The sequence below is a fragment of the Martes martes genome (assembly GCF_963455335.1).
Source record: "Martes martes genome assembly, chromosome: 1".
NCBI classification, from domain to species: domain Eukaryota; kingdom Metazoa; phylum Chordata; class Mammalia; order Carnivora; family Mustelidae; genus Martes; species Martes martes.
This window is the reverse complement of record NC_137888.1, coordinates 209,045,982-209,112,187: the sequence shown is the minus strand read 5'-3', so window position 1 is coordinate 209,112,187 and position 66,206 is coordinate 209,045,982. Positions and strand designations below refer to the sequence as shown.

The following is a 66,206-nucleotide window of genomic DNA, read 5'->3' as shown; positions in this document are numbered from 1 at the left end:
TGATTGGTTGATGACGTCTGCTATGGGACCCCCCCAAATAATTAGCAGTACACAAAATGCTGTTTCAGCACCCAGCAGGTTACAGCTTTGGAACCCCTACTATGTGCCAGGCACTGAGCAGGTGCAAAGGTTTCACTGACTTCCCACAACCACACTGAAAGCCGGAGGTCATCTGCTCCATTTCTCTCATGGAGAAATTGAGGGTCAGAGGGATTTGTGATTTGCCTGGGAGTGACCGGCGGCGGAGGTAGTGATGAGGTTTGACTACTGATCTGATTATCCCAGAGCGTACAGAGCCACCCCAAATGTCCTCAACTTGGATGGGGTTAAAAGGTAATTGGGATCTTGAGCCCAGCCGACTAATCTCCCCAGCACCCCATCTCCCTCCCATCTGTGCCAGAGCTTAGCAGGATCAGTGTCGCGTTTCCTCTGCAGCTCAGCCGGCTGAGCCGCTAATAGGGATCGGATTGGTGGAGATCACACCCGCCTGGCCCCAGCCCATGGCAAACGTGTGGCCTGGGATGACTCGGGGATCACAGGGACCTTGGAGGGCTGTCCCAGGTCAGGAGTGGAGGGGCGAAGTCAGAGGGGAGGAGGGCAGATCCAAGATGGGGAGGCAGAGATGATCCGGGAGCAATGGAACCTTTCCTCCCAGTCTCTCCAGCTTTTCCTCTGGCTCTCTCTCTCTCTTTCTCTCTCCCTCTTTTCCCCCTGTTTCTCTGTCCTCCTGTCCCCTCCGAACCCGTCTGTCTCCCCCTCCCTTTCTCTGCTACTCTTTCTTCAACTCTTTTGCACCACTGCACACACATATGACATATGGTTTTTGCAGGGAACACATCTGAGGTCACTTGTTCTGTAGACCCTCCTGTGACTGACCCCTTTGGCCCCAGCTGTGACCCCCTGGTCCCAGTAGCAGTGAAAGATGCCTGGATACTGGCCACAATAGGGCATTGAGTGACTATACATGCTAAGGCTGGGCCACCACGTGGTGCTAATTAGGCTTCTCACTTCTGGGTCCTTCTTCCTCCATACAGGGCCCTCACTGTCTTAATTTATCCCCTCACTTCCTCCCAGCTTGTCCCCCTGGTGGACTTCGGCCCAAGTGCCCTCCAGGGGAGTAACCAGGCCTTCCAAGGTTTCAAGGCCCTTCTGTGACCTCTGACCACACCCTCGCCCCTTTGTGCATCAGTTTCCCTCTTTCAAATGGAGGAACAGATCAGAGGAATGGATGCTGGACAGCTGTACGGGTCCTGAGGGTCCTCAGGAGGCTGCGCTCACGTTCCTGCGACTGGGTTAGCCGCCTGAGGCCCAGAGAGAGGAGGGTGCCTGCCTAAGGTCACACAGCAGGGAAGCGTGGCCTCTCGGTCCTCCTTTCTCCGAGCCAGGTGGGCGGGTCCCAGGGTCCCATGCAGGGAGGGAGTGCTGAGCATCCCTCCACCCACTGTGCTCGCCAAGACTCCAAGAAGAGGCCCAGAAAGAGACACAGTGCACAGAGACACACACACACAGAGACCGGAAAGACCGTAAGTACGGAAGAAGGAGGCCTGGGCGCTGGGACCAGACAAAGGACGCGCGGCGGCGCGGGGAGCGGAGTCGCGCGGCGGGGGCGGGGGTGGAGCCGGGGTGGGGCTAGGACTGGCCAGCCCCGCCCCCGGGATACGCCCGGGTTGCCGAGTGGAAATCCGAGGGCTCGGGCGAGGCCGGGCCCTGGGGGCCCAAGGGGGCGGGGTCCAGATGGGCGGGGCAGGGGCGTGGTTATACAGGGCGTGGCCGGGCGTGGCCGCGGGTTCGGGAGCTGACCAGCTCGGTGGTTGCTGAAAGCATCGGGAGTGGGGCAAGCGGCGCGGGCGGGCGGGCGCTCTCAAGGTCACCCCGAGGCCCAGGGCCCTGGCGGGGTGGGGCGCCTGGACCTGGGCTAGGAGACATCCCTGAGTTTCTTACCCCATCCCCCGTGAGGCGGGGGCCCAGGAGTCAGGAAGCCGCCCCCACCCCACCCCCCCGCAGGCCCTCCTCTCCCCTCCCCCTCCCCGAAGCCTGAGGCGCCCGCGCGAGGCTACGGCCCGCTAAGAAGCTCCGAGAAACAAAGGGACGCGGCGGCAGCGGCGGCGGGCCCGCGGGGCCTCCGGGCGCGCCCCCTCCTCTCCCCTCCCCGCTTGCCGCAAGGTCGACAGGCTCGAGGACGAGACGCCCGGCTCCTCGGGCGCGGCCAGGGCCCCGGGCGCGCGATCCGACGCTACCCGCTTTCCCGGGGTTCTCGGGGACGGCTTGCCGCCTTTTCCTGGCCCAGCACCAGTGACTGGGGCCCTGTGTTTGGCTGGGCGGCCTGCGGGGTCCGGGCCTGGATGGAGAAGGCATCCTCCGCCGCTGCGGCCCCTCCCCCATCAGGCCTGCTGGAGGGGGGCAATCCCGCCCCCAGGGCGCCCTAGGACGCCTCTCCGAATCAGAGTTCGGCTCCCTAAGGCCTCTCAGGCCAGACTCTATGCGCCCCCAGCACTCTGGGTGCGGCCCAGCCCACTCTCAGGCCCCGAGGATCGGTCCTACCCCCCCACCGGGGCCTAGCTAGGCCTGGTCCTACCCCCCCCTCCACCCCGCCATCTCCGCGGAGCCTGTGCCTAACCCCTCCCCAACCAGGTTCCATCTCAGCGACAAGGGAATACCTACAGTGACCATTCTTGTGTGCCCAGCGGGCGCGGTCCGTGTTGAGGGCGGCTCCGGGGGTCGTGCACTCCTTGGGGGGCGCTCGATGCTCACGCCGGGGTCCTGCCCGGGCGGCCTCTGGCGCGGCCGCTGCAGAGGTGTAGATGAAGGCGGCGGCTCCCTCGAGGGCCGGGGACGGGCCCGAGCCCGAGGACGCGCGCGCGGATAGCCGGGCCCCGGGGTGGCCTGCGGGCGGCAGGGGATGGAAAGAGGGAGCGGACGCGGGATTGAGAACGTCCCCTGCGCGGCCCCGCGGGGCCCGGGGAGGTTGCGCTTCCTGACAGAGATCGCGGCGCTCTGCCTTTAGCCGCCGCCCCTCGGCCGGGCCTGTCCGGTCCTGGATGCTCAGTCCTCTCCCCTCGCCCGCCCTCCCTCCCACCCTCCAGCCCGCGCTGCGCGCTCCGCGCTCTGGGCCGCGCCGCCGCCGCCCCCAGCCCTTTATAGGAGCAGCTGCCAGAGCCGGCGTCCCTTATTGGCTGCGACAGCTGAGCCCCGCCTCCTCCCGGCGCCCGACGGCGCGGCAGGTGGAAGCGAGCGCGCGCTGGCTGGGACTCCGCATCCCCAGAAAGCACGCCCTGGGGGTTCGGGTTGCCAGATTCGGGCCCCTTTGCCCAGTAGACCCTGCTCCCTACATTGCCGCCCCTTCTCGGGCGGGCTTTCTGCCGAAAAGACAGGGACGGGTCCCCTGCTCTGTCCAATACCCTGAGCTCTTGGAGGGAAAAGAGCGAGGAGATATCGGTGGCCCGATTGGACGAACTTCCGGAGTTGCTGTCCACCAAGAAGACTGGAAAGGGACGAGGAACCAAGATTTCTATGAGCAGAGGCCCAGGTCCCCAGATTTGGGGCAGTAGGTGTAGCCTCCCAAGACCAATGGAGAAAGGTGGGGGGTGGCAGGAGCTCTCGTCTGCCTGCAGAAAGAACTGGGACCCTGCAGCTTTCGAGTGGGCTAGGTTCAAAAGATTCGTTAGAAAGGTGGGGACTGGTATCCCACAGTGCAAGGGCACCCGGCATTTATCCAAGGGTGGGGGGTGAAGAAGTTTGGGGTTTAGGATTCCAGACCAAACCCACTGGCGCCTGCGGTTCCGGGAAACCACCCGGCCTTCTCAGACCCCATAAATTTATGGTGGGCGGATCTGTTGTATAAATGTCCTGGCTTTCCGGGCTCGGGATTGGCCCGCCTCTGGAGTCACGCTTCTTCTCAGCTAGGAGGAATCTGGCTCCTCTCTTAGGCAATAGCGGTTGGCGCAGCCTCCTTCGGTGCGCGGGCTCAAGGGCACATTTACGTCGGGACGGCTGTCAGGCGGGAGGAAGTGTTCTCACTAGGGCAGGGTCGCTTTCGACTGAGACTTCAGCACCACAGACAGCGGCCCGACGGTCTGGCCGAGGGCGCTGCGGGATGCTTAGCGCGGGGCCCCTAATCCGGGAGTCACAGCCTCCACCCTACCCTCGTCCCTGCACGCCCTTTTAGGTTCCAGACTGTCCGAGAATGCCATCAAACCCAGCGAGGAGAACCTAATTTGACCAATCAGGGACTGTCCTCGAGAGAACCAATTGCGGGAGGATGCCATCGAGATTGAGCCAATGAGACAGCGCGCAGCAGAGAGCTCTGCCACGCTGATGGAGAGAACAGGCCAATCACAGTGGCCCGCGCAATCTGGGCGGTGGCGTTGCAGGTCCCTGGTGGCCCCCTCTTGGGTTTGCCGGGGCGACCTGGGCTGCCGACCCCAGAGACCCCGAGCGAAGGCTTGTTCCCACCCCGTGTGCCTCCCGGCTCCTATCGGATTGCAAACTGTGCCTGTGCCGGGAGGGGAGCTCCTCCTGGGCGCGCGGACCCGGCTGCGGTTTCCATGGAAACTGCTGGCTCTGGATGTGCGAGGATAGCGAAGGGGACTGAGCCCTGGGAGATTTGGGGAGCTCGCGTGGGTGGCCCCAGCGGCCGGACTTGCTCATACTCGCCGACACTTCCATCCCTGGTTGGGATAACCCCTGGTCCAAAGTCTAAAATGAAGCCTAGCTGCGGCCCCGCCCCCACAAGCTGGTGAGGAGCCAAGGGACCAATCTGCGCGTGGCGCCACTGGGCTCCCTCGGGCACGTGCCCGGGCTCGCGGATGCGGTCCCCGGGGTCACGTGGCTGCAGCCACCAGGGCCCACGCAGCTTGCGCGCCACCTGGCGGCCGCCGGCCTCGTATCGCTCCCCGCTTCTCTTGCTAGCGGCCAGCAGGAGGCGGCGGCGACCTCAGCATCCTCCTCCGGGAAATGGGGCCAGGGCAGCCGCCCCGTCGCTGCCAACTTCCCTCCCCACCGCGGCTTCCTGTTCCAGGAACAAGCCGAGCCGTTCTACCTCGGGGCTTTGGCACTGGCTGTTCCTTCGGCCTGGGATTTGCCTCCTCCAGCTTTCTTCAGGGACGGAACCTCTTTGTCATTCTGGTCTACACTCAAATGCCACCATCTCAGAGAGGACCGCCCTGACCACCGATTTAAACAGCCAGAAACTAACATCACTCTATTTCCTGCAGGGCGCTTGTCACAGCTGTAGATGTCTTACTTAGGGATCTACTGCACATCTCCCCAACCAGTCCCTGAACCCCCGGACGGTGAGGAATGTGTGTTCCGTGGGGGGAATTAGGAGTGGGCATCAGGATCCTGAGTCTTGGGAGATGTCCAGTGGCCTCCCAGATTCCCGCCCTCCCACCCGTGGGCCTGTGACAGGGACTGTTGGGAGCTGCCAGGTCCAGATAGCTGAGGCCTAGCATTAGCTGTCAAGAAAAGGGCATCGTCTGGCCTGTAGGGTCATCACCGCCTGCCTTGGCCTTGCTCAGGAAGGGACGAAGATGGAGACAAGGAGGGGCCCGCCCACCCCACTCCAATCATCCAGGCCTAGGGGAAGGGCGTCTCCTTTCTCGCTCTTTAATCTCGCTCTGCTCTCTTGACACAGTTCTGGCAGTGCAAGCCCCAGGCGCCACCTCCAGAGATTGGGGGGGGTTGGGGGGGGAACCAGCCCCGGAGGGCCCAGCCCTGGGGCAGGGCAGGGGCGCCTCCTTCCGGCCGGCGGTCCGGGAGGCCCCCGCGGCTGTCCGGGCCCCGGCAAGCCCAGGCATCGTGTCTGAGCGGACAAATAAATAGGGGTTGATCAGTGGTTGGATGGGTCAGGCTGGCTTGTGGTCCGGGTGGCTTTTGAGCGTGTGGAACTTGACACTGTCCAGCTTCTCGAAGCGCTTCCCGCAGCGCTCGCACGTGAAGTTGTACTGCACCTCGGCCGTGTGCTTCTTCATGTGCCAGTTGAGCGACGCGCGCTGTCGGCACTGGTAGCCACAGATCTCGCACCTGCCGGGAGCCGGCGGGCGACACCGGGGGCGGGGTCAGACTGGGGTGGGGCCGCATTGGGGGCGGGGCCCAAGCTACTAGGATCCAGCCTGCCGTCCGCCCCACCCCCAACCCGAGGGGTGGACCCGCCCTCTGCGGGTACAGGCCCAGACCTCCCCCCTCCCCCGCAGCCCCCCCCATCAACCTCAGGGGGAACCCTGTCACTCACTGCAGGGGCGTCTCGCCGGTGTGCGTGCGTCGGTGTACCTCCAGGTGGTTCTTCCTCTTGAAGGACTTGCCGCAGGTTTCGCAGGTGAATTCACGGACACCTGGGGGAGATGCGGGGCTGAGCACGCCTCCTCGGGGGCGGGGGCTGCGGGACGTCTCTGCCGCGCTGCCGAAACCGGGTCCCCTGGCGGGCTCCCGGCCCTCCAGGCGCAGGGACACCAGATCACACAAACTCTGGGAGCCACTGCTGACTCTAATGACGAGGGCGGTTAATACCGAGGGCGGCTCACGACCCCGGATGAGGCTCAGAGGCTGTAGGGGAAGGCTCCGGGCAGAGCTGAAATGTGAGCTCGGCTTCCCGGGAGGCGCCAAGTGCAAACTGTCAAGCCAAGGTGGGTCTGAATTTGACCCCAATATTCGAACTTCGGGGCGACTTCACATAAAAATCCAAGGTTCCCACCTCTTGAAAAATCTGAAGCCGTGCCCTCCCGCTGGATACAGGCACCACAGCTACCCACGGAGTCAGCAGCCCGCGCCCTGGGGGGCAGTCCCAGGGAGGGGGGCAGTCCTATGCCTGGGGACCCAGTGCTCCTTGGGGTTTCAGCCCGCCTGCCCCCGCCCTAGATCCAAGGCCCATGACCCTATGCCCCTTGCTGCCAGCGCCACCCTGGGCCTGACCTGAATGGATGATCATGTGTCGCCGCAGGTGGTTGGATAAATAGAACTTCTTGCCACAGCCAGGGTGTGGACACACCTTGGTCTTCCCTTTCCGATGCACCAGATTGACATGGTTCTGCAGGCAAGAGGGGCAGGAGTGGGGCTGTGGGTGCCATGGGCCCACCTCCAGGGTTATCCACGGTGGGGACAGACAAGCATAGCTGGGAGGCAGGCTGGGGCCAGCCTTTCTGGGGGAGCAAAGAGGGGGGCCCTTGCCCATGCCCTTGCCCTTTCAAGGGCCTCCTGGCTCTGAGCAAAGGCTCAGGGGCACAACTGGGATCAGCCACAGCTTTCTTGGGCACCGCTGACAGCCAGGGCCTGGGCTGGGGCATCAGGCAGCTTCGTCATAACCTTGCCGGTGGGGCGCTGCTATTGGCCGGTTTTATGGATGGGGAGATGAGGCTCCAGAGGCAGAGGGATTGGCCCATGTCTCACGGGTGGGCAGTGGCAGGCCTGGTCTGGGTTCCAGGGCTCTCAGTCCCGCGGCAGGCTTTGCCACGGAGCCGTGCTGCGCCCACAGTCCAGGCGGGCAGGCCCCTCAGTCATTCTTTTGTTCTTTTATTCTTCCACTCACCAGCACATCTGTAGCTCTAGGGCCCAGCGCTAGGCCTGGCACCCGATAGATGCTCAACACAATGCTAGAAAATGAGACCGGGCAAATTCAAAGGCCTACCGGTGCCGCCTCCTGCCACAGGTGGGAATGTGACAGGACAGTCTCTGCCCTTGGGTCATCCCATCCAGGCTCCTGGGGACAAACTACAGGGACATCCTAATGGTGTGGTGACCTGGGGCTTGCAGACCCCACTAGACCTGGGCGGGGCTAGGAGGGACTGCCTGGTGGAGGGGCCTCCTGAGCCAAGCCCAGAGAAGAAGCATCCAGAGCCACGAAGGTGGCCGGGGCAAAAGCAGGCTGAGTCCAGGCTGACTAGAAGGCAGGACAAGGGCACTGGAGAGCAGGAAGGGGAGGCAGCGAGGTGACACTTGGCACCCTATGGCCAAGGCAGTGTCAGTGAGAAGCTACTGAGAGGTGGGGATGTGGGAGGCAGGCCAGTGGCACCTGGTGGGGCCAAGTGGGGCCATCCGTGAGCCACACTGCCCAGACGCCCGCACACCGGCAGCGGGAAAAGGAAGCAGGCCCTGCTCAGCCTGCTGGGCCGGTGGTCTCACCTGGAAACTGCTGAGGGCCACGTAGACCTGGCTGCAGCCCTCATAGGGGCAGTGGAACATCTCCAGCAGACCGTCGGCGTCCATCACCCGAGTCCGCTTGCTGCGCCGCCTCCTGGAGGGGAAGGGGGCCCGTGGCGTCAGGGCTGTCACTCCAGGCCGGCTGGGGGCTTGGGGGCTGCTCCTCGTCCCAGCCCCCCGCTGCCCAGGCACCCACTTCTCAGGCTCCTTGGGGATCTCGTAGATGATGGCCGACATGTCACTGCCGTCCAGCTCCTCCCCGTCCACCTCTGCTTCCGGTTCCGCGCTCTCAGGTACTGTCGCCGCCAGCTCCGCCAGCTCTGGGGCCACAGGCTCCTCCTTCTCCTCCTTCTTAAGCATGTACAAGTCCTCCTTCTCTACGGGGGCGGACACGGGGTGGGTGTCCATGGGGGAGACTTGCGTGGTGAAGCTGGCTCCAGGGCCACCCCTCCCTCCCTCCACCCCAACCCCTGCCAGAGACCCCAGCGGCCCCCCTCCTGGCCCCGCCAGACCTTTCTTGGTCTCGATGCCTGCCGTGGCGGCAGGGTCTGTGGTGCTGGGCTGGCTGCCCTCAGGCTCCGTCTGGGTGTAGGCCGCCACGCCCTCCATCACCGCGCAGGGCACCTCGTCCCCCAGGCCCCCAGTCGGGGCACCGCTGCCTGCTGCCACGTTGAGGTGGATGCCCTCGGCTGTGAGGGCATCATAGCCGGGACCGGCGATGATGATCACCTGCGAGCCAGGCACCATGCCCGGCATGGGACAGCTGGCTACCACCTCGCCCAGTGCCTCCTGGGGCATGTTCTCAAAGAGGGTGCCGGGCCCCGGGCCCACTTGTACGGGCACCGGCACGCACACCACTGTCTCCAGGGCCTCAGGCCCGCTGCCTGCCGGGTTGGGGCACAGCGGGGCGCCCTGCTCAGCCAGGCTCTCCACGTGGTGGACGTCGAAGGGGATGTGCATGCCTTCCTGCGTGATGAGCCCGCTGCTGCCTGCCGGGCTGGTGGGGGTGACCGCCGCCGCTGCCGCCGCTGCTGCCGCTGCTGCCACCTTGGCCGGCTGGCCCTCAGGAGGCTCCTCAGAGTCGGAGCCCGAGCCCGAGCTGGAAGAGTCGGAGCTGCCAGCCGCCAGGCCGTTGCCCACTGTGGTGACAGAGGAAAGGGGATGGTCACGAAAGCAACAGTGGCGGCAACAGTATCTGTCGAGGGCTTACCAGAGGCTGGGCACGGTGACCCCCTCAGAGCCACAAACCGCTCTCATTTCTCAGTCCCCCTTGTGCCCCGACCACCCCTGCTCCTCAGAGACGCTCTCCTCCCTCAGCCTCCAGACCCGAATTCGGCGTTTCTGGCCCCTCTCTGGTGGCCCTATGGGGTCAGGCTTGGGCTGAGAGATTCCCCGCCCTCCTCCACCCCCACTAATCATGGGTCTTTGGTGACCAGCCCCCATCCTGAAGCTGTCTAGGGGACCCTGCCTGAGTCACCGAGATTAGCACAGACTCAGGTGTGTTCCCAAGGGGCCCCTTATGAAAGTGGCTCGTGACGAACAAGGAAGAACATTCCCATCACTCAGGAAATTCCAAGGGTTTTAGGAGCTCTGTGCCAGGAACCAGGGACAGAGATCAAATGCAGATTTTCATTACCCTGCCCTCACCCATACCCCATGTCTCCATGTGGACAGCTACAGCCTGGACCTCCTGTGGGGCTGGGGGCTCTTACCTCCCACTGCCTCTTCTGCTGCCCCCGGGGGGGTCTCACAGCCACCTGAGAGTCCACTCAGTAATTCTGGGCTCTGAATCTTCCCTAAGAAAAAGCCCACACCCTTCGCAGACATCCCTGTCTCAGGGGTTGATGGTGGCTCTGTCCTTCCAGGTGCTCAGGCCAAACCAAGTCCGAGGGCTGCCCCTGACTTCTCTTTCTCTCACAGCCACTTTCAGTTTGTCAGCAAACCCCATTGGCACTACATCCTCGTATTTAGGGATACTAGGCAGGCTCCTGCCTCAGGCCTTTTGCATTTGCTGTTTGCTCTGCCTGAACACTCTTCTCTCAGACATCTAGAGGGGCTTTCTCCCTCACCTCCATCAGACCCTTTCCTGAAATGCTATTCATTCACGGAAGCCTCTGATCCTCTTATCTCAGAGAGCATTCTTTCTTTTCTTAATTTTCCTCCGAAATACCATCCTCCACTGTACTCTAGATTTTGTTTATCTTGTTTCCTTTCTGCTTCCCCTCTAGATCATAAGCTCCACAAGGATGGGGGGCCCTGGGCACAGGCCCCAGGGCCCAGAAGGCCGCCTGGCGCCCACTGAGCACACGGTAATAAAAACGAATGAATCTCAGCCTGATGTTGTGATGAAGGTCAAGGAGACCAACATTTCGCCCAGGTTACTTCGTGCTGAAGTCCACACACGGAGAGAAAGGGGGACAGAAAAATCAAGGGCTGACCCTCGGTTACATACTCATGACAGACTCAGGGCACGCTGTCTGGGGACCGCGCATCCTGCCCTCCCAGAAGGTCACATGGGGCACACAGACTCTGGGGCCAGACTTTGGGGCTGGGATCTTGGTGCCCCCCCCCACCCAACTGTGTGATGTGGGGGCCTTCCGTAACCTCTCTGGGCCTGGGTATAAGTTGGTACCTTCCCCAGGGGCTGTTTGGGGTAATGAGGAAATATGTGTAAAGGGTCTAGAACAGTACCAGGCTCTGAGTAAGCGCCCCACCAATGTTTTCTATTATTATTCTTATCGTAATGCCCCAACCCTGACTCAAGGCCCCCAGATGGCAGCAGGGGTAGGGTAGGGGGATCGGCCCCTCCTTGGAACACCCTGTAATCTGCAGGGTGAGTTGAGTCCCTGGGCTCCACCGTGAGGCAGGGGGCAGTCACCCAGCAAGCTGCAGGGGGACAGCCTGGGGGTTCGCCTCCCTCCCCAGCTGTAGCTTCCGACTGTGAGGGGCCAGACTGCTTCTTACCAGGTGATCATGGCCTGAATCACAGAAATGGCCTCTCACAGTGCCGGCAGGAGGTGCTCCTACTCAGTGAGAAGCAGGCTCCCCAGGCGGAGAGCTGATAAGGGAGCTGCTGAGGGAACCGGGCTGGGACAGGGGACACAGCCCCTCCCACTCCCGGCAGCCGCAGCAGAACCCCTGCCTGTTGATCCCAGCGTTCGCTCCTGAGAGCCAGATCCCCCAGCCACTGGTGTCACAGTTGGGTGGGGGTGCAAGGGGGCTCCTCTGGTGCCATCCCCAGCCCAGCGGACCCACCACCAGAAGGGTCAGTCACAGTTCGTCCCAGGGCCCTGGCCTTCCCTGCTGTAGCCAAGGGGGGCTGATGGAAGAGCTGTAGGGAGGTCTCAGGGTGGGTTGAGTTGGCACGGGGTGGGGGGGGCGGTACCTGCAGCGGGGAGAGGACGGCCAAGGGGCCGGCTGCACGGTGGGCTCCGGCTGACACACATGGGATGGCCGTTGGCTGGGGGGCCCACCTGGAACAGCTCTCGCCCACGGCTTCCCCTCCGCCAGCTGGGATGCCACCTGCTCTGTGATTCCTGCCAGCGCAGGCTCAGCCCTGGCGACTGACCTCACCCTCGGCCCCGGCAGGGCACCTGGCAGCTGCGCCGTTGCTCCTTCTCGCAGCTGAAGCCGAGATCCTGAGGCCACCCGCCGCGCCTCCTCTGCTCCCCCACCAGGGCCAACTGGGCCTCGGGAACTGAGTCCCTCCTGGTCCTGCTGCCTGGTCCTGCTGCTTGCTCAGGACATGTGACCCACATGGGGTGGCAGACGAGGGGGCAGGGGCAGAGCAGGGAGAGACAGATGGGGGGAAGGGAGTGGAGTGTGGGGGAGACAGGGAGATACTGGGGGGGGCAGGGAGAAGGCAGGAGACAGAAGGCAGAGGATGAAACAGAAGAATGAGGGAGGGAGGGGGAACGAAAGAGAGCTCACAATCAGAGAATGGGGAGGAAGGAGGAGCACAGGGCAGAGAGGGGAAGAGGATGAGGCTGGGAGAGACAGCCCAGACCTGAAAGGGAAAGGGCCAGGGAAAACAGGAGGAGGCAGAGGCCAGGAGAGCTGCCGAGCCTGAGGACGCCCAGCACCCACCCCTCCCTCTAGCCACGGAGCCAGGTTTCCCGATCCCCAGCCTGGCTGGCCTCAGGTACAGGTGGGCCAAGCTGTCACAGCTGTCCCTCTGGGAAATGGGGGCCACTGCCTCTCAGCCCCAGAAGGACTTGCAAGATGGCAGGCCAGCCTGTGGGGCCGGGGCGCTGTCCCTGGCCCAGCCAGCGCCGGCCTCCTCGCTCTGCTGTTTCCAGGCCGACGACACCACGAGGGCAGGGAGTCCCGGGCGACACAGCTCCAGAGGCGCCGTAGAGCCCTCACCCCAGGACCCACCTTTGTCACTGTCGGGGTCTGACTCGCTGAGGGGCTTCAGGGGCGAGTGCAGGTCCTGGAAGTAGCGGTGGCCGGCCTCGCACTGCCACACGGCCGTGGTGTACAGGCCAAAGGTGGGGTCCAGCTCGGCCAGGTGCGGCTCGTACGGGCAGCGGTGCTTGTGGTCCTCGTACCAGATCACCACGTTCTTCAGGCAGTTCACGTTGCGTCGCCTCCCTGCACACACAGGGCGGGGCGCGGGGTCAGGGACAGTGATCGCCAGCCCCCCGCCCCCCCATCCGGAGCCCCAGGACGCCCTGGCCTTCTGGCTCCCCGGGCGGTGAGACACCTTCCTGCACCCTGTCCAGGCCTGTCCCCTGTCTGCAGATGAAGAAACAGGCTCTGCGAGGTGAGGTCCACGCTGCTGAGAATGAAGACAGGCCCCAGGGTCCTCACTGATAAGGGAAACCACAGGAACTATGGAGCCCGGCGTGTGATAGGTGGTGAGCGGCTGCTTCCTGTTAAGAGACTCTGGCCTGGACCCGCCAAGTCCCCTCTGCCCTCGTCACTCTGCTCCTACATTTGTCCCACTACCAGTCTACTCGGTCTGCAGCAGAGGGCACCTGCTGCAAACGCGTGAGTCTGGCCGTGCCCTCCTGAGCCCAGAAGCCACCAGGGCTCCTACCTGGCTGGGGGTAAAAGGCAAAGTCCTCCCCAGAGCCACCAGGCCCTGCTCTGCCTTTCTCCTTGATCACTGCCTCCCAGCCTCATGGCTTCCTCCCTGTTCCTGAAACTGCGCAGGGTATGGCCCTGCCTCAGGGCCTTTGCGTGGACCGTGTCTCCTTCCAGATGATGGCCTTGCCTTTACCCCTTCACTCAGGTCTTTTCTTCAGTCTGCCATCCCCTCCCCAGTGTCCTTCTAGCTGACCTGACTTGCTCTTTTTTTTTTCCCCAGGTAGGTACCTAGATCCCATCTGTGTTTCTGTCTTCCCTGCTAGAGTGCCAGCTCCCCAAGGGCGGGGACACCTGTCTGTTGGTCCTCTTGTGTCCCCAGTGCCTACGCAGGGCCTGGCACATAGTATGCTTGCTGGATGAGTTGATGCTTCAAGGAGGTAGGCCCAGTGGAGCCTGACTGCGGGGTTCAAACCCTGACTGCCACTTTGTAGCTGGACGGATCCAGCTTCTCTGAACCTCAGCCGCCTCCTCCGGGCCAGGGGCGAATAACCGTCCCCACTCCTTGTGGGCTGCCAGAGGGGAGGCAGGGAAGACACGGACAGGGCATGGGACAGGGCTGGGTACACTCTGAATGCTCAAGAAATGGAATCTGTGATTTGTCTAATGATGCTGGTCTTGCAGCCAAGGGGGAAGAAACTGTCCTCCTGCTCTTCCAGGCTGGGAGATGAGGAGGGTGCCCACAAGGGTCCTGGGGCCTAGGGATGTCATCTGGGGACTTCAACCCTGTGATGACTGTAGGGACAACAGGGACCCCGCCCCTAGCCCCCCCTCTAGATCGCACTTGTCTCCTTATCTCCCTCCTCACCCCTTTGGGACTTGGAGGCCACAGGCTTAGCTCGGCCCTCGCCTCTGACAACTGTGAGAAGGGGCGGGACTCACGGCCACCAGATGGCTGTTCCCGGACCGCTGGCCCTCACCCTGCTGGCCAAGGCCTGAGACCCACAGCGCGGGGGCTCAGAGGTTGTGGCCGGGGGGCAGGAGGGACGCGCGGCAGGCCACCACTCCGACTGCTCGTGCCCTGTTCCTCTCAGCCTGGCATGTGACACGCTCTTAAGGCCCCCGCACAAGCTGTTCCCTCTGCCCTGTCCAGCTCTTCCCTGGGTGACTCCCATGCATCAGGCAGGACAGTGCAGGAGCTAAGGGGACGGCTCAGGTGACATGGGTGTGTGCTCTGGCCTGGCCCCTTGCCAGCTGTGCAGCGTGGGGTGCGGACTTGGCCTTTTATGTATGAGATGGGGGGGTGGGGTACCCCCACTGGGCACAGCACAGGTGCCAGTCCCCTTCCTGCCCCCGTCCCCAACCCCTCCGCAGGCCCAGCTGGGTCAGGCCCTTCCTCTGGGCCCCCAGTGTCCCTACTTCCCTGCCACGGCCCTGCTGGGCCTGTCCCTTGTCTTCCCCTGAGACCATGGGCTCTGGGAGGGCAGGGCTGGGTCTGGGCCGGTCCGCTCAGCACTTTCCCATGCAGGCCCTCCACAGACGGGGCCTGAAAATGAGTCAGGGAACGAACAACAAAGCCACTTGCTCCCAACACCCATCCCCTCCCTGCTGGCTGCACCCCCACTTACTTTTCTTCCGCTTTGGCTTTTTGGGGACCTGCTCCCAAGGCTTCCTGTAAGAGAGAGAGGCAGGGGGAGTGAACACAGGGCATGGCTGATGCTGAGCTAGTGACAGCACCCTGCTCCAAGGCAAATTGTAGCTGTTGTCCTGTTCCCCCGGGGTCTGCATGTGGCCTCTCTCCCCCACGGACACCAGCCCTGGGACTGTGGTCTAGCATCGCCATCCATTTCACCAAGTGGGAAAACGAGGCTGAGGAGTGAGGCTGCCTGCCCAGGGGCCTGTGGCCAGGGAGTGGAGAACTCAGAAAAGGGTAACAGAAAGTCGGTGTGGCAGGCAGAATTCTACACTGGCCCCAGGATTCCTAACCCCGGGTCACACACTGTCTATAATCCTCTCCCCATGAGTGGGGCGGCCTGACAATATGCTGGGATACCACTCCTGTGCCTAGGTGACTTGGAATGAATCGGGAGGCCGCTTTCCAAGGTGGGCCTGGCCTAATCAGGGGATCCCTTGAGTACGAGGATAGGAACGGCCTATGAGGGGCTGGGACCTGAGAACGGCTTCTGGGAGCTGACAGCGATCCTGGTAGACAGCCTCCAGGCTGTGGGGACCCCAGCTGTACAATGCAGGGGGGGAATGAATTCTGCCAACCCTCCGAGGGAGTCTGGAAGCCGCTCCTTCCCTAGCTGAGCCTCTGGATGAAGATGCGGCCAGCTGAAAGCCTTGTTTCAGCCCTGTGAGACCTTGAGCAGAAGATCCAGCCTAAACATCCTAGAGTCCTGACCCACAGAAATGTGAGATAATTCGTGTGGTTTTAAGCCACTAGGTCCGTGGTCATTTATTCCATAACAAAAGGACATTCATGGAGTCGGCCCTATCCAGGGCCCAGCAGCTCCTGCCCCTCAGGCTGGCTGAGATCCCTGCGGAGACCGTCAGGCCAAGCCAGGAGGGCTGGCCCTGCTAAGGACCCTTCCCCTGGCCCTAACTGCAAGTTCTATGTGGGCCCCCGCCCAAGGTGCTGCCCCCTCTATCAGTGCCGCCCTGCAGCCAGCTCGGGCCCACATGCTCTGGTCACCATGCCACCTGCTTCTGGGGCCTTCCCCGCTTTGGCTGGAGCGCGACACCCTGACCGTGTGCCACCATGACAGAGGCCTCAGGGAGCCCAGGGCAAGGCCGGGCCTAAGCACTGGGGGCCCCCCAGGGATTCCCACCCCCAGACGGCCACCAGAACTGCTAGATGGGATCCTGATCCCGTACAAGCCACTCGGCTGTGGCCCAGCACTGGCTCTACGCGTGCTGAGGGCAGGTACTTTGGAGTTAGTCCTCCTGCATCCCCTTGGGCTCCCTCTGCCTTCCTGATACCACGCTTCTGGATCTGCCCACCCACTCTGGCTGCTTCCTCATCCTTCCTTTTTTCTTTTTAAATTAAATTAATTTATATAAGTAAACTCTGCACCTGGGGTACCTGGGTGGCTCCGTGGGTTAAGCATCTGACTCTTGATCTCAGCTCTGGACTCAGGGGTGTGAGATCGCCCAGTGGGGAGTCTCCCTTTCCTCTCTCTCTCCTCCTTCTGCCCCTCCCCCACTCGCACTTTCTCCCTCACCCTCAAATAAATAAATCCTAAAAAAAAAAAAAAATCTCTGCACCCAACGTGGGGCTTGAACTCATGAGCCCCAGATGAAGGGTCACGTGCTCTTCCAACTGAGCCAGCCAGATGCCCCTCATCCTTCCTTTTCTATGCTGCAGCAGGAGGCCCTGAGACCCTGGGTGACCTTGTCTCCCCATGCCTCAGTTCCCCATCTGTAGCGTGGGATCATAACCGTCCCTTTCTTGTGGGCCTGGCATGAGGTTATACGCACTGCAAGAGTTTGGCGTGGCCCCGGGGACATAGTAACCGCTCAGCAAGTGGTAGAGATGATCACTGCGATTGCCGATGTTCTCACAGAGCCCGGCCCTGGAACGCTGGCCTCCCCGCTATGGCCCAGACTGTGCTTTCCATACAAATCATCCTGACAGGCAGTCCAGGGTCTCTTGTCAGCTTCACCATCTACCCCACCTGTCCAGGGTGATGACACCTGTCCTGGGACAGCACCCCGAGTCTGGTCTCAAGACAGCTCCCCAGGCTCCTCTGCCCCTCCTGCCCCTGGCTCTGCCCTTGTCCAGGTCTCTGGCCGCCCCCATCCCAGATGCCTCCATCGCCTCCCACAGCTCTCTCCTTCCCTCCGAGGGGCAGGCTGGCCAAGTCCAAACACCCGCGGCTGCCTCTGTGCGCTCAGAGCCTTGCCGTGACTGGGAATGGCGTGTGGTGCTGGGGACGGGCTGGGTGCCAGTCAGATCCAAGTTCAAGTCTCCTCTCTGCTCTTGACTAGCTGTGTGACCTTGAGCAGGTCTTGTCCCCTCTGAGCCTCAGTGTCCTCATCTGGGAAGTGGGGAAACCAGCAGTGCCTCCCACACTGAGTCGATGTGGCGATTAAACGAGGCCAGACCTCAAACTGCCTTCCCTCCCCCTGCCCACTTCTCCGGGTTCCAGCCCTTACACGTCACCCTGTTTGAGGACAGCAGCTGCTGGGGCTTCCTTGGGGCTCTGCTTTCCTTGCAGTGGCCAGCCCCCAAAGGGTGCCCAGCAGCTCTCCTCTGCCATTTGCTTTCATGCTCGACTCCCTTATCCCCGCCAAGTGTCCCAACACACCATCAGTCCTACCCTGGATTTAAATAATCTGGAGCCGCTTCCCTGCCAAGTCCTGCCCATTCCTCTCCCCACTCCCTTTGAGCTGTCTATACGTGTGTGCAGTCTTCCTGTCTTCTGTGTCTCTCTTGAGCCCCCTGAGTCAGGGTCTTCTCCACCACAAACTGCCCCTTTCTGGACCCTGGGGGTGGCTGCCTCCCTCAGCCCAGCAGTGTTAGACCGCAGATCCTTCCCTCGGCCTCCAGGATGCTGGCCCAGGGAGTTCTCCACCAGCCTCCTGGCTGCTGCTTCTCCCTCATCTCCCTGACTTCTCTAATCACAGAGAGCAAGTGCCGGGCTCAGACCTGTGTGTGTACCTGCGCCCCCTTAGCAACCTCCGGCACCGTACCATCACTGGCCTGGTGACCCCCAAACCCGGATCTCCCACCTGGCCCTCTCCTGACCACACCACCACCAGCACGCCTCCCCAACACTACATGTAGGGGTCTCCCAGACATCTCACACGTGAGCTGTCGTATTGTCCCCTGACCTGTCCCTTCTCTGTTACCGGCCACTGCAACCTTCCAGGTGCTCAGGTCCAAACCTGGGCGCATCGTTTCTCATATCCACACCCATCAGCAAACCCTGCTGGCCCTGATTTCAGCCACTTCTCCCCACTTCTGCACGGCCCCGCCTCACTCACCTGGACCGGTGCAGTCAGCTCCCTCCTGGTCTGCCAGCTCCGGCCCTCCCCTCCCAGAGCCTCAACATCGGGGTCCGTGTGCTTCTTTTGATGTTCTTGTTAACATTTTAAGATGTAAAAAGAAAAACTCAAACACATACAAAGCTAGAGAGAAGAGTGAACCTCCTAGAGACCATCACCAGCATCAAAGACTGCCAGCTCTTAGTCAACCTTGTTTCAGTGCAACCCTCACCCAATCCTGCCACGCATACCCTGGAGAGTGCTTCTGTTAAAATATAAGCCAGGTATGGGACCTCTCTGTCCGAAATTCTGTACTTAAAAAACGCAAAGAAAAAAAAAAATCCTATCAGGCCTCCTACTTAACTGGGAGGAAAAACCAGAGTTCTTCATGCAGTCTGTAAGTTCCTGTCACCTTCCTGTCCTCGTCTTTTCCCACTCTTCATCCTCTTCCTGTGCTCCAGCCACATGGGTCTCCTCACTGCCCCATGTACACACCAGGCTGGGTTCTGCCTCAGGGCCTTTGCACCTGCCAAACACGCTTCCTCAAACACTCTTCCTGCAGCTAGCTGCAAGGCTTTCCCGGCCTCCTTCAGGTCTGTACCCCAGATACTATCCTCTCACTGCGGCCCACCCTAACACCCTATTTAAACCTCCAGCACCCCCTCCTGATTCCTCTTTCCCCATTTCACTTTTTTTCTTTACATAGCCCCATCAATCTCTCACATGTAATTTATTCATGATCATAAATAAGAGTATATGTAAAGTAATACAGTGGACAAGCCTTTGCACAGGGGACAAGCCTCGGCCCTCTGGCCTCTAAAATGGCAACTCCATAAGTCAGTGACTTTCTGTGCTGTTTCCTGCTGCACCGTCAGCACTCACGCCAGTGCCTGGCACACAGTGGGTGCTGATGAAGCGTTCCCTAAACAAATGGGTACCGGAGACCCTGCTATTGGCCATTGTTTCCCTTTTTCCACTGGCTGCTAGGATGGTTCTGAGGCAAATTTATGGCCCATTCTCTGTTCCCACGTCTTCATGTCTTTTGAACCCCTCTGGTTGGGTTTTTAACTCACTATGCCACAAAACTGCCCTTGCCATGTCCCCTGTGACTTATGTTTCAATCCGATAGCACAGAGCCTGGCCCCACTGTGTCCCTCCTTTTCCTTTATCTTTTCTTTTTAAGTTTTATTTATTTGAGAGAGAGTGCACGCACAAGCAGTGGGGAGGGGCAGAGGCAGAGGGAGAGGCAGGCTCCCCACCAAGCAGAGAGCTCGATGCAGGCCTGATCCTGGGACCCCGAGATGACAACTGGAACCGAAGGCAGACGCCCAACTTACTGAGCCACCCAGCACCTCTCCTTTCTCTTTTCGTTTCTGTCTTCTGGTCCAAGTTGCACATAGTCTTGAACTGAAATCTTCCAGGGGCAAGACAGGTACAAACAATTGAAGAGTTGAAATAAGTGACCCCCTATCTCTGGTCATGTCCATTTCCCACGGAGACCCTCATTCAGGGTTTGTATTTTCCCGACTACCCATGTGTCCTGGGGCCCGGTTATTGCCATGTATGGCCTGGGCTGTCTCAGTGTCCTGGCCCCAGTCTTACAGGACTACACAAACTGAGCTTCTGAAAATACCACTTTCAGGGGCACCTGGGTGGCTCAGTGGGTTAAGCCTCTGCCTTTGGCTCAGGTCATGGTCTCGGGGTCCTTGGATTGAGCCCCGCATCGGGCTCTCTGCTCGGCGGGGAGCCTGCTTCCCCTCTTCTCTCTCTGTTAAATAAATAAAATCTTTTTTAAAAAACCGAAAATACCTCTTTCAGCTTAGGGACCTCCGGGAGCTCCCTCTGGCCAGTGGTTCTTAACTCCAGCTGCACATAATGTCTCCCTGGCAGCTTTGCAGAAAAAAAGCAAAGGTCTGCAACTCTACCCAGATTAACTGAATCAGTAACTCCACTAATGTGTGTGTGGGGGTGCCTGGGTGGCTCAGTGAGTTAAGCGTGGGACTATTGATTTTAGCTCAGGTCATGATCTCAGGGCTGTAAGACAGAGCTCCATGACGGGTTCCACGCTGCACTGGGTGTGGAGCCTGCTTAAGATTCTTTTTCCTTCTCACTCTGCTCTCCCTTCACCCCCCACCATCCCCGCTTGCGCTGTCTAAAAAAAAAAAGAAAAGAAACTCCAATAATGGAACACTAACTTGAGTTTCTTAAATGCCCAGCATTTCCTGATCTACTCTTGGGCATATAAGCCAGCCTGCCACCCCAGGGAGGTGGTGGTGCAATTCAGAAGGATCTGGTTGATCCTTGACCCTTAGAATCTCCCCCCAAAGGAACATGCCAATGTGCAATGTGTGAAAATAAAAACCAGGGCACAAGGAGGATACTGTCGCAGCATTGCGACAGAGAACAAATATCATCATAACAACTAATACTTGGGAGTGCTCACCTTGTGCCAACCACGTTCTAAGCCTTCTGCTGTATTTTAACTCATTTAATTGTCACGCCAACCTATTAGGCAGGAAGGGAAGAATTGCATCCACACTCCTCATGCTCAAGACTGAGACTCTTGCAAAGGCCTGTCTTCTACCTGAGCAGCTAGCTTGGGACTTCCTCTTCACCTGAGTCTCCATGGGCTAAGGTGTTCCCCAGGAGCCAAGAGGTTTAAAGGAACGCGATCTGGTTCTAGAGGAGTCTTTCTATGTCTGAGGTGGAGGGTCGTGGGAATGGGGCCACACAGAGCCCCAGATGGAGTGCCAGAACCTCACGAGGGACAGGGCTGCATGGCCCAGTGTATCCAGTCACAGCCCCAGCCTGCACAGTAGGGGTTTTAGAGGATGAGGCATGTGAGATCCCAAGGACCAGCAAGGAAGAAGGGACGTTAAGGCCTCAGGTGGCGGGGCCGCCCCTCCAGGGACTAGGTAGTTAGAACGCTTGGAGGTGGGGCCAGCACTGGGATTGGGCAGCCAGAAATCTAATGGGCGGGGCCAAGTGCTAAGAGGCGGGTCGAGAGGCTGGGCGCATCCTAGGATTGGACAGTTGGAAAGCCGGGAGGCGGGGCCGCGAGCCAGGCGCGTCCCAGGACCGGCGGTAGGAGACCCAGGCCGGCGGCCCGGCCACTGGGCGGGGCTCACAGGTGCCGGGGGCGGGGCCGTGGGCAGAGGGGGCGGGACCACGCTCGGCTGGGATGGGGGCGTCTCCTCCCTCGCTCGCTCCCTCCCTCCCTCTGGCCGGGCCCCCTCACCCGTGGCGGCCGCTACGCTGGCCGCGCTCCAGCGAGATGAGATAGGCTGCGAGCTTGGCGTCGCTCCAGCCGCTGCGGCGCCGCAGGTCCACCCAGGGCCCGTGCGCCTCGCCCAGGTACACACGCCGCACGTCGTACTTCTTCCGGGACTCGAGCCGCCGCCGGGCTCGGTCGGACTCCGTGAGCCGCGGCCGACCCCGCGCCTTGCGGCCCGCCGCGCCCTCCTCGGCCGCCGCCTCCCCGCCTGCGCCCGCCTCAGCCTCCGCCTCCGCCTCGGGCTCCGGCACCCGCTCCGCCATCCCCCCCTCCCTGGTTACCAACCTCCCCCGTTGTTAGGAGCCCGGCCGGAAGTGGCGCGCATCTTCCGCGCCGACGGGAAATTTCTCACGGACTTTCACTGCCCCAAGGCGCCAAGAGGAGACCGAGAGCAGAAACTGCGCATGCGCGCCACAAGCGCGAGCAGTGACCGGTTCTTCTTACTCTTTTTCTCTTGTTAAACTTTTTAACTTCGCAGAGACCGAGGGAGGGGCTGAGGTTTGAGGCCAGCCGCGGGAAGAAAGACCTAGATGAGCCCGTAGACCCTAGGAGGTGGGGGCTCCTCTCTCCACGTCTCATCCCGAATGCATCTTGGAGAGAACAAGGAAAGGGTAGGAGCGGTCAGGTGAAGGCAGAGGGAAAGCCTGGGGTCCGATCTGTCCGTCCCGGATGCTGCAGATCCCTTGAAAAGTCAGGCCACCAAGCATTACAAGGTCAGAGACGCCACGCTGCCAGAGAAAAGAGAGGGGAGCCCCAGGACGGAAAACTTTTATTTGCTGTACACTCAAAAGACATTTCACGTTGTCACACCAGTCCACAGCTTGTGCGGGTGACCGCTCAAGCTCAGCTCTGGCCCTGATGCTGTCGCTGCTGATCGTCTTCCTCCTCTTCCTGGCCCTCTGGTGGGGGCGGGGGCGGCTCCTCCAGCCCTGAGGAGGGCGCTAGGAGCTCCCCGGTGGACCCTGCCAGGCGGAAGACCACGGGGATCTGGGCCAGGGCTGGGTTGGTCTCCTGCAAGCCCTGGATCCACTTCGCCAGTGTAGCTTGATCGTGGGCACCCGCCATGCATATGGCGAAGACAGGGCCTTCCTCCACTGTTGGGGGAAACAGGTGCTTAGAGTTTGTACAGTGGGGATTGGAGGAGCACCCCCAATGCCTGCACCCCTTCCAGGCCACAGGTGGGATGTTTCTTGTGCATCCAAGCCTTTGTACAAGATATCCCCTCTGCCTAGACTGCTAATCCCATGCTTCACCTGAGTGATGCCTTTCAACATTCCACCAAGAAGTCCTCCCCACAGCCTACCCGATGCTGGATGGTGTGCTCCTCCCTTGAGACCCCAAGAATGTAACTTAACGGGCTTGTTCCCCCACTGTCGAGAGCTGCTCAAGGGAGGGACCTGGCCTGTCCTGGTCACACTCAAGTAGCCAGCACAGAGATGCTCCATGATCAAGGGCTGACAGGCCTGGAGCCCCTGGGGAGTACGTGTGTGTGTGTGTGTGTGTGTGTGTGTGTGTGTGTGTACTTGGACGTCTACTGGGTCTGCATGTGGTAACTGGGCCAGATCTCAGCCTGGGTGCTACCCTTGCGCCCCAGAGGCCTCGTCATATCCGGTGTTGGGAACCTTGCCCAGCCCAGTTTTACCTTTATGGATGTCAAACTCGTAGTCATCCCAGCCGCTCCTCCCGTAGTCCAGGTGCAGCTGCATCGGGTAGTAGAGATTCCACTCCTCTGGAATTTCTTCTACTTCCTACCCCAGGGAGGCGGGTATAGTAGGGTCAGAGGCTCAGGATCTTGCAGCCAGGGGCAGCCTACCTCCCCAAACCAGGAGCTATCCCTTCCTCTTCCACCTGCCCCTCTGAGATGTCACAGGAGCCCCTGGCATGGTGCCAACACCGCCCCCCAGTATACCCATACCCACCACTCATGCTTTGGGCCCTTACCCTCTCCTCAGGGGGCAGCAAGTCAGCTCTGAGGATGTGATAATAGACACATTTGTTTCGAAGCCACAGGGAAAAGGGGCCCTCGACGAAGACAGGCCGGGCTGGGTTGTGGTGGGCCAAGGCAGCCTGCTGATCAGGAGTCTGGATTCCTGGTGTGGAGACACACAGCCCCAGGGGGCCCTGGCTGCTGGGCTCTGCCCAAAGGCCCCGGGGAGCCCACCCAGCAAGTCCGGTGAGAATCCAGTCACCCCATGCCAGAGCCTTACCTACAATGTGGGGCCCGGCGGGATCTGCTGCACCTGTGGAGTCTGTGGAAGAAGGCATCTGCAAGGAGGAGTAGGGGTAGAAGCTTGTGGCCCCCAGCCTCTATAGAAGAGCTGGGGAGAAAAATGGGGGAAGGGGATCCCAGCGAATTCAGGCCTTCTTTTGGCCTCCTACCCATCACTGAAGCCCATCCCTTCCTCACTTCTATCCAATGTGGCACGAGCCTAGAATCCTAGAGCCCGCCTCCCTGTGTTAAAATCCGGAATCTGCCATACAGGCTGTGGGACTGTGGTCAAGTCGATATAGCTGTGTGCCTCAGTTTCTCCAAAAAATGGAGATATAATAGCACTTAATTCAGGCGGTTCTAAAATGCCAAGAACATTGCCTGCCACATAGTAAATGCTCCGGCTTGTGAGGTTTTAAAAGGAGAAATAATTTCACATGCTCAGTATATTCCCAAGGAGACACAAAAAGCAAATCAGTGTTTCGCTTCTGTGGAGAACAGAGAGGAAAGGAAATCCCTTTTATATATTTCTGACTTTACATACTGTGGTGATTCAAAAACCCAAACAAATGAAATCTTTTTTCTAAAGATTTTATTTATTTGAGAGAGAGGGAGAGGGGCTGGGGGAGCACCAGGCAGAGGGAGAGGGAGAAGCGGGCTCTCCACTGAGCAGGGAGCCTGATGTGGGACTCAATTCCAAGACCCTGAGATCACGATCTGAGCTGAAGGCAGATGCTTAACCAACTAAGCCACCCAGGCGCCCCCAAATTAAAAAAAAAATGCACGTGTTGGGGCACCTAGGTGGCTCAGTCGGTTAAGCATTTGCCTTTGGCTCAGGTCCTGATCCCAGGGTCCTGGGATCAAATCCCACATGGGGTTCCTTGCTCAGCGGGGAGCCTGCTTCTCCCTCTGCCTGCTGCTCCCCCTGCCTGTGCTCTCTCTATGGATCTCTCTCTCTGACAAATAAATAAATAAAATTTGGGGCACCTGGGTGGCTCAGTGGGTTAAAGCCTCTGCCTTCAGCTCAGGTTGTGATCCCGTGGTCCTGGGATCGAGCCCCACATTGGGCTCTCTGCTCAGCGGGGGGCCTGCTTCTCCCTCTCTCTCTGCCTACTTGTGATCTCTGTCTGTCAAATAAATAAATAAAATCTTAAAAAATAAATAAATAAATAAATAAATAAAATCTTTTTAAAAATGCATATATTCTTTGATTGAAACATCTTAGAGTGGACAACTATCATCCATCCTTCCAAGTGAAGAAGAACCGAGATGAATTGTTGGGAACAGACACAGAACAGGCTCCCGGCCATATTCTTCAGTGAAAACAGCAAAAGACAAGGTGCATAACATGTATAAAATGCTGCGCCACTGGAGAAGCATTCTAAAGTATAAGTTCTTCAGAGGCAGAAAAAAGTATATGCTTACCTGACTGAGGCACTGAGGCACCCCAAAACTGGTTTTTCATTTTAAATTTCACATTATGGAGGTTGTTTTTTTTTTTTTTTCCCCACATTTGATTGTATATTTTTCTCTTCTCTTTTTCTTACACTAAAAATCTTGGTTCCTATTAATAGCAATACATTTACTTATCCATCAAACTACAGAAATAGTTTTGATATTACTGCTCACCATAATGCTATAGGATTAAGCTTAGGATTTCTCTACGGGTATGTTTGTTCTTCGAACGGAAACCACTAAGGAGGGGCTCTGAACAGCTGACTTGGGAGCACTTTTTGTCTCATTGATTATCCTATCACTTAGATATTTGGCCATATCCACTTGCTTCTGTTTGTCTTCAATTTTAGTGGAGTTCCCCTCCCCACTTTAATTAAAAAAAAAATACACATAAACATTTGCATAATTTAAAAGTCAATCCATATTAAATAGATGTCTCTCTTCCGCTCCTGTTCTCTCTATCCCATCTCCTCTGCCTACCCAGAGATGATAATTTCTACCCATTTCAGATTTATCTTTGCATTATTTATTTTTGTGAAAATAGGAAAATGGGGATATCCCTTTTTACTTCCTCTCCCTTCTCACACTGAAGGGAACTTACTGTATCACTGAACACACTTCAACTTTTCACTTGCTTTTTTTTTTTTAACCAGTCTAACTGAAGTGTTAGACTCTATGTAGGTAATGCCCTCCTGATGGACTCTTGGATTGTTCCCATTCTAAATCTAAGTGGTGCTGGTGATCGTTTTACCATGTTTTCAACCTTTCTGTACGTACTTTTCACAATGAGGGGAAACATACATACAAAGGCTCTATCTGCTTGCCAGTGCATAGGATCTTTTTGTTAGGAGACACAGGTGTGGTCACCCCTGGGGAAGGAGCCTGGGGACCAAAGGTCTAGGCTAAGAGACAACTCTTCACTGTGTGTTCTTGAGGACTCTTTGGCTTCTAAAGCTTTACTTTTCAAAATGAAGAAGTGAGTTAAAGACCACCTTTCCTCTGCAATGTGCTCCAGGCCAAGTCTCTGTCCTTTCTCACCTGGGCACCCCATTACCCCCTGTCCCTATCACTGGTCCTCTGCCCGCCCCCATCCAACACCACCCATGTGGCCACCAAAGGGTGCTTTTGAAACAGAAACTCCTTCCAGAAACATGACTCCCACCCCCATCCTTCCTGTTCTTAAAATTTCCTGGGGGCTCCCTCCCCACCAACCGGTTCAAATCACACTCTAGCTTGGTGCCTTCTTCTTGGTGCCCCTTCTCCCCCAGCCCAACTGCCTGCACTGGCAGGCAGCCCTTTCTGCATCTCCCAGCTGCCCTCTGAACCCCAGCCCACGCTGCTCCCACCGCCTAGAATGCTCTCCTCACCTCTCCTGTCCTGCTCGAGTACAGCTCGAGCTCTTCCGGGAAGCCCTCCTTTCACCTTGCCCCTTCTGGGCTCCCACAGCCCCCAGTGCTTCTCCATCTCAGAGCCAGCAGCTCTGAGAGAAACTGTTATCAGCCTATTATCAGCCTCCAGGACCACAGGCTCCTCCACGTGGTCTGGCATGAGTGGGGCCCCTAGGACCCTGTGCGGTGTGTGTGTCTGCATGTGTGTGTCCTAGTTCATTCAGTCATTCAACAAACAACCGCTGAGCTCAGTTTTGTGCCAGACCCTGTGCTGAGCCTTGGGAGACACAGGGGAAACTAAGTCATTGTGAATGAGCAACCAAACCAGGTGCCCAGTGCCTCAGCCAGGGTGGTCGGGAAGGGGATCCTGAGGAAGGGACGGCATAGCTGAGACCGGAAGAACATGAAGTCCCAGGGAGGAGTGGTCCCGGCAGAGGGAGCAGTGAGCACAAAGGCCTGAGAAGTAAATTGGCATAGAATGCTCGGGAACTGGGGCACCTGGGTGGCTTAGTCAGTTGAGCATCCAACTCTTGATTTTGGCTCAGGTCATGATCTCAGGGTCCTGGGATCGAGCCCGCATCAGGCTCCAAGCTCAGCGTGGGATCTGCTTGAGATTCTCTCTCTCCTTCTGCCCCTCCCTCACCCCCTCAAATGAATAAATTAAAAAAAAAAAAAAAAAAGGAAGGCTCAAGGACCAGAAAGGAAGACAGACGCCTAGAATACAGAGTGTGGGGAGAGGGGTAGGTGCAGGGGTCAGAGGTCAGAGTTCAGAGGTCAAGCTGCAGGGAGGAGTGAGGGCCATGGGAATCTCGTCAGGGCTCAGCCTGTCTCTGCACCATCGCTCAGGGTGCTTGAGGGGGCCGAGGCTGGGGTTGCAGCTGAGGGCGCGGCCAGGGGTGGATACCTGATAAATGGTGACGGTGGCGTTGAGGTTGGGCTCCATGTGCCGCAGGCCCAACGTGGCCAGGTCCACTGGGTCCTGGGGCAGGTCCCGGGGCACAGGGAAGGGGTTGATATTCTTGAAGCGGGAGAACCACAGCTTCATGCGCACGAACTTGAGCATGGGGTAACTTTTACGTCCAAATATCTGAAGCAGTAGGAACTCGGTCTCCTTGTTGGGCATCACGCCTGCGTGGGACAGAAGGAGACAGGGCGTCAGGCAGGCTGATAGGGAAGGGGAGACAGACATGAGAGACGGAGAGGGGCGGAGGACCAGGGAGAAGGAGGACCCCAACTCCCCACCCGAGCCTGCTGGCGTCACCGTGGTTCTCCATCTGTTCCAGGACGGCGACCCCACACTCCTGCTGCCGGGGGTAATGGATGAACATCCTCTGAAAGATGCTGCGAGGCCGGAAGACCTCCTTGGGAAAGACGTCGAGCAGCAGGTTGTAGACAGCCAGGTCCCGCTCGACGCCGAACTCCCGCATCTTGCGCAGGGCCAGGTAGATGAAGTCCACGTGACCCCGCTTGTGCACGTTATGCTGCCCGAAGTTCTGCACGGCGCGCACGAAGTCCGCCTTGTCGCGCGTCCCTTCCGGTGCCCGCTGGAACAGCTCCTCGTGGAAGGCCAGAGCCTTCGTGGGTCCCTTCTGGGGCTCGGGCGGGGGCGGGGCCGGCCACGAGTCGGAGCTACCGGCTGCGGTGGCGGCGGCGCCGCCGCAGTGCAGGCCTCGTCGGGCCTGGAGAGGCACCTGGGGACGGAGAACCGTGGCCTGAATGGGGTACCTCCCAGCCCCCCCCCTCCCCGGGAGGCTGCCGGGTTGGCTCTTTCCTGGGAAATGTGCCAATGGGCATCCCGAAGGGCCCCTGAGGAAGTGTGGTGCTGTGGGGACTAGACCAAGATCAGGTACCGTTACAAAGTATGAGAAAACAGGGAAACCCACACGGCAAACACACCCTCTGATGCAGGGATCCTGCCTGGGGTTTGTAACTCCCACAGCTATGGACAAGCTATCGTCATCTGGGCCAGATGACGTTTGTATGTCTGCTGTAGCGGTGGGAATAGCCTCAATGTGCATCCGCAAGGAGATGGTTAAGCACGTGGCCATGAACGTGGACAGAGGACACCTGCGTCTCTGACAGCCACCCAGGAGGGTCTTGAGTGACCCAGAACGAGCTCCCAGGTATAATATGAAATGAAAAAAAGCAGCGTGTGGAATGAAGTGCCCAGAGGGGTGAAAAAAAAAAAACAAACCCAAAACCCTCATCACATTATATATAATAGATCTTCATTATTTGTGGTCTTCCTGGTTGCAAATTTGCCTACTTGCTAAAATTGATTTGAAATCCCCAAGTCAATACTCTTAACACTTTCCTGGTCATTCACAGACACATGCAGTGTGGTGAAAAACTGGGAGTCGCCCAAGCCTGGTCATTTCCAGCTGAGATAGAGCACGGGGACACTCGGCTCTCCTGTTTCAGCTGGCACGCTGTCAACGTGTGTCCTTTTAGAGATTTTTTTTAAGTGCACGTTTTCCACATCTTTCTGTGGGTGATTTTTGCTGTGGAAAATGGCCCCCAAGCATAGTGCTGAAGGGCTGCCTCGTGGTCCTCCCTGCAAGAAGGCTCTGCTGTTCTTTACACAGAACACAGCATGTGGTCGAGAAGCTTCCTTCAGGTGTGACTTACAGTGCTGGGAGCTGGGAGGTCAATGTCCGTGAATCCACAGTTTACAGCCAACAAGATGTCTTTAAACAGAAACACATACACACACACAAACACAAACAAAAAAACCAGAAACACACACAGAGACGCACACATACAACGAGGTATGTATTGATGGGTTGATGACAATGTGAGCAGAGGCTCACGGGAACGTGCTCCGTATTTCCCTGGAAGCGACAGTTTGGTATTCACTAATTCCGTGTAGGCGGCCACTTTGTAAAATGTAACTATTGTGGGTAAGAGAATGACAGTATGCACATACATTTTTTGCTCCTGTAGAGTATGCCTGGGAGGAAATACATTGAGTGGGTAACACCTCTAGTCTCTAGACAGGAGAGCTAAGTGGCAGCCAAGCAAAGGAGGGACAGACCCCTGCTGGTGTAGCCCCAGAACTGCTGGGATTGCCTGCTGTAACCAGCTGTGTTGTCTATACAAAAGATACATTTCAGGGCGCCTGGGTGGCTCAGTTGGTTAAGCGATGCCTTCAGCTCAGGTCATGATCCTGGAGTTCCAGGATCAAGTCCCACATCGAGCTCCCAACTCCATGGGGAGTTTGCTTCTCCCTCTGACCTTCTCCTTGCTCATGCTCTCTCTCACTGTCTCTCTCTCAAATAAATAAACAAAATATATATTAAAAAAGATACATTTCAACAAATGAGTTTGAAAAAGAAAAATGTAGCTTTTGGAGTCAGCAGGAGTCTTGGGTTGATTGTCCTCTGCTAGGTGACACCCACATCCCACTTTGCTGCTCAGGCCTCAGTTTCCCTGCCTGTTACGATGGTGTTTCCCTTGGGCCAAGGAGACCTTGTTCCCCAGAGTGGGGAGTGGAGGCTCCTGGGGGCAAATCTGAGGGGCACCTATGACCAGCTGCCTGCTTTTTGTCCATAAAGTCTTACTCGGATCCAGCCAGACACATTCATGACGTCGAATCTGCGGTTGTATCTGTGCTCCAATGGCAGAGGCGAGTAGTTGTGACAGGGATTGTGTGGCTTGCAAAGCCAAAAATATTTACTCTCTCTTTAGGAAAATGTTTGCTAACCCCTGTATGGATAGTACGCTACCAAATTTCTTATTTTAAGTGAAACCGAATGTTTAAATTAAAATGGTTATACACAAGACATCTTTAAAAATACATGGCAAGGGGCACCTGGCCGGCTCAGTTGGTAGAGCATGCAACTCTTGATCTCAGGGTCGTGAGTTCAAGTCCAATATTGGGCATGGAGTCCACAAAAAAATTTTTTCTTTCTTTCTTTCTTTCTTTTTTTTTTTTTTTTTTTTGCGAAAAAGAGCTAATAGTTACTGGTTATTCTTCCAGGCATTATTCTTGAGCACTTTCTGAGTGTGAAGCTCATTTATTCTTTCCAAATGCCCACTGAGAGAGTGCTCTTAGTGTACCCATTTCACAGATGAGGAAACTGAGGCCTGGAGAGGTGAAATGGGATGTCTGGCGTCCCACAGCTGCTAAGTGACAGAGCTGAGATCAGAGTCCCCGTCCTTGGTCCCTCTGCTCTGCTGCCCCAACAGCCATCCCAGTGTCCTACTTACATAAGGTGATGTTAAAAAAAAAAAAAAAAAGTCCATTTAAAGCGAAATTGTAGGCAACTCATTCTGTGGGTGGTATGTGCATAGGTCAGAAATCAGAAAGGTAACTCTAGAATGCCCCAGGAGATCGTGTAAACAAAAAACATAGCACAGGGCTTGGCAGTGCTAAATAAGGGAGACCCAGGCATAGCCCGGAGACACTGGGGGTTCAGTTCCAGAGCCCCACAATGAAGCAAATGTCACAGTCAAGTGAGCCAAATGACCGTTTTGGCTTCCCAATGCATGGGACAGTTCGGTTTATACTACACTGTAGTCTACAGTGAGCAGGAACATTAAGTCTAAAAAAAAGGACAAGCCTCAATTAAAAACTACTTTCTTGCCAAAAAACGCTAACCAGCCTATCTGAGCTTTCAGCGGGTCATAACCACTGCTCACGGATCACCATAACATGCACGAGAATAATGAATAAGTTTGAAATATTGCAAGAATTACCAAAATGTGACACAGGCACGAAATGAGCGAATACGGTTGGGAAAGGGCACCAAGAGACGTGCTCGATGGAGGGCTGCCACAAACATTCAACTTGTAAAAACCAAAAACCAAGAAACCCTTGCATTATCTGTGAAGCACAATAAAACGAGGTCTGCCTGATTATTATTATCAGGCCGCCGCCATCACTGTTACGGCTGTCTATGCCCATCGATCGGCTTGGGCTGTCTGGTCACTCTGGGAAGGGAAGGAAGTTCAATGTTCTGCCCGTATTTTTACAAACAGATGCAGGAGTCACCCGCAGTCACCACTCAAATCTGCTTAGCTCCTGTACCCTCATTTCCAAATTCAACCCCTCTACCCACATGGGCAGCAGCGCTTCTTAAAATGAATAAGGCGTGTCCAGCTGGCCCTCAGAGCAGAGAGGTCAGCTGCTGTGAGCAGCTGCTGTGTGCAGGTTACCTGGGGGAAGGGGGCTCCCATGACGGTGGCCCCGCAGATGCCTCTCCAGCCCCGAGAGATGCCCCGGGCCAGCAGGAGGGCTTGGGCCCAGCTCATGCTGCTGCTTGTCAGACAACCACCTGGGCGAGAGAGAAAAGACAGCATCAGCCTGGCACCCCACCTGCTAGCAGAGATGAGACCCCTCATGTGCAGAGACCACGTTCCTGACGGCACAGCTAACTCACCAGCCCCCCTGGTCTCCGAATCCACAAGATGGACTTAAAATGGGTGTTACAGCCAAGGGTCCCTACTTTGTTGGGCTAATCCCTCCACTATCTGGAGGCATTTGCTTCTGCCATGGTCCCCCTCCCCACTGGATCTTTTTTCTTTTTTTTTTTTTTTTATGGGGTACCTCGGTGGCTCAGTCAGTTAAGCATCTGCCTTGGGCTCAGGTCATGATCTCATGGCTGGGTCCCACGTTGGGCTCACTGCTCAGTGGGGAGCCTACTTCTCCCTCCGCCCCTCCCCCTGCTCGGCTCTCTCTTTCTCTTATATAAAAAATATGAGAGAGAGAGAGAGCGCGAGAGAGAGCGTGAGCATGCACATATGCACGTGAGAGGGGGCAGGGCAGAGGGAGAAAATCTTAAGCAGGTTCCATGCCCAGTGTGGAGCCCAAGGCAGGGATTGATTTCATGAATCCTGAGATCATGACCTGAGCCGAAACCAAGAGTGAGATGCTTAGCCAACTGAGCCACCCAGGTGCCTCTGGATCTTTTTCTTTTCTTTCTTTCTTTTTTTTTTTTTTAAGATTTTATTTAGAGAGAGAGTTAGAGCACGAAAGGGGAGAGGGGAAGAGGGAGAAACAGACTCCCCACCAAGCTGGGAGCCTGATGCAGGACCCGATCCCTGGACTCAGAATCATGACCTGAGCTAAAGGCAGTTGCTTAACCAACTGAGCCACCCAGGAGCCCTCTTTTTTTTTTTTTTTAACAGTTTTATTTACATGTCCTATAGTTCACCTTTTCAAGTGTAAAATCCAGTGGTTTTTTAATATATTCACAGAGTCGTGCAACCATCACTTTAATCTAATTTTAGAACATTCTCCTCACCCCAAGAAGAAAACCTATACCCATCAGCAGTCCCTGTCATTTCCCCTCAGGCAACCACTAATCCAGTCTCTATAATTTGCCTACTCTGGGTAGTTCATAAAAACAGGGTCATACAACACATGCTCTTGTGGGACGAGCTCCTTTCACTTAGCAAGTGTTTCAGGCTTATTCACGTCGTAGCATGTATCAGACTTCATCTGTTTTAACTGGCAAAAAAATCCCATTATATGGCTATGACCATGTTTTATTTATCCATTCATCAATTGATAGACATTTGGGGTTCCCATTTTGTGACTATTATGACCAATGCTGCCATGAACACTTGTGTGGGAGTTTCCTTTGAACAGGTGCTTAAATGCCTCTTATATAGAGAGAAGTCAAATTATTGAGACATATGGTAATGCTGTTATCAAACATTTTGAGGAACTGCCAAACTGGTTTTTTTTTTTTTAATTTTAAGTAGCCTTCATGCCCACCATGAGGCTTGAACTCACAACCCCAGATCAAGAGTTGCACACTCTACCAACTGACACAGCCAGGCGCCCGCTGCCAAACTGTTCTCTTAGTTGGCCACACCACTTTACATTCTCACCAGCAGTGTATAAAGGTTCCAATTTCTCCATATCCTTGCCAATTCTTATCGTCTTTGTAATTAGATACACAAGTGGATGTGATTTTCTCATGGTTGGATTTATACTTCCCTAAAAACTGATGCTGAGTATCTTCTCATGTCCTTATTGGCCACTCTGTATCTTTTTTGGAGAAATGTGTATTTAGATCCTTTGGGCATTAAAAAAATTGGGCTCCTTAGCTTTTTATCATTGAGTTGTAAGTGTTCTTTATATACTCAGGATACTAACCCTTGTGAATTATAAATACTTTCTCCCATTCCTTAGGTCGTCTTTTCACTTTCTTGATGTTACTGTTTGTGGCACGAGTCTTACTCTGATGACATGCAATTTATGTTTTTTATAGCTAGGAGGTTGATGTTCTACCTAAAAAAACACTGCCAAGGCCAAGGTCATAAAGACTTATTCCTAGGTTGGGGTGACTGGATGGTGCAGTTCATTAGGCATCTGACTCTTGGTTTCAGCTCAGGTCATGATCTCAGGGTTGTTGAGACTGAGCCCCTGCATTGGGCTCTATGTCCGGTGTGGAGTCTGTTTGGGACTCCTCTCCCTTTCTCTCACAAATAATATAAATCTTAAAAAAAAAAAAAAAAAAGAGAGATTTACTCCTATTTTCTTTTAAGAGTTTAATAGCTTTAGCTCTTACTTTCAGTCCTATGATCCACCTTGAATGGTGTGAGAAAGGGATTTATTTCAAATGAATATCTAGTTGTCCTAGTACTATTTGTTGAAGAGACCATTCTTGCCCCGTTTGTCTTGGCATTTTTTTTTTTTTTTAGATTTTCTTTATTTATTTGAGAGACAGAGAGAGAGAATGAGAGAGAGCAAGCAAGAGGGGGGAAGGTCAGAGGAAGAAGCAGACCCCCTGCTGAGTAGGGAGCCTGATGCAGGATTCGATCCTGGGACTCCAGGATCATGGCCTGAGCCACCCAGGAGCCCTTGGCATTCTTTTTTATAATTAAGTTTTAAAATTTTAATTTCAGTACAGTTAACATGGTTATATTAGTTTCAGCTGTATAATAATGTGATTCAACAATTCTATATATTACTCAGTGCTCACCATGATAAGGGTACTCTTTTGTCTTGACATTCTTGCTGAAAATCAACTGATCATAAATATAAGAATTTAATTCTGGGCTCCCAGTTCCATTGATCTATATGTTGGGTCTTATGCCAGTACCACACTGTTTTTTGTTTTACTTTGTTTTTAAAGATTTTATTATCTGTCAGAGAAGAGAGAGAACAAGTAGGGGGCGCGGCAGGCAAAGGGAGAAGCAGACTCCCCTCTGACCAAGGAGCCCAATGCAGGACTCGATCCCAGGACCCCTGGAATCATGACCTTAGCTAAAGGCAAATGCTTAACCGACTGAGCCATTCATGCATCCCGGCACCACAGTGTTTTGATTATTATATTTTTGTAAATCTTATTTCATTTTAATTTTTTAAATTTATTTGACAGAGAGAGAGAGAGATCACAAGTAGGCAGAGAGAGGGGGGGAAGCAGGCTCCCTGATAAGCAGAGAGTCCGATGTGGGGCTCGATCCCAGGACCCTGAGATCATGACCTGAGCTGAAGGCAGAGGCCCAACCCACAGAGCCACCCAGGTGCCCCTATAGTTTTGTAAATTTTAAAATTTTGTAAATTTTTTCAATCAGGAACTATAAGTCCTCCAACTTTGTTTTTTGTTTTTTGTGCTTTTTTTAACAAAATTGTTTTGGCTATTCTGGGTCCCTTGAAATTACATATAAATTTTAGAATCAGCTGTCAATTTCTGCAAAAAGTCCGAGGGATTCCGATAGGGGTTGTATTGAGTCTACAGATCAATTTAGGGGATATTGGTATCTTTTTTTAATGGATTTTTTTAAAAGATTTTTTATTTATTTATTTGACAGACAGATCACAAGCAGGCAGAGAGGCAGGCAGAGAGAGAGAAGGAGGAGGCAGGCTCCCTGCTGAGCAGAGAACCCAATGCAGGGCTCGATCCCAGGACCCTGGGACCACGACCTGAGCCGAAGGCAGAGGCTTTAACCACTGAGCCACCCAGGCGCCCTAGGGGATATTGGTATCTTAATAGTATTTAGTCTTCTGATCTATGAACATGGGACACCTCTCCATTTATTTAGATCATCTTTAATTTCTCAACGTTTTAGTTTTCAGTATATGAGTCTTTTAGTTATTTTGTCCAATTTGTTCACATTTCATTCTTTTTTTAAAAGATTTATTTTTAAGTAATCTCTACATCCAACATGGGGCTTGAATTCACAACCCTGAGATCAAGAGTCATATGCTGTACCAACTGGGCCAGCCAGGTGCCCCTACTTCTGTTTCATTCTTTAGGAAGCTATTACATATGGAATTATTTTCTTAATTTCATTTCCACAATGTTCAGGGCCAGGTATAGGAAAACAATTTATTTTTATATATTTGGCTTTATATCCTGCAACCTTGCTGAACTCACTTATTAGTTCCAATAGGTTTTTATTACATTCTTTAGGATTTTCTACATATAAGATCACATCACCTGCAAATACAGTTTTACCTCTTCCTTTCCAAACTGGATGTCTTTTATTTATTCTCCTTTCCCAAGTGCCCTTGCTGGAACCTCTAGTGCAATGTTGAATAGAAATGACAAGAATTAATATCCTTTTCTTGTTCTTGATCTTAGGGGAAAGGCATCCAGTCTTTCATCCTTAAGTAAGATGTGACCTGTGGGTTTTTCATAAATGGGCTTTATAAGGTTAAAGAAATTCCCTTCCAGGGGCGCCTGGGTGGCTCAGTTGGTTGAGCGTCTGACTCTTGATTTCAGCTCAAGTTATGATCTCAGGGTTGTGGGACTGAGACCCACATCAGGCTCCATGCTCAGCATGGGGTCTGCTTGTCCCTCTGCCTCATGCTCTCTCTCTAGAATTAAAAAAAAATAAAAATCTTAAAAAAAAAAAAAAAGGAAAGTCCTAAAAAAAAAAAAGAAAGAAAGAAATTCCCTTCTATACCCAGATGTTGAATGTTCTCATCAGAAACAGTACTGGAGGGGCGCCTGGGTGGCTCAGTGGGTTAAAGCCTCTGCCTTCGGCTCAGGTCATGATCCCAGGGTCCTGGGATCGAGCCCCACATCGGGCTCTCTGCTCGCAGGGAGCCTGCTTCCTCCTCTCTCTCTGCCTGCCTCTCTGCCTATTTGTGATCTCTGTCTGTCAAATAAATAAATAAAATCTTAAAAAAAAAAAAAAAAAAGAAACAGTACTGGATTTTGTTAAGTACTTTTTGTTCCAAGTACTGAAACAATCATGTAGTTTTTGTCTTTTATTCTATTAATATGGTATATAACATTAACTGTTTTTCAGATTTCACAGTAATCTTGCATTTCTGGTTCAAATTCCACTTGGTCATGGTGTATAATCCTTTTTATATGTTGCTGACATTTGGTTTGCTAGTTATTTTGTTGAGGATTTTTACATCCATGCTCATAAGAGATAAAGGTCTGTAGTTTTGAGTGTCTGTGTGATTTGGTATCAGGGTCATACTGACCTCATAAAATGAGCTGGGAAGTGTCTGGATTATTATTATCATTTAAACTTTCTCTAGCATCTCCAATCTTGTCCCAAAGACTCCCTCCAGCTTCTACTCCACATCTCTGTTCCCTTTACAGCAAAGCTTCTCCCAACAGATATGTATACACTAGGCTTCCTCACTCTCTCCAGTTTGGCTGCTGCCCCAGCCACAACACTGGCACCATTTGTAAACGCCCCTTTTGCGTTTTACACTTATCAAAGCCGATGATTATTTCTCAGGCCTCATTTTGCTCAGTTTCTCAGAAGCATGCAGTATGGGCGAGGCCCTCCTCCCACCTTCTTGGCATTCTAGATTTTCTTCCTAGAACCCAGGCTGCTTCTCAGTCAGTCAGCAAGATCCACTTCCTTCTTTGAAGTCTGCAATGTCTGCAAACTTGAATGTGCAGATAAATCACCCAGGATCTTGTTAAAATCCAGATTTTGGGGGCATCTGGGTGGCTCCGCTGCTTAAGCACCTGCTTTTGGGGGTCCTGGGATCAAGCCCTGAGATGGGAGGGTCCTTGCTCAGTGGGGTGTCTGCTTCTCCCTCTCCCTCTGCTATTCCCTCCCTGCTTGTGCTTTCTCTCACTCTCTCTCCTGCTGTCAAATAAACAAATAAAATCTTTTTAAAAGAATGTAGACTTTGATCCAGCAAGTCTGGGGTAGAGCTAAAGACCCTGTACATCCAACAAGCTTCCAAATGATACTGATACTGCTGGTCTGGGGACCACACTTCGAGTAATAAAGCTGCAAAGAGTCCCACATTCTGGATATGTCTGCCTGCTACCCTGAGGTGTCTTTCAACTTGTTCCTCTATTCTCCATACTACTGTAGGCAGCACTAATGGTTCTCAAACTTTGTTCATATTAGATTCATCTAGGGAGATTTTAAAAATCCCCATGTCCAGGCCATATCCTGGATATAATAAATCCAAATATCTAAATCTAGGGCCCAGGCATCAGCATTTTAAAACACTCCAGGGGTGCCTGGGTGGCTCAGTGGGCTAAAGCCCCTGCCTTCGGCTCAGGTCATGATCCCAGGGTCCTGGAATCGAGTCCCACATCAGGCTCTCTGCTCAGCGAGGAGCCTGCTTCCCCGCCACCCCCCTGCCTGCCTCTCTGCCTACTTGTGAGCTCTGTGTCAAATAAATAAATAAAGTATTTTTAAAAATAAATAAATAAATAAATAAATAAATAAATAATGCATTCCACCAGCGCCTGCGTGGCTCAGTCAGTTAATCGTCCCCCTTTGGCTCATGCCATGATCTCATGGTTCTGGGATCGAGCCCCATGTAGGGCTCCCTGGTCAGCAGGGAGTCTGCTACTCCCTCTCCCTCTGCCCCCCCTTCGTGTGCTCTCTCAAATAAATAATCTTAAAAAAACAAACAAAACAAAAAAATAAAAACAAAAAACCAAGACACTCCGTTGACTCCAAAATGAATCTTCACTACTCAAAGTGTGTTCCAGGTACCAGCTATATTAACACTATCACTTAGGAGAGCAGAATCTCAGCCCTAACCCAGACCTCCTGAATCAGCATCCACATTTTAAGAAGAGTCCAGGTTTCTCATATGTGTGTTAAAGTCTCAGAAATGGTGATCTATGTGCTGACGGATTCCAAATGGTTATTTTTTTAAAAGATTTTATTTATTTATTGGAGAGAGAGAGAGTGAGAGTGAGCGAGAGAGAGCATGAGCCGGAGGGGAGGCAGAGGGAGAGGGAGAAGAAGACTCCCCATGAGCTGGAAAGCCCAATGTGGAGCTGGATCCCACAACCCTGGGACCATGACCTGAGCTGAAGGCAGACACTTAATGGACTGAGCCAGCCAGGTGCCCCGGATTCCAAATAGTTATTGCCAGTCCTGAGATCCAACCTCCATACCTAACTGCCACTTTGACATATACCTAGCCATCTCACACTTAATTTGCTCCAGAATGATATCCCTGCTTAAACTTGTTCCTCCACATTCTAGCCAATGACACCATTATTCCTAGTCATTCAGTCCACAAACCTAGGAGTCATTTCTGAGTCCACTATGCCCCTCATTCGCCCATTCAATCCACTGAGTAATCCTGATGAGTACTTCCAAATCCATCCCAAATCCATCCCAAATCCATCCCAAATCCATCTGCAAGCCACCGACCCAATCCATGATCTCTTTAATACCTACCCAGTCTTCCACCAGTCAATTTTCCCTGACATGGCCAGGAGGAGATTTTTAGAATGTAAACTAAATTCAGTGTTCTCTGCCTAAAGTTGCTAGTGTTATATCACACTTAAAATACTCAGACAGGGTCTACCCCTCCAAACCTAACTCTTTAAAAAAAAAAGGTGGGGGGGGTGCCTGGGTGGCTCAGTGGGTTAAGCCTCTGCCTTCGGCTCAGGTCATGATCTCAGCGTCCTGGGATGGAGCCCCGCATCGGGCTCTCTGCCAGTGGGGAGCCTGCTTCCCTTCCTCTCTCTCTCTGCCTGCCTCTCTGCCGACTTGTGATCTCTGTCAAATAAATCAATAAAATCTTAAAAAAAAAAAGATTTCATTTATTTATTTGAGAGAGAGAGAGAGAGCACAAGCAGGAGGAGGGGAAGAGGCAGAGGGAGAAGCATACTCCCCCAAGACCCAGGGAATTATGACCTGAGCCAAGGGCAGACACTTAAAGGACTGAGCCACCCAGGAGCCCTTAGGTACACTGTTTCTTAAACAAGCTAAGTTTATTCTAGTCTCAGAGCCTTTGCACTTGCTTTTCCCTCTGTTTGGAAATTTCTTCCCCCAGATCAGTCCATAGCTGTTTCTGGTCTTTCAGGTTTATATTTAAATGAGAGGCTTTCCCTGACCACAGCCCCACTCCCCATCTAAAGCCCCCATCACCCTGATGAATGCATTATTAGCAATTATTAACATCTGAAATCACCTGCTCCCTTTATTTCTGACTTAAGGTCTGGCTCCCCCAGCCGACCGGAGACTTTGTCTTCCTCATTGCTGTGTTTCCAGCAGCTGGACAGTGCCTGGAATGTGGTAGGTGCCTAACAAGTATCAGTGTAATGGCGGAGAACAGCTAAATTTCTACAAAATGTCTATGACCTGTAAGTCTGAACCCCGTGGCGGGGTGTACCTACAGCAGCTCTGAGGCTGGCTGTCAGGATTCTGGGTTCCTTGGGAGAAACGGACTGACGCGGGTTCGAATTCCGACCTAGCTCCCAACTTGCGGTGTGACTTCGGGAGAGGGCCTTAACCTCTCTGAGCTTCAACTGTCTCATCTGCAAAACAGGAGATTAGGGACGTGGGGAGGGGAGTACTCGGAGAGCGGCCTCTCCCAACACGTCCCCCCCCCGCATCTCAAAAGGTCATGGTACCCTGGCCCAGCAGCTGGGTCGCTCTGGGCCGCCCTACCCCCCTGCCCGCCCAGAACCGTCCGCCCAGGACCCAGCAGTTCGAGGTCGCCTCCCCACCGGCCACCTACATACTCACGCAGCAAGCCGCGGGCTCCGGACCCACTTAGTCTGGACTCTGGGCGCCGCCATTTTACATAGATTGCTTCCAGGTCACGGGCCACCAGGGAGACAGCAAATCGAGAACGCCGATTTAGAGAGGACCCGCCCCAAATGGAGGAGCACCAATAGAAAGGCAGAAAGACCTTGGTCCCGCCTCATACCGACCCAGGTCCCACCCCGATTAAGGCTGGGAAAAGAGTGACTGGGCCGACCCCGGCTGGGAGGCTGGACCGGTGAATGTGAGTGAGGGATGTAGTGTCTGGGTCCCTGGATTTGGACTTCTCTTCCCTTTGTGCAGCAAGCCTGTGATCCCGGATAAGCCCCTTGCCTTGGGTCATGGCGACACTGGAGATAGTGCAGCTGGCATCCTCCCCACTAGCTGTGGGAGCTGGGCAGTTGGGCAGAGGCGGTACTTGGGATTCACAATTGACCACAGCGCAGTGACCACTCCAGCCCATCCCTATGGCGTCTCCCCTCCCGTGGCTCGGCCTTCTGACTTCCTGCACCACATGAGCTTCTGGGCGCTCCGCCAGCTCGTACCAGGCAGCCTCTTGTTGGCCCAGGAATGCTTTGGACTCAAAACAAATGCCTCCAGTGGGACTTCAGGTAGTGAGTGACGCGGGGCCGGAAAGGCCTGGCAGAGAGAGGGGCGGAGCCTAACTTGCCCCCTCTCCAGGTGTGTATTCATTGTCCTCTCCGTTGCCATCAGCGCTCCCAGCAATCAACGGAGGCAATCAACATCGACTTAACCCTTACAGAGTCAGTGGGGCCTGGGCCCGGGGTAGGTTGGGAGGGGGGTTCAGGAGGGCCGCGAGGGGGACATTTTTTCCATTTCACTCCCACCCCTACTCTACACTCCTGTGGGTGTGGGGAGCTGGCAGCATGGGGAAGTGGGGTGGACACGGCTAAGGATGGCCAGGTGATAAGGGTGAGCAGATGACAAGGGATCTCTTCAGGAAGGTTCTCAGATTGAGGCTGGCCCAGCTGAGGAGGTTCATCGGCCAGCCTGTTGTCTCTCTCTACCCTAACCCAGGCAGAGGTTGACCCAAGGCCTCCACCCCTCCGTGCCAGGCCCCTAGCTGCCCTGTCCAGAGCTGTCCAGGGTTCAGTGGGCCGCCTGCTCACCCCACGGACTGTAGCTGCTGTCTCTGGTTACCTGCCCAGTGTCATATAAGATCCAGCTGGGTGGGACCCCAAGGTCACATTCACACAATTCCCTGCACCCTTCTGACCCCTGCTTCCTCCAGACCTGGTGGTGATTCTCCACACCTGGGATCAGATGTTCCTGTGTTACCATGAGGTTTCTCTCTCTGGCTTCTACTGCTTTGGTAAAGACCCCTGGACACACACACCCCTCCCCTACTCCATGCCCACATATATTGAACATTGCCTGTGGGCCCAGTTACTATAAACTCCATGAGGATGGGGGGTGAGGTTTGTTATGTGTGGTGTCCCCAGCTCTATGGACAGGGCCTGGAATGGGCTACACACTCGATAGATGTTAGTTACAATAATGAATAAATTAATGGATGAATGGGACTGATGCTCCTCCCAATCTTGAAACCCTACCAACAGTCACTTGTGACAGCCCCATGCAGCTCGCCTTCCGCATGCTTGACTAATTACCCTGCCACTGCCTTTCCCCCTCTTTTCCCAGCCCCAGGGCAGTCTGCATTACCTCATAGACTTCTATGCCAGTGCGGGTCTGCTCAAAGCCCTTCGTTGATCTTGGGTACTTGGGTTTGGGTACTTTGGGTTTGGGACCTTCCTGGTCTCCTCCTGCACCCCCCTCCCCCTCCTTCAAGCTCCAGTCCTCCAACTGACCTGTCCACAGTTGGTTCCTGAGTACATCGAGCTGCCCCTGCAACTCACTAGTGGCCTTGCTACATAGTCTATGTAGCTGACATCATTATGGTGCCGTTCTCAAAGCCGAGGGGCTCTGCTGGTCCCGGACCTCCTCAGCATGTTGGGGATGTACCACTTCACACTGTCCAAGGCCTGAGGCAGAGGAACTCTCATGACCCAGAGCAGAGAGTGGGAAGTTATTGAAAAGATCCAGAAGAGCTTCCTCAACCCTGCGGCAGACTTGGACCCTGGGCCAAAGGGTGTAGGGGGTTGTACCCAGGAGCCTGTGGCTCTTCCCACCCCACCCGGGGGAAGACTCATACTCACTCAACAGGAATTCATTGAGTGCTGCCTTTGTAACAGGCACTGTTCTAAGCATTGAGGAAGAACAGTGAGCACAGACAAATTCTTGGGGGAGACAGACAGAAGACCTCGTTCTATAGAAACATCTTACAACTACTTACAACTTGAAAAAATTTAAGTGCAACTTCAAATCATCTTATTGACATTAATTGCTTCTCAGCCTTTTAGCTAAGATCAAGTGTGTCATCTTGTTAATGTTAATCTACTTGGAACTTGGGACATTGACCTATTGTAATTAACAAAAAAGTTTAGTCCCTTCTTGCTTGTATATAGAGCCAGATTCTGTGTCGTGTGTATAATTTAAGTATTTAGATTTATGCCTTCCATCAATCTGTCATCTCAATACATTTATCAATTCAACAACTATTTATTTATTTATTTTATTATTTTATTTTTTTAAAGATTTTATTTATTTATTTGACAGACAGAGATCACAAGTAGGCAGAGAAGCAGGCAGAGAGAGAGGAAGGGAAGCAGGTTCCCTGACGTGCAGAGAGCCTGATGCAGGGCTCGATCCCAGGACCCCGGAAATATGACCTGAGCCAAAGGCAGAGGCTTTAACCCACTGAACCACCCAGGCGCCCCTATTTATATGTTTTAAAAAACAAATTCAGGTTGTGTGCTAGATCTAGAAGGAAATGTAATATTAATTTGAGAATAGGTAAAGAAATTTAAGTTCTCCACCTGGGGGTCTGGGTGGCTCAATGGGTTGAGCGCCCAACTCTTGGTTACGGCTCAGGTCATGATCTCAGGGTCATGGGACTGAGCCCTACCCTAGGCTCTGTGCTCAGTGTAGAGTCTGCTTGGTATTCTCTCTCCTTTTCCCTCTACCCCTCCCCCCACTGGCATGCACTCCTGCGCTCTCTCTAAATAAATAAATAAAATCTTTTAAAAAAGAAACTTAAATTCTCAAAGAACTTAGAATTTTCCAAGGAAGGACATATTTTCATGAAGTAAAAACGTAAAATGCTACATGTGATTATAACTGAATGTTGACATTAATAAAGGAATTTTAAAAAGAAATATTTTATAGCTTGAGCTATGTCATGATTACACGGGTGTATATGTATGGAAACATTCATCGAGCTCTCCATTAAGATTTGTACATTTTGGGGCACCTGGGTGGCTCAGTGGGTTAAGCCTCTGCCTTTGGCTCAGGTCATGATCCCAGGGTCCTGGGATCAAGCCCCACCTCGGGCTCTCTGCTCGGCAGGGAGCCTGCTTCCTCCTCTCCCTCTCTCTGCCTGCCTCTCTGCCTCCTTGTGATCTCTGTCTGTCAAATAAAAAATTTAGAAAAAAGAATATTAAAAAAACGATTTGTAAATTTTAATAGCTCAATTTAAAAGTTTTTAAACATGATACATGATTCACTGAGCTATAATTTACACACCTTTCTGTATGTATAATATATTTTGAAAGTCTAGACAAGTGAGGATTTGAAGAAAGTGGAACGCTTGTACATTGCTGGTGGGAATATAAACTGGTTCAGCCACTAAGGAAAAAAGTATGGTGGTTCCTCAAAATATTAAAAATAGAACTACCATATGATTCAGCGATGCCATTTCTGGGTATATACTCAAAAGAACTGAAAGCAGGGACTTGAACAGACAGTTACACACCCATATTCATGGCAGCATGATTCACAATAGCAAAAGGAACTCCAGTGTCCTTGGATCACGAATGGGTAAACAAAACGTGGCATATACATACAATGGAATATTATTCAGCCTTAAAAGTTAAAGAAATTCTGACACATGATACAACATGGATGAACCTTGAGGACATGGTGCTAAATGAAATAAACCAGCCACAAAAGGACAAATACTGTATTATTCCATTTATATGAGGTCCCTAGAAAAGGCAAATGATATCGACAAAAAGTAGAATGGTGGTTGCTAGGAGCGGGAGGGAGGAGAGCATGGGGAGTTAGCATTTACCGGCTACAGCTTCAGTTTTAGAGGATGGAAGAATGTTCTGGTGATGGATGGCGGTGATGGTTGCACAGCAATGTGAAGGTACTTAGTAACACAGAACTGGACACTTAAAAATGGTAAATTTGGGGGCGCCTGGGTGGCTCAGTGGGTTAAGTCTCTGCCTTCAGCTCAGGTCATGATCCCAGGGTCCTGGGATTAAGCCCCACCTCGGGCTCTCTGCTCGGCAGGGAGCCTGCTTCCTCCTCTCTCTCTCTCTGCCTGCCTCTCTGCCTACTTGTGATCTGTCTGTCAAATAACTAAATAAAATCTCTTAAAAAATGGTAAATTTTATGTTATGTACATTTCATCACAATTTTTAAAAAGAGTACTTAAAAAAAAAAAAAAAAAGACAAGTGATAAGAGATGAAGTCAGACTGGAGTACGGGGCTCCTGGGCTGAAGGAGCGGGGTAGGGGGGGGGTGAGGGGGGTGGGAAGAGCCAGTTGAAGGCTATTAACCTAAGCGGATTAGCGCATAAAACCGGGCTTGGCAGTAACAGAGGCTCCAAGCGACGTGAGTCATCCGCCCCCGAATAGCCCTATCTGCAGTCCCTTGGCCTTCGTGACACATGGCACTGCCCTGGAGACCGGTGGCTCCTCTCAGCGACGGGTAGGATGCCTCAAAGACTGCTAAACCGCCGCACTTCCGCTTCATTAAGAGTCCTGTGATTGGCCAGGCTGAAAGGAGCTCCAGCCAATCAACTGCGGGTCCAGGGGGCTTGTGCACACCCCCACCCCAGCACGTTGACAGCCACGTGGGCAGCTGCTGGGAAAGCTCCTGCCCCTGGCGCCAGCCCCCAGCTCTGCGCAGGCGCACTTCGCTCTGCTCAACTGGGACGTGGGTGAGGGCACGCGTGGGTGGTGGTGGTGTCGCGGACCTGGCCGCGGCCTCCGGAGCTCCTAGTGTCCCGTCTCCTTTTGAGGCAGTTATGGCTCTCATTTTCTTATTTATCTTTAGAGAAGTAGTGGATTCAAACAGGCGTTTACATATATATATATATATATTTTTTGTATTTATTAACACAGAGTCCAACAGTATGCGTGGAACCCCGATATAAACCCTTTAACGCAGAGTCCTCAAAACAACCCTAGGAAAAATAGCAGCTTCACAGGGTTGGATCCTGGCGGACAGCTCCTTAACTAGGGATGGAGGTTAAAATCACCAGCAGTGAGTCACCGTGACATCATAAGCCCCGGGTATGAGAAGGGAACATCACCTCTCTGGTATCCTTCCCAGTAATGCGAAAACCTCAATCTAGTCGACGTAAACCAGACTGAGAGAGAGTCTACACAGTCGCTGGCTGGCCCCCTTCAAGAGCGTCAGATCATGTACGACTGAGACTCTGTCACTGACTGGAGGAGTCTAAGGAGACATGACAACATAATGCAATGAGAACTTGGATTGGGTCCTGGAACAGAAAAAGGACCAGTAGAAAACCTGGAGAAAGCCAAATCAAGTCTGTAGTTTATTAATAGTATTGTACCAAGGTTAAGTTCTTAGTTTTAAGAAATGTACTATGGTTATGTAAGATGTTAACAGTGGGAGCAGCAAGGTGAAGGGTGTATGGGAACTCAATGCTATTTTTGCAACTTTTCTGTAAGTCTAAAATTATCTCAAAATAAAAAGTTACAAAATAAACCTAGGAAGCAGGCATTATCAATATGCCCATTTTCCAGGGGAGGAAACTGAATCACAGAGAGGTTAAGATAGATACCTATCCAAGGTCACACAGCCAGAAAGCACCAGGGCATGCCCCAAACCCATGGAATATGGATCCAGAGCCCGCCCCCCTGCCCCGCCCCGCCCCGCCCAACTCTTAACCACAGCACCACAGAACTGTTATGTCATTGACACAAAATGCTGCATACTCTGTCTTTTTTTTTTTTAATTTATTTATTTGACAGACAGATCACAAGTAGGCAGAGAGGCAGGCAGAGAGAGAAGGGAGGAAGCAGGCTCCCTGTTGAGCAGAGAGCCCGATGCGGGGCTCGATCCCAGGACGCCAGGATCATGACCTGAGCCGAAGGCAGTGGCCTCAACCCACTGAGCCACCCAGGTGCCCCTGCATACTCTGTCTTTATCTGTGTCTGTCTCACCTGTTCCCTGTTGATGGACCTACAGAGTAATTTTATTAAAAGGCCGCTGCAATAAATGTTCTTTTCACACCTACACTTGTGCTTCTTAGGTATATTCTTAAAAAAGAGATTTTTCTGGATCTGAAGGTGTATTAGATAGCAGGATTCTCCAGAGAAATGGAACCAACAGAATAGAGAGCGGCAAAGACAAAGACTCTGTGTGTGTGTGTGTGTGTGTGTGTGTGTGTTATTATAAGGAAATGACTCACATGATTATGGAGGCTGAGAAGTCAAGTATCTGCTGTTGGCAAGCTGGAGACCCAGGAGAGCAGACGATGTAGTTCTAGTCCCAGTCCGAAGCCCCAAGGACCCAGGGAGCCCATAAGTTCCAGTGTGAGAGCTGGCAGGCTTGAGACCCACGCTGATGTTCCAATTTCAGTCCGAAAGCAGGAAAATACCAATGTCCCAGCTCAAAGAAGTCACATATAAGGAGTTTCTTTCTCTCTCTCTCTCCTTTCTATAGATTTTATTCATTTATTTATTTTTTTAAAAGATTTTATTTATTTATTTGACAGAGAGAGATCACAAGTAGGCAGAGAGGCAGGCAGAGAGAGGAAGGGAAGCAGGCTCCCCGCTGAGCAGAGAGCCCGACACGGGGCTCGATCCCAGGACCCTGAGATCACGACCTGAGCCGAAGGCAGCGGCTCAACCCACTGAGCCACCCAGGCGCCCCCATTTATTTATTCTTAAAAGATTTTATTTATTTTTGCGTGCGCACAAGAGAGATCACGAACAGTGGGGAGGGGGAGAGGGAGAAGCAGACTCCCCGACGAGCGGGGAGCCCAATGCAGGACTCAATCCCAGGACTGTGAGACAAAGACAGACGCTTAACTGACTGAGCCACCCAGGGGTGCTTGAAGATCTTATTTTTAAGTAATCTCTACCCCCAGTGGGGGACTTAAACTCACAACACCAAGATCAAGAATTTCATGTTCTACTGACTGAGCCAGCCAGGCACCCCATGAGGAATTTCTTCTCATTGAACAGAAAAGGTCAGTCTTTTTGTTCTATTCAGGCCTCCAACTGATTGAGTGAGGCCCATCCATATTGGGGAGGGCAATCTGTTTTACTGTCTATAAATTCAAATACCAATCTCATCCCCAAAATACCCTCACAGACATAGCCAGAATAATGTTTGAATCTCTGGGTACCCTAGGGCCCAATCAACTTGATATATAAAATTAAGCACCAGAAAAGGTAAGGACTGGGGCACCTGGGTGGCTCAGTTAAAGCCTCTGCCTTTGGCTCAGGTCATGATCCCAGGGGCCTGGAATCGAGCCCCACATCGAGCTCTTTGCCCGGAAGGAGCCTGCTTCCTCCTCTTGCTCTGCCTGACTCTCTGGCTACTTGTGATCTCTCTCTCTGTCAAATAAATAAATAAAATATTTAAAAAAAAAAGAAAGAAAAGGTAAGGACCTTGTCATTTTGAAAGCTATCAACACATCACCCACACCCATCAACCCCGTTACCACAGCTTCCCCAGCACGACCTGTTGTCAAATGTTCTGAATTTTGCCCATCTGGTAGGCTCTTCTTGTTCAACCAGATGTTTTTCCTACAAAACATCTTGCAAAGCTCACGGCTGGACAGGGCAGCGGTGGAATGACCTACATAACCCCAGCCACATCCCCCATCCACCCTCCAACCGGTCTTCTAGGGGAAGGTTGGAATGGAAACACAAAAGAGACACCCAGCTCCACTGTCTTTAGTCCAGGAAGTGCCTGGAAAGTATGACCTTCCTCTGGGCGTGGTTTAATTTAATTCCATTTAACCAGGGAGCGGTTTTTTTGAGCCCCTGTTGAGTGCAGGCACTGTACTGGCCACTAGAGTCAGAGCAGTGAACAAAACAAGCAAAGTCCAGGGGCGCCTGGGTGGCTCAGTTGGTTAAGCAACTGCCTTCAGCTCAGGTCATGATCCTGGAGTCCCAGGATGGAGTCTGACATTGGGCTCCCTGCTCAGTGGGAAGTCTGCTTCTCCATCTGACTCTCCCCCTCCTGTGCTCTCTCTCTCACTCTCTATCTCCCTAACAAATAAAATCTCAAAAACAAACAAACAAAAAACAAACAAAGCCCAGGATCTGTGGAGCTTTTATTCTCATGGGATGAAATAGAAGTAAGCAAAAGGAGATGATAAGAAAAAGAAAGTCTGGAAAAAAAAAAGAAGAAAAGAAAAAGAAAAAGTCTGGAAGGGAGACAGAGAGTGGTGGGGTTTTTAAAATTTATCTAATTTTTGTCATTAAAATACACTTAACATACAATGCCATATTAGTTTCAGGTGTAAACGGGGGCTTTAAAAATGATATGTTGCTGAAGATTTTATTTATTTATTTGACAGAGAGATGCGAGAGAACACCTGCAGGGGGAGCGACAGAGGGAGAGGGAGAAGCGGGCTTCCTGCTGAGCAGATGTTTAACAACTAAGCCACCCAGGTGCCCCAGTTAAAAATGATTTTTTTAGGTAAAAGTTTTTATGGAGGCAGACATAGCTAGGTCAGGTGCAAACACTAATTGAACAGTTCCTCATGCCCATCTTTTCCCAGTCAGTCTGAGGGTGGGAGATGCTATTGTCTTAGAGCAGGTCTGGAGCAGGGAAGGCCTCTCCAAAATGGGTGACATTTGAGCAGAGGAAGTAAGGGAGGGGCCATGCAGGCATCTTTTGGAAATGTGTCCACTGGAAGGCACTGCTAGTGCAAAGGTCCTGGGGTGGGAGCGTGTTGGGTGCTCAAGAAATACTTGTGGAAGGGTCTGGAAGCAGCAGGAGCAGTGTAACCCTGGGAGAGTGGCCTGGACCCTCCGAACCTCGAGTTTCCCTATCTATAAAATTGGCCTGCAAGTTTGTACCCCAAGAGGGTGGCAAGGAGGATTAAATGGTTGAGTTTGGCACAGTGCCTGGCATGGAGTGAGCCCTCCAGAAACAGAAGCCATCATGAACAACAGCTTCTGCTTGTTTTCAGGAGGGGGAAGCTAGGTGAGAGGGGCCTGGCCGAGTGGGGCTGCCCAGACAGGCAGGTGCAGGGGGAAGGGGGCTGCGACTCTCTTCTGGAGATGCATAAGTACAGAGTTGTGTGTGTGTGTGTATTTCAGACGGCCCTGAGAGGAAGGAAGGTTTGGGGGGTCTCCAAAGAGTAAGGCAAGGCAGAGTTTTTCTTTTCATGACTGTCCTAGATCCTTTGGGTAAACTCCATTTCTTATGAGATCCCACCTTTCATTGAGATGGGAAACTGAGGCACAGAGGCGCTGGGGCCTGGGAAACACCAGAGAGGAGTTAAGTAGGGGACTGTGCAGGGGGCCAGTAATGTTGAGGGGGGGGTCCCCAGGGGTCGGACCTCTGGATGGGATCAACCTTCTTGTTCTGCTTCTGCCCCATCAACCAGACAGAGACACATAGAAAGACAGAAACATAAAGAGACATCGAGTGAAAAAAACAGTGACTTGGGTGAAACAGAGACCCGGAGATGGGGAGATACTGGAGAGAGACAGGGGAACAGAGAGAGAGAGTGAGACAGTGAGACAGGCAGATTCATATACAAAGACAGAAAAAGACTAGGCAAGGTCGAGACGGGCAAATTGCAACCTAGAGACTGAGCAAGAGCTGCAGACACAGACTTAGAATCCGAGGGACACTCCAGACCCAGAAAGGGCCACCCCCTAGGGAGACCCCGGGCTGCCCCGTCGGGGGACGCGCCAAGAGCGCCCCCACCCCGCCCCCGTCGTGCCTGGGCCGTGACTTCAGAGTCCGCGCGGATTCTATAAATGGCCAAGCGGCCGCGGGCCGGGGGCGGAGCCCACTGAGTCAGCGCTTTGCGTCACCGCCGGCCGGACCCCGCCGGGCCCCGGTCCCGCCCTCGCCGCTCATGGGCCGCCAGGGGGCGCCGGCCGCCTGCTCTGCCAAGGCGCCGGCTCTCACTTGCGTAGTAGAGACCCGCGGCCCAGCCGGGGCGGAGGTGGGGGGGAGGGGCCGCGCCGCTCCGCGTGGGCAGGATCCCGGAATCTGCGCGTTCGAATCCTGGCCGCATCACTCTTGTGCTGTGCAACGCCAGGCGCTCGGCTTCACTTCTCTGTGCTTCATACAGACCCCACCTCCGAAGGCTGTTATGAGGAATGAGTTAACAGACCCAATGCACTCAGAATATAGCAGGAGCTAATTGTTAGCTCATTCTCCCTTGTCCTATTTTAGTCCCCTTGTCCTTAGCATACTGGTTTAACCCAGTGGTTCACAAACAGGAAGGATATGCCCCCCTCCCCCGCCCCCGAGGGACATTTGGCAATGTCTGGAGACATTTCTGTTTGTCAAGACTAAGGGAGTTCTCTAGGCATCTAGTAGATAGAGGCCGGAGATGCTGTTTAAAGTCTTAGGAGGCCCAGGAGAGACTCAGGAAGAATTATCCAGCCTTGATGTCCACAGCGCTGAGGGTGAGAAACCCTGACAGCCTGGTGGCTTTAGGCACAGGGGTATGGCTTCAAATTCTGCTCTGCCACTGCCACTTGGAAAGGGATTCCATGCCCCGTGCCTCAGTTTCCCCATCTGTAAAGTGTGCATAATAACAGCATCCATTTCTGAGGGTGTTGTGAAGCATGAGTTGATACACGTACAGTACTTGGAACAGGGCCTGACATTATGTTACAGCCATGCCCTAAGCATGTGGCCAGCAAACTGCATGTCCTTAAGGTATCATCAGTATATGGCAGGTTGCTGACATGTCATCCAAGTGTCACTAATGTTGCCTTGACATACGTGGCATGATGTGGTTACGTCATCAGCCTCTGTGGTCCCGCGGCTGTTTGCAGGTGTTTCCTCCAGGCCACCCTGGCTGGGACAGGGAAACACAGGGGGTGTCCATGGCCTGAAACCTGCTAACACAGTCACTCCATGACGACCCACAGGTAGATGGAGAGGGTGTCATCCAGGATCTCTGCTCCCCCAGATCCTTATGAGGGACTGGAGGGGACAGAAGTGGGGTGCCAGATGTTCACTGGAAATATTACAGTTAACCTGAGAGTCCTTTCCTGTGCCAGGCACTTCACAGCGAGTACGCATTATCCATCAGCCCATTTCACAGACGTGGCAACAGAGGCCCACTTAGAGACTGTTGGTGTCTCAGGTTAAACCCAGGGTGATGCTCACTAAGCTACCACAGGCTGCAGGGAGATGAAGAGAGATGACCTCAGAGATGAGGAGAGATGGCCTCAGTGACAGACACAAAGAAACCAGGAGGCCCAGCCAGAGGTCCAAAGGACAGTAGAGGGTCGGCAAGGTTGGGGAAAGCTTCATCTCTTATGACCAAGCCCCCCTCCCAAATAATAACCCAGGCCGCCCCCCTAGGTGGAAACAATGACACAATCAGCTCCCAATACCAAGGCCCTGACATCACGGGGTGGGGGGGGGATGGGGGAGGGAGGAGGATGGCCGAGGTGGGGGGGGGTGTGCCCCGCCCCTTGGCAGGCCCCTGCGGCCAATGGGAGGGCCTTGGAAGAGGCCCGGGCCGCCTCCGGAGCTTCAAAAACGTGTGAAGAGGGAAGAGGTTGCAGACGGAGCCTTAGCAGCTGCCTCGGTCCTCAGAGGGTCCTTGGAGCTACTGCTACCGCCGTGCACCGCCAGCCAGCATGTCCTCCGCTCACTTCAACCGGGGCCCCGCCTATGGCTTGTCCGCTGAGGTTAAGAACAAGGTAAGGCCCCCACCAATGGGTCATCAGCTGAGGTCAAGAACGAGGTAGGGCCCCGGCCTGGCCCACACACACCCTAGCAGGCCAGAGGCCAGAGGTTCCCTGGACCCCCTCTTGCCTATCCCACGTGACTTGGAACCAGAAAGGGAAAAAGGACAGATACAGGGTAGGGTCCACCTTAATCCCCACCCTGAGCATCCCAGAGCCCTCAGCTACTGTTGGGGGGCGGGCAAAATGGAGGGCATACAGGCAACCACAGGTCAACTGAGGGGGTCGGTCCCTTGTAAAGACCCCCACTTGATCAGAATCTTCTGTTAATCTGTCACCTGTTGCTTATGTGTTCCTGGGGTGCTGGGAAAGGGCTTGATTTTTCTCACACACCCCCATCTCGGAAAGAAACCGGGGAGTGCTTTAGAGCTGGGATTCTGGGGAGATCCTGAAGGGAGAGGCAGACAGCTGGGGAGGTCAGAGTGTGAGCATTAGGGACACGGCAGGGGTCTCCTAATTTTGAGCTGGGAAAACATCCAGACACCACCTTCATGATGTGGCTGGGTAAACTGAGGTCCGGAGAGGAGAGGCGAGGAGCTTGGGTTCTACATAAAGGAGTTGCAGAACTAGGATCCTGGCCTCATGTCCCCAGAAACACACACACACCGCGGAATGGGGTTCAGCTTCTCCAGGGCAGTGAACTTCCAACTCCCTGGAATGCTCCCGTGAGCGTTGCCAGGAGAGGAGTCCCAGCGCCCCATTTGACAGAGGGGATCATTGAGGCCCGAGGTGGCTTTTCCCAGCGTACAGCGAGGAAGTGGGGAGCTGGGATTGGATCCTGGGTCGGGGGATCCTCGTGGCTGCAGGAGGGGGCTGGTGGGGGGCGGGTGCTCGGGCCAGGCGGGATCCAGCGCCCCCCTCCTCCCCCCGGCGCCGGCCCCAGAGCTGCGCGAAGCCGCCGCGCCATATAAGGCGGCCTCGGGGAGCCCGGCCCGCAGGGCCGCGCTATATAAGGGCCGGTTTGCTTTATAAAGCCGGGCTGGTGGGGAGGGGGGCGGCAGGGCCGGGGCCAGGTGAGGGGCCTCCCTCTCCCACCTCCTCCTCCCCCAGCAGAAGGGCCAGCTCGGTCCCCCAGAGTCTTGGAAGCCTGTCTGGGCTGGGGCGGAGGGTTCTGGAGAAACGGAGAGGGCAGGGTGGGGGGGGGGGCGGGAAGAGGGTGAGAGACGCAGACAGAGATTCTGGGAGCCTGAGACTTGAGAGGGACGGATGGGGAGGGGAAGCCGGAGCCAGATAAGACCGAGACTGGGATGGAGAGGCCGAGAGAGGAGACAGACGAGCCCCACCCCCACAGAGGCAGGGAACCTGGAGCCGGAGACCAGAGCGACTGGCGAGGGAGAGAGGGGCGTGCCAGGAGCCCTGCCCCAGCCAGACACGGAGAGATGGGGACAGGAAGACAGGGCCGTGGAAAGACAGAGCTGGGGAGAGACAGAGGGCATGGGGATGGGGAGAGAGAGAGATACAGCCGTGCATGCATGGGGCCAGGATTAAGACAAAGACAAGCCGCCCCATCCTCAAGCCTCCAGCGAGAGCCCAGGGGATGAGGACCTAGGGAGACACTGAGGCAGACAGACATGCAAGACAGAACAGTCCCAACGCAACGCAGGACTCAGAGCTGCCTCCTTAAGGCTCCTCCTCCCCTGCTTGAGGCACCCAGGGTCCCAGCAGGGGGTTGGGGGGGCAGGGCGGCGGGGGTGGGGGGAAGCTAAGCCCCAAGTTTGGCTTGGAGGGGGAACCAAGAGGCCAGGCACCGCCCCCCCAGCTGAGTACCGCACTCTCCACCCCCCCTTGTCTTTACTCTCTGGTGCCAAACCTCAGAATGTCCGGAATGGCCCCCTGGGCAGGTGCCACCTCAGCCCTGGCTCTCAGCCCACTTCAGCCCCCCCATGGACGCTGGGGCAGAATTGCCTTAGTTGGGAACGGATGAGGAAGATCAGGCCTAGGGAACCTTGAATTGGGTCCGGGGAGCTAACTCTGCTCCCCACGGCATCCTTACCACCTTTTCTGTGTCCCCCACCCCCAGCTAGCCCAGAAGTACGACCACCAGCGGGAGCAGGAGCTTCGAGAGTGGATCGAGGGGGTGACAGGGCGCCGCATTGGGAACAACTTCATGGATGGCCTCAAAGATGGCATCATTCTTTGCGAGTGAGTGGAGCTGGCTCTGCCTGGGCTGCCCCCCGATCTGGGCATTTATCCCTACCCCCTCACCCCCTCAACTGGGAGCTCAGAGCTGGGTTAGGTACTTTATAACTGAGACCTTGAAAGAGCGGTGGTAAAGAATCATTGTGCCCATTTCACAGGGAAGAAAACAGAGGCTCAGTTCAATAAAACACATCACCCAGAGTCCCGTTCTGTTCCCAACGGAAATGACCAAAATCTAGGCTTAACCATCACGCAGAAAGGGCAGGCCCATTTATGGTCTCCAGAGTTCCAAGAAAGAGGTTCCAAGAAAGAGTTCCAAGCATAGTGTGCTCAAGGAGCAGCTAAAAGGCAACGGGCAACAAGGGCCTTTCGTCACTGGCTTGGTGACAAGAGAATTATGCCATGGTAATTTGAGTCGGTCCCGATTTTCTATTCTTCTCAGAACTTAAATCACGGAGAGGAATGATTCCCTGGTTCCAGATTCCACAGCGACACTAATGCTGGATAGGGCCCTGAGGCCATTGAGGTCCTGTCTGTATCTCTGAGTCTCATCCAGGGCAGGGCGACTGTGATGGCCAAAGAGTGACCTTGGGAAGCTTCCCAAAGGTGCAGGCTTACCAAGATCTAGGTGCTGGAAAGGTGTCGCGGTGGGGAGAACTTGTTCTACCGTATCCAGTGGGAATAAGGAGTACGGGGACATCTTGGTGTCCCAGCTCAGACAGGGTTGCTCGGGCCTTAAAGATCTAGAACTACCCACCCGCTCAGTCATTCATGCACCAAGAATTTATGGAGCACCTGCTGTGCGCCAGCTCTAGGCACTGGAGAAAGTAAACAAAGCAGACTCACCTCTGAGCCCACATAGAGCTTGAGTCCCAGTGGGGGGATATTGATCAAATAATTAATGGAATAATCCAGTACTTGCCTGTGGTGGGAAGTGCCATGGCGAAGAGAAGCAGGGAAGGATGGGGGAGGGGAGGGGCAGGTAGAGCAAAGGGTGGCTGCTTTGCACAGAATGGTCTGAGAGGTCTTTCAGAAGAGGTAGCATTTAAGCAGAATCTTGGATGAAGTGAGTGAGGGGGCTGGGAGGGCATCTGAGGAAAGAGTGGGCCAGGCTGAGGGAGGAGGAGAGGGACAGCTGTGCAAAGGCCCTGAGGTGCAAGCAAGCATCGTGTGTTGAAGGAACAGTGAAGAGAGATTAGGGGAAGTGGAGGGACTTAGCTGGGGGTCTTTTAGTCACGCTAAGGATTAGGATCTGTATGCTAAAGGGAGACTGGGGGGCAGATTTGAGCCGGGAGTAGCTGTAATTATTTTGAAAAGGCCATTCTAGCTACGAGGGTCTGCAGGGAACAAGGTAGAAGCTGGGTACCACAGGAGGCCCCTGCAAGAGCCCTGGAGAGACACACCGGGCAGCTCAGAGCAGGGCAGAGGTGGCAAGGAGCCATAGGCTTCTGAATATCTTCAGAAGGCAGAGCCAATGGCCATGTGGAGGGGTTGGGTGTGGGAATGGGAGAAAGGGATAGGAGAGTCAAGTGCAAATCTGAGGGCTTTGCCTGAGCCCCTGGGAGGGTGTGTTTCCTGAGCCTGGGAGGATGGAGGGAGTTGAGTTGGGGGGAAGCGGGTGCCAGGAGTCTGGGGTGGGGCGTCTTTGATTCAAGATGCCATGTAGGGCGCTGGATTGGGGACTGGGAGGCCTGGCTGCAGGGCAATAGTGGGGAGTTGGGCGGATCGGTGGCATCGAAAGGCAAGATACTGGAGGAGATCAAGGGGGTGAGTGTGGCTAGAGAAGGGAAGTCAGGCCTGAGCTGTGGGCTGTCCACAGTGCAGGTGGCCCCTAAAGGTCAAGGAGATGGAAATGCCAGGGCTGCCAGGGAGATGGGGGCACAGTGGGAGACTTGCTTAGGGGGGATGAGGGGGCTTTCTGCTAGAGACCTGAGCCCAGCTCCCGGGAGGTTAGTTCTCCATCTCAGTCCTGCCTGCGTGTGCCGGGTGGATCGGGGGCTGTGGCTGGGCTGGCTGTAGTAGGGAACGGCAAGATGGCCACTGGCTGTCATCCTGACCCCTTTGCCCACGGCATTGGGCACGGGTGTGGAGGGCAGGGCTCACCTTTCTCCCTGCCCTCCCTGACCCTTTGTAGGTTCATCAATAAGCTCCAGCCAGGCTCCGTGAAGAAGGTCAATGAGTCGACCCAAAATTGGCACCAGGTGAGCCCAGGCTCTGTTTTACCTCTCTCAACCCCTGGCCCATAGCCCCTCAGCCCCCCACCGCGCTCCCCCTCCACTGACCGCCGCCTGCTCCCCTCCAGCTGGAAAACATCGGCAATTTCATCAAGGCCATCACCAAGTACGGGGTGAAGCCCCACGACATTTTTGAGGCCAACGACCTGTTTGAGAACACCAACCACACCCAGGTGCAGTCCACCCTCCTGGCGTTGGCCAGCATGGTGAGTGGGGCCGAAGGGTGGGCGTGTGGGACTGGGGCGGGGGTGGCTTTGGAGGGTCTAGGCTGTGAGGGGGGACACCCAAGCCCAATGTGGGTGGGAGGGGGAGAGCAGGGGTCAGGAGGGGACAATGTAGCCTGGAGGCCCCCTCGCCAGCCCCCTGCTCCCTTCACCCTCCCCAGGCCAAGACGAAAGGGAATAAGGTGAATGTAGGGGTGAAGTATGCAGAGAAGCAGGAACGGAAATTTGAGCCAGAGAAGCTAAGAGAAGGGCGGAACATCATCGGGCTGCAGGTACTGCCCCTTCCTCACCTGGGTCTTGCTGCTGAGCTGAGCAGGGATGGGGATGGGAGGGGCGGGGGCGTCGAGGAGGCCGGGAGGGCACCCAGGTCCTGCGGGCTTTGCGGCACAGAATATTTGGCTTTAACTCACACATATGGTGGGCACCGTGCTTGCCATTTCTGTACCTTAACTCACTCCTCCACACAGATGGGGGGACGGGGGCCTGGAGAAGCTAGCTCACTTGCCGGGACTGTCCAGGAAGATAAGTGGCTGGGCTGGGGCTCGAACCCTGGAGGTCAGGCCCTGGTGCTCTGAACCACTTACAGGTCATGGGACATGCCTCCTCCGGGCCTCAGTTTCCAGTCCAGACCCCTGAGACTGGATGCCGTGGCTTGTTAGAGGGCTGCGTAGGCATGCGGTGGCAATGTGATGTCTCCTGGCCCGGGGTGAGGCTCTCTGCGATCTTTGGGGTGACTCTCGTTCTGCTTTGCTAGATGGGCACCAACAAGTTCGCCAGCCAGCAAGGCATGACGGCCTATGGCACCCGGCGTCACCTCTACGACCCCAAGCTGGGCACGGACCAGCCCTTGGACCAGGCCACCATCAGCCTGCAGATGGGCACCAACAAAGGAGCCAGCCAGGTTGGGGGGGGGTCCTGGGGTGGGGCTGGTGGGGCCCCAGTCCTCCGTGGTTCCCCCCTGCCCCGACCCCAGGCCTGAACTCTCTGCCCTCTGCAGGCTGGCATGACTGCACCTGGGACCAAGCGACAGATCTTCGAGCCTGGGCTGGGCATGGAGCACTGTGACACACTCAATGTCAGCCTGCAGATGGGCAGCAACAAGGGGGCCTCGCAGAGGGGCATGACGGTGTACGGGCTGCCGCGCCAGGTCTACGACCCCAAGTACTGCCTGACGCCCGAGTACCCGGAGCTGGGCGAGCCCGCCCACAACCACCACGCGCACAACTACTACAACTCCGCCTAGGGCCCTGGGCCCTCACCCTGCCTTCCCCACCAGGGAGGCTGGCTGCTGCTCTCGGCAGGGCCAAGCCGGCCCCGCCGACCCCCTCCCCCTGCATGGCGTCCTCCAGCCCCCTGGCACCTGCCTACAGGGTTAGCGTTTGGGGGGGGCAGACTGGGGGGAGATGTAGGTTGGGGGGGAAGGGGGCCCTCTTCCCCGGAGCGCCGCAGGATCCTACATTGAGCCGGGTGTGACCAACAGCACCCAAAGGACGCACTGAGCACAGCTACCCCAGCTGTCCCCCCTCCACTCCCTCCCAGGTGGGTCCCCGCAGGACAAGAGGTCCCCCCAAGCAAAGCCCCCAGAGCCCAGGCTCGGCCTGCCCCCACCCCACTCCCGCAGTGGGAGCAAAGTGCATGCCCAGAAACCCAGCGGACACACGCGGTTTGGTTTGCAGCGACTGGCATGTGTGGATGTGACAGCGGCGTTAGTCAACGCGAGCACTTTCTTTTTCTATTTCACTGGAGCACAATAAACAGCTGTAAAATCATTGCCTCGGGGCTGCTCTGTCCTGGAGCTGTGTGGTTCTGGCGCGTGTGCCGACAGCCAGGCCTCGGATGTGCTCCGTCTCCCCCATACACTGCGGTGCGGGCGCACACACACACATACACACACACACACACGGAGCCCACAGCCCTCCGCTGGACCCAGGACCTGCACGCACTCACACACAAAATCCACATGCACGCACTTGTGTGTACAGTGTGCATATACTCTGCAGCTTGGGCACACGCACACACTCCCCTTTCACAGATAGACTCATGCGGGACACACTTCCACTCAAGACACATCAACACACAGCACCCCCCCCCCCATGGTACCCACACACACGCTCAGCTCTGGCGTGCCTCTCTGGGAAGCCTGGGGTTGGGGTGAAAAAGCGCCCGAGCACTGGGACAGGCACAATGGGGTGTGAATCACAGTTCCGCTTCCCACTAGCTGGGTGACCTGCGGCAACTCGCTTGCCCTCCCTAGGCCTGTTTTCCCATCAGGAAGAGGACAGATAGCCTTCTGGGGACAGGGGGAGGTTGACATGAAACACATGGGGGATGACATTTGCCACTGACTGATGAAAATGGACAAGCCGGGTCCTGGAGGCTCCCGTGGGCAGAAGGGCCCCTTCTGCCCTGGGAGGGCAGGTGGACAGGTGGGAGGGGACGAGGCAGTGGAGGATGTGGGCACTTTGGGGGCCCAGAGCAATGGCCCTTTGAACACTGGCACGGAGCCGGTGAGTAGCATTGCCTGGCACAGCTGCCCTGTGCACTCAGCTCACCTCTTAGGGCTGATTCCTGAGCCTGGCCTGCCAGCCCAGGGCCCTAGGAATGTGTGGACAGCCTCAACCTCGCCACATTTCAGAGGGGACCCTGACTTCCCAGTGATGTGGGCCCCGGTCGTCCTGCCTGGAAGCCACCACCTGCAGAATTCCAAGGAGAGGATGCAGCCATGGCAGGGCGGGGGTTAGAGAACAGTGCTCTCTCCTTCCTTCCCCATAGCAGGGATGATGCTGGAACACGGGGACTTGCAGAGACAGACACCAGAAGACCGGCACGCACAGACGCATGCAACCCCTAGGGACTCGTAAAAGGGATTCCAGGCGCTCTTGGCCTGTCCGGGGCAAGTCCTGCTCCCCCAGGACCAGCATGGGGAAGCTATGCCGAGGAGGATCCATGCCTGGCCCAGGGCCTGCCTCCTCGGGAAAACAGCACCATATTAGCACTTGGCCTGTGTGACTGGGGCGGGCGGGCCCTGGAAGCCAGAGGAATGAGCCCCCTTTCTGCTGGACCCCTGAGGGCACCCCCCGACCCAGGCTCCTGTTCATGGCTCTGCCCACCCCCACTGGCTCCTACCTGGGCCAGAGGACCTTACCTGGGACTTTGGAGGAAGAGGTGGGAACACCAGGGAGGGGCATGTCAGGGGCAGGGTGGGCCTGCGGGGGGTCGGGGGGTACATGCCAGACCCAGTGGCTGGCCTAGTGGCCCAGGCTTCCAGCCAGCTCAGTGTCTCCTTCCGTCGGCTGTTCACACCCCTTACTGTCCTGGGTGGGTCCCAGAGTCACTCAAACCTAGGCACTATGCTGGGCCCCTCCAGCCTCAGCATGGTCCAGAAGGTTCCATCATCCTTCCTGCTATACCAAGGAGGAAGGCAAAGCACAGGTCACCTGGTTCCCAGGCTTGAGGCCAGGAGCAGGTGCCGGTCGGCCCCAGGCAGCCAGAGCACCAGGATCTCCATAACTGTGAGACCGCCCGAGGCCACCGCGCGACACGCAGCTGTTCACCATAAGCCGGGTTCAGAGGCATTTTTTCCCAAAATCACCAAGCGATTCACTCAATCCCAACGCGACCTAGAGGCCGCATCAGATCCCACAGGATAAGGGCTCCATCTCATGAGACTGTCCCTCTGCTTCTGGGCCCATTGCCAAGTCCAGGTTGTCACCTGCGCTTCTGATTCACCAGCAACAGATCGGGGATTCCCGTGACCACCTCCCCAGGTTTGACTCAGTTACTAGAGTGGCTCACAGAACTCAGGGAAACATTGTATCTTATTAGATTAGTGGTTATTAGAAAAGAATGTAAATCAGGAACAGCCAGAGGGAAGAGGTGCCCAAGCGGAAGTGTGGGGCACGGAACGTGGCGCTCCCACGCCCTCTGCACGTGCCCCCCTCTCCCGGCCGCTCCACAGGCTCGCCAGCCCCGAGCTCAGCGGATCTCACTGAAGTCTTTATACAGCTTAACCTGCAGGCCCTCTTCACTTCCTCAGAGCTTGTGGGAGTTACTGAGGGGCCCACTTGGTGAGCGCGCCGTCTTTTTGGTGACCAGTATCAACTCAGGTGTGATCAAACGGGGCGCCGTTGAGTGACACCATCATTCGGGAAACTGCAAGGGTTTGAGGAACTCTGTGCCAGGAACCAGGGACAAAGGCCACTATTTATTGCACCTCACACGTGCAGCTGGCCCCATGTCCAGCCTTCAGTGACCCCCTCATCACCCCTGGAGAAAGGTCCCTTTTGTGGACCCTTCCTCTTCTACCACGCTCTCAGTCTCCCCAAGGACGCCACGAGTTGCTCCCCCAGCCTGGACCCTGGACTCACAGGAAGATGGACTCTGGGCCATGAAGCCAGGCCTCCTGCGCTCAACGCCCAGCTCTGCAGCCTTCTGCCTAGGGGACTTCAACCCAGTAGTTTGCCATTTCTGACCCAATTTGTCACCTGTGAGCCTGGGGCACCTGCCTCATGGGGGGACAGGGTGGGCCTGGAGTGTTACTTCCGTCAGGTCACCCCAGGAAGCCTTCTCTGATCGTCCTGACCAACCTCCGATCCCACCCCAGGCTCCACTGGTCCCATTTTGTTGCGCGTGTAAATGCCTGGCCAGACGTCCGTGGGTTCCTTGGGCCCAGGACTGCCCTGCTTTCACCCCGCATGTCTGTCGCGTGGACAAGATGGACAATTTGGACTAACCAAACCCCATCTTCAAAGGCCCGCCGGGCCACCTCCGAATGCCTCCGTCTCCTCCTCTCCCTCACTGAGGCCCTGAGCCTGACCCAGAACCCAGGAAATCACAGGGAGGCAGGAGTTTGCATCGGCTGCTTTATTTAAGGGCTTGTGGCTGATAGCTAGCCCCGACCCAGCCCCTCCTCGGCTACAAAAGCAACTGAACATGAAAAGGGGCTGTTCTGCCAGGGCCTGGCCAAGGGGGCTACGGGACCGTGGCTCTCAATCTCAGGCCACAGGCCTTGGAAGGCAGGGAAGGAGGGAGGGCAGTCCAGTACAAATGGGCAAGGTGCTGGTGAGGTGGCTAAGGAGGCTGGAGGGTCCCGAGGCAGCCTCTGCTGGCCTTGCCCTTGTCCAGAAGGTCAGGACACCGGTTCCAGGCAGGAGCAAGCAAGTTCAAGGCTTTCAGAGCCCAGTGAAGCACTTCAGACCCCCAGGGGGCCCAACAACCCCACCTCACCTCCAGTCCCTGCCCACAAGCACACTGCCAAGGCCACACTTACAACCGCACACACTCACAGCCACACACACTCCATATACGCAGAGGGCTGGGAAGGCCCTGGACCCACACCCTGGACCCTGGAATGTCTCTGGACTGGCAGCCAAAGGGGCAGGTCCACGGCAGGCGGTGCTGCCCGGGGAGCGGGTCCTCTGCATCGCTACTGATTGGCTGCCTCACAGGCATCTATCCAGTCGCTGTACACGTCCACTGGTTCTGACAAGTCTGGGCCACTGAAGTCAAGGATGACCGGTGGCACTGGGCCCCTTCCCCAAACACACCTCTCACTGCTGTCAGCCAGGTCCCCGCCCTGCACCCTATGGAAACCAGCAGGTGGCTCCTCTTCCCCCAGGCAGCCACAGCCCTGCGCTGCGGCAAAGAGCAGGGCCAGACGAGCAGAGACTGCAGTCCGGCCCCCCTGCTCCTGGCCAGGTGCCCTGGGGCAGCCCACCCGGGGCAGGGGAGCCCTGACTGCCCCCAACCCTTCCCACCCGACCCCACCTTCCAGGAAAAGCCTGGTTTCCCAAGGATACATGTGATGGGCGTCTGGAATTCCTCTAGGCACACGGTACAAGAGATGACTCCAGTGTTGCGGGCACGATCCCTGGAACAGGAGGAGGGGGAGGGACTGGTGAGTAAAGGAGCCTGTGTCTCTCATGACCTCTACCTGGGAAGGCCTGGGGCAGAGAGGAGGATGGAGGGAGCAGGGAAGCTGCCTCCCAACTTTGGGAGGAGGGAGGAGGCCGGGGCTCCCACTCACATTTTTACGTCACAAGACTTCTCGTGGTTGCAGAAGGGGCAGGTGAACTGGGTCTCTAGGGTGCCGGTCATCTTCTTTTTGGGGGGTGGCTTCCGTTTTGACTTTCTGCGCCCCATGTCTGAAGGATGGCAAACCTGGGGGGGGGTGGGAGCAGAAGTCAGCAACTCGGGGAATCCACAGAGCCCTCCAGCTTGATGCTCCAGGAGGCAGGCTGGGAAGGTGGCCTGGCTGGCACCTCAGGCCCTGCCTCTGAGGGAGGAGGGGCCCAGTCCCCAGGCAGGTGGACAGTCCGGGCACACTCCGGGCAGGGGGCATGGCAGCACGCTCTGGCATCAATCAGGAAGCCTGAGTTCTTTTCTTTTTTTAATTTTTTAATTTTTAATTTAATTTTTTTAATTTTTAATTTTTTAATTTCTTATTTTATTTGACAGAGAGATCACAAGTAGGCAGAGAGGCAGGCAGAGAGAGAGAGGAGGAAGCAGGCTCCCTGCCGAGCAGAGAGCCCGATTCGGGACTCGATCCCAGGACCCTGAGATCATGACCTGAGCTGAAGACAGAGGCTTAACCCACTGAGCCACCCAGGCGCCCAGGAAGCCCGAGTTCTAATCATGGTCCTCCACTTACTGGGTGACCCCAGGATGGTGACTTAAATTCTCTGTGCCTCAGTTTCCTGTCCGTAAAATAGAGATGAAGCTGCTATTTCAGAGGGGCCGTATGGAGCTGCTACGACACATGGTAAGTGAAGTACAGGACCTGGCCCATCCATCACTGGCACCCACGAAGGACGCCACTGTTCCTGGTGAGGAGGACACAAGGGACTCCAACTGACCAGCTGCACAGGGCTGGGCAGGGCCTAAGCACTCAGAAGCCGATGATTTTAGGAGCAGCTGCTCCTCTCGTCAAAGGGACATGCAAGTGGCACCAGAAGGAACGACACTCAAGGCATTTGACAGATTCTCGGGATGAACCTCCTGGGCCGCTCTCCACAGATAAAGAACTGGTGGGCAGAGAAGATGGGAGAAGCATCAAGTGTACAGAAATGCCAGATACCAAGTCTGAGGACAGGTGTATGAGGCCAACATTTGGGGACCACACAGGCAGGGGTGAGGAGCAGGGTAAGAAGGGGGCAGGGGCAGGTGGGGGGGGGTCTGGATGGGACCTGGGGGCAGTGGGGAGAGGAAGGATGAAATCTCTCTTTTTTTTTTTATAAAAGAGTTTCTTTATTTATTTGACACAGAGAGAGAGATCACAAGTAGCAGAGAGGCAGGCCGTGGGGAGGGGAAGCAGGTTCCCCGCTGAGCAGAGAGCCCGACGCAGGGCTCGATCCCAGGACCCTGAGACCATGACCTGACCTGAAGGCAGAGGCCTAACTCACTGAGCCACCCAGGCGCCCCTGAAAACTCTGCCTTTCTAAGGCATCAAGGAGAACCGGTCAGAGGTCTGGATGAAGTCGGAACCAGGGCTGGGCTGTTCAGTGAGGAGGGACAGCAGTGGCTCAGAGTCTGAGACGCGACAGCGGAGTGAGTGTGGCAGGAGAAGGAGGGGTCCAGGATGACACCCAAGATGGTGGGGGATGGAGAGGGTGAGTGGGAGAGAAGGTGGCATCGTTCTCTGATGTCTAACACACAGGAAGAACAAGATGTGGGGGAAAATGAGGGGGTCAAGTACCAGAGGGACATTTAGGGACAGACATCTTGGAAGCAGGGGTGACCGCTGAGCACATCGCCCATGTCAGACACTGTGCTCAGGACTCCACGATCACTGAACCTGGGAGTGCTTTCCCAAAGCATTCCCCCCCCTTGCTGCTCCCCCTCTCCCCCACCTGTGTGGCTTTAACGTTATTCCACACTGACACGAGAGGCCAGAAGCCTGCCACAATAAACAGAAATATAAATTTCACTCATATTTAGCAATCGCTCTCTACATACCATCCTCATTCTTAACCTGAGGAGTTCCCAATTCTCTGAGTGACCAGAAGCAGTCATACAGAACACCCACAAGGCCCAAGAACCCCCCATTCTGCCTCCCCTCCTTTGCCCTGAATCCCAACAACACTGTCTCTCTCCTCTAGCTCATTAACAAACACAGTTATTAAATACATCCTTAAAAACAACCACCTCATGGGGCACCTGACTGGCTCAGTGGGTTGAGCGTCTAACTCCTGATTTCAGCTCAGGTTATGAACTCAGGGTCATGGGACTGAGTCCTGCGTAGGACTCCCCGCTCAGCACACAGTCTGCTTGAGATTCTCTCTCTCTCCCTCTGCCCCTGCCGTAGCTCACAAGCTGGAGCTCTCTTTCTAAACAAAAAGACAACCACCTCTTTACTCTCTGGGCTTTTCTAGTAGAGCTGTCTGTACTCACTGCCTGCATTCATTTCCTCCCATTCTTCCCCTACCTCCCCACCATTCTGCTCATCCCCTCCTCAGGGCACTGATCACATTGGTCCCTCCTCCCGCCCTTCCCCTGCGGCTCTCAGGACCCGGCACTGGGCTCCAGCCTCATTGGTGGCTCCTTTTGGTTTCTGCTGCGGCTGCTCTCCTCAACCCCAATGTCTCTAATGGTACATGAGCCCCCAAGGTCAATCTTTGGGGGTTCACTTCATCTGCATTCACCTCCGTGGAGATCTCGCCCCACCTCAGGGCTTCAAATGCCTCCTCTGTACTGATGCCTCCCGATCTCACCATCCTCAGTGTCTCCTCTCAACTGCAGACTGGCACGTTTAACTGCCTCGGCTACACCTTCACTTGATGCTAACACACATTTAAACATAACTCAGCAGCTTGGTTTTTTGTTTGTTTGTTTGCTTTGTTTTAATTTATTTGACAGAGATCACAAGTAGGCAGAGAGGCCGGGGGGGGGGGGCAGGCTCCCTGCCAAGCAGAGAGCCGGATGTGGGGCTCGATCCCAGGACCCTGAGACGATGACCTGAGCAGAAGGCTTAGAGGCTTAACCCACTAAGCCACCCAGATACCCCAGCAGTTTGGTTTTGGGATGCTCTTCCGGTCTTCCCCATCTCAGCAGACAGCAAATCCATCTATCCAAAAAACTTGGACTCACCCTTGATTCCTTTCTCTCCCTCCCACACCCGTTATCTGATCCTGATCTTACTGCTCTACCTCTAAAAGAAATCCAGAATCTGCCCACTTCTCGCCAAGACCACGGTCTGGGTCCAGAGTCC

General features: G+C 54.9%; 4 protein-coding genes across 8 annotated transcripts in view; 1 reads left to right on the top strand and 3 right to left on the bottom strand.

The window, feature by feature from the left end:
• Nucleotides 1–5,583: 5,583 nt before the first annotated feature.
• ZNF653 (zinc finger protein 653) lies at nt 5,584–21,684 on the bottom strand (the record flags this gene model as incomplete). Of its 2 annotated transcripts, XM_080818259.1 has the most annotated exons (9): nt 5,584–6,021; nt 6,230–6,329; nt 6,907–7,021; nt 8,113–8,224; nt 8,327–8,507; nt 8,643–9,269; nt 12,508–12,723; nt 14,787–14,830; nt 21,386–21,684. In XM_080818259.1, 9 exons carry the CDS (start codon nt 21,682–21,684, stop codon nt 5,844–5,846), a joined length of 1,872 nt encoding a protein of 623 aa, XP_080674385.1. In that variant the 3' UTR covers nt 5,584–5,843. The 2 variants fall into 2 exon arrangements, with proteins under 2 accessions (XP_080674385.1, XP_080674384.1); XM_080818258.1 differs by having other exon boundaries at nt 8,327–9,269.
• A 467-nt stretch (nt 21,685–22,151) lies between these two features.
• Nucleotides 22,152–40,142, bottom strand: ECSIT (ECSIT signaling integrator). Its single transcript, XM_080805076.1, has 8 exons — nt 40,006–40,142; nt 31,631–31,749; nt 27,735–28,164; nt 27,378–27,601; nt 23,629–23,686; nt 23,363–23,511; nt 23,064–23,169; nt 22,152–22,515 (listed from the first exon to the last, which is right to left on the bottom strand). The coding sequence occupies exons 2-8, from the start codon at nt 31,724–31,726 to the stop codon at nt 22,265–22,267; spliced, it is 1,314 nt and encodes a 437-aa protein (XP_080661202.1). The 5' UTR covers nt 31,727–31,749; nt 40,006–40,142; the 3' UTR covers nt 22,152–22,264.
• Nucleotides 40,143–52,217: 12,075 nt separating this feature from the next.
• On the top strand, nt 52,218–58,772 carry CNN1 (calponin 1). Its single transcript, XM_080826902.1, has 7 exons — nt 52,218–52,359; nt 54,425–54,546; nt 56,678–56,744; nt 56,846–56,983; nt 57,163–57,273; nt 57,756–57,902; nt 57,999–58,772. Exons 1-7 carry the CDS (start codon nt 52,297–52,299, stop codon nt 58,242–58,244), a joined length of 894 nt encoding a protein of 297 aa, XP_080683028.1. The 5' UTR covers nt 52,218–52,296; the 3' UTR covers nt 58,245–58,772.
• Nucleotides 58,773–61,842: 3,070 nt separating this feature from the next.
• The window catches only part of ELOF1 (elongation factor 1), a 5,757-nt gene continuing 1,393 nt past the window's right edge, over nt 61,843–66,206 (bottom strand). For 3 of the 4 annotated variants that reach the window (XM_080818893.1, XM_080818896.1, XM_080818895.1), the window contains exons 2-4: nt 63,027–63,160; nt 62,800–62,870; nt 61,853–62,491 (exon numbers count right to left, since the gene is read on the bottom strand). In XM_080818893.1, coding sequence (XP_080675019.1) covers nt 62,427–62,491; nt 62,800–62,870; nt 63,027–63,142 — 252 coding nt within the window. In that variant the 5' untranslated portion in view covers nt 63,143–63,160 and the 3' untranslated portion in view covers nt 61,853–62,426. Of the gene's footprint in view, nt 62,492–62,799; nt 62,871–63,026; nt 63,161–66,206 lie in introns of all 4 variants that reach the window. The other variant, XM_080818894.1, reaches the window with a different exon arrangement.

Excerpts from the sequence above, each read along its gene's own strand:
- ECSIT (XM_080805076.1), bottom strand. The coding sequence starts at position 31,726 with ATGAGCTGGGCCCAAGCCCTCCTGCTGGCCCGGGGCATCTCTCGGGGC. Across the intron at positions 28,165-31,630 it reads TGGGAGCCCCCTTCCCCCAG|GTGCCTCTCCAGGCCCGACG; the intron begins GTAACCTGCACA and ends CTCCGTCCCCAG. Across the intron at positions 23,687-27,377 it reads CCACCGTCACCATTTATCAG|ATGCCTTCTTCCACAGACTC; the intron begins GTATCCACCCCT and ends TCCTCCTTGCAG.
- CNN1 (XM_080826902.1), top strand. The coding sequence starts at position 52,297 with ATGTCCTCCGCTCACTTCAACCGGGGCCCCGCCTATGGCTTGTCCGCT. Across the intron at positions 56,984-57,162 it reads TCCTGGCGTTGGCCAGCATG|GCCAAGACGAAAGGGAATAA; the intron begins GTGAGTGGGGCC and ends CACCCTCCCCAG. Across the intron at positions 57,903-57,998 it reads CCAACAAAGGAGCCAGCCAG|GCTGGCATGACTGCACCTGG; the intron begins GTTGGGGGGGGG and ends TGCCCTCTGCAG.